Source organism: Oncorhynchus clarkii, chromosome 10, assembly GCF_045791955.1.
Source record: "Oncorhynchus clarkii lewisi isolate Uvic-CL-2024 chromosome 10, UVic_Ocla_1.0, whole genome shotgun sequence".
Taxonomy (NCBI): domain Eukaryota; kingdom Metazoa; phylum Chordata; class Actinopteri; order Salmoniformes; family Salmonidae; genus Oncorhynchus; species Oncorhynchus clarkii.
This window is the reverse complement of record NC_092156.1, coordinates 65,583,706-65,655,794: the sequence shown is the minus strand read 5'-3', so window position 1 is coordinate 65,655,794 and position 72,089 is coordinate 65,583,706. Positions and strand designations below refer to the sequence as shown.

Sequence of the window (72,089 nt, the reverse complement as noted above, 5' to 3'; positions counted from 1 at the left end):
TGTGTGTCAGGGGGCTAGGGTCAGTCTGTTATATCTGGAGTATTTATCCTGTCTTATCCGGTGTCCTGTGTTAATTTAAGTATGCTCGCTCTCTCCTTCTCTCGGAGGACCTGAGCCCTAGGACCATGCCTCAGGACTACCTGGCCTGATGATTACTTGCTGTCCCCAGTCCACCTGGTCATACTGCTGCTCCAATTTCAACTGTTCTGCCTGCGGCTATGGAACTTTGACCTGTTCATCGGACGTGCTACTTTGTCCCGGACCTGCTGTTTTGGACTTTCTCTCTCTACCGCACCTGCTGTCTCTAACTCTGAATGATCGGCTATGAAAAGTCAACTGACATTTACTCCTGAGGTGCTGACCTGTTGCACCCTTCACAACCACTGTGATTAATTATTATCTAACCCTGCTGGTCATCTATGAACGCTTGAACATCTTGGCCATGTTCTGTTATAATCTCCAACCGGCACAGCCAGAAGAGGACTGGCCACCCCTCAGAGCCTGACTCCTCTCTAGGTTTCTTCCTAGGTTCCGGCCTTTCTAGGGAGTTTTTCCTAGCCACCGTGCTTCTACATCTAGTTTGATGTTTTAGGCTGGGTTTCTATACAGATACTGATGTAAAAAGAGCTTTAGAATTACATTTGATTGATTGAATATCCACACTAGCATAACACAAAAAAATAAGCAATGGGCATCAAAATGGATATTAACCCCTCAAACTACACAGAAATGGTGAATCATAGGAGTGAGGGATTGTTCTACCCAGGGAGCCTGTGTATGAGGTGCTTTGAAGGTCATTTGGCCAGACGAGACAGGCAGGGAGACACAGCAGCAACAGCATTCCTCTCCCTCCATCCAACTGCTCTCTCGTCATCTCTCCAACTGCTCTCTCGTCATCTCTCCAACTGCTCTCTCGTCATCTCTCCAACTGCTCTCTCGTCATCTCTCCAACTGCTCTCTCGTCATCTCTCCAACTGCTCTCTCGTCATCTCTCCAACTGCTCTCTCGTCATCTCTCCAACTGCTCTCTCGTCATCTCTCCAACTGCTCTCTCGTCCTCTCTTCAACTGCTCTCTCGTCATCTCTCCAACTGCTCTCTCGTCATCTCTCCAACTGCTCTCTCGTCATCTCTCCAACTGCTCTCTCGTCCTCTCTTCAACTGCTCTCTCGTCATCTCTCCAACTGCTCTCTCGTCATCTCTCCAACTGCTCTCTCGTCATCTTTCCAACTGCTCTCTCGTCATCTCTTCAACTGCTCTCTCGTCATCTCTTCAACTGCTCTCTCGTCCTCTCCCCAACTGCTCTCTCGTCCTCTCTTCAACTGCTCTCTCGTCATCTCTCGTTCTCTATCCAAGTCTCTCCCTCAAACCATTGTCTTTGTTCCAGGAGTCACCAGATCCCCTTGTGCGTAACCTAGCCTCTTAGCCTGGCTGTTCAGTCCCGAGGCCATTCTAAATTAATCATGGGTGAACACAAGCACAACAGCTGAGCAGAGCACAAACAACCTATCTCCATGGAACTTATGGAATTAGGTGGGGGAATTGTAGGGGTAATGGCAGTAGGAAAACACCAGGGCCAATATTCACAGTAGAAGTGCTGATCTAGGAACAGTTTTGCCTTTCAGATAATGAATAAGACCTGATCATAGACCAACACTTATACTCTGGGAATCTCTGTGAATACAGACCCAGAGGTAGAAATGCCTTACTAGGCTAATTGCAGTGGTCCCCAGTTATTAGAAGTCAACCCTACACCACCAGAATTCCCAGTGAATAGAACAGGCCTAGTTAAGGCTAATGATTAGGGGGACTGTGCCAGTGTGCAACCATCAGGTTTAGATAGAACCAGTGGAGATCACAGAGGGTAGTCAGAGGATAGAACCAGTGGAGATCACAGAGGGTAGTCAGAGGATAGAACCAGTGGAGATCACAGAGTTCCTAGGGGCAGGAGCGGAGTACATGGGGATAAGATCAACAGCAGCCATGGATGAGGTCATGTGATGCAGGGGAAGATCAGAGCCAGAAACAAATTATGGGCATTTTGTACCACAGGGGAAATGGCTCTCTTCAAATGACCTGTAGTAGACACAGTGATGTGAAGCCAGGCTACTCATATACAGCACTACTGTTGCCTGATCTTCTCCGTCTGACTGTGTGTGTGTTTTTATTTGTGATTGTATTTATTATGGATCCCCATTAGTTCTTGCCAAGGCAGCAGCTACACTTCCTGGGGGTCCAGCAACATAAGACAGTTAAATAGTGATTCAAATAAAACATGACTTCACATTACATTACATCTTACCCAACACATTCAGTGTGTTCCCTCAGACCACCACGCCACCACCTCAACATCCATGCGCAGGTGTGTGTAGAGCGTGTGTCTTTTCAGGTGTATCGTGTCTGTGTCTGTGTGTGTGTCTCTTCAGTCTGCGCTATTCCATAAGGTGTATTTTTATCTGTTTTTAAAATGTGATTCTACTGCTTGCCTCAGTTACCTGATGTGGAATAGAGTTTCATATAGTTATGGCTCTATGTTGTACTGTGCACCTCCCATAGTCTGTTCTGGACTTGGGGACTGTGAAGAGACCTCTGGTGACATGTCTTGTGGGGTATGCATGGGTGTCCGAGCTGGGTGCTAGTTGTTTAAATCAGACAGCTAGGTGCATGCAGCTCGTCAACACGTCTTACAAAAACAAGTAGTGAAGAAGTCAATCTCTCCACTTTGATCCATGAGAGATTTACAATGTTCTCTCTCCGTTTACATTTAAGGGCCGGCCGTCCTGCCCTGTTCTGAGCCAATTGTAATTTTCCCGAGGTCCCTCCTTGTGGCACCTGACCACACGACTAAACAGTAGTCCAGGTGCCACAAAACCTGTAGGACCTGCTTTGTTGACAGCACTGTTAAAAAGGCAGAGCAACTCTTTATCATGGACTGAACTCTCCCCATCTTAGCTACTGTTGTATCAACATGTTTTGATCATGACAGGTTACAATCCAGGGTTCCTCAAAGCAGTTTAGTCACCTTACCTTGCTCAATTTCCACATTATTCATTATAAGATTTAGTTGAAGTTTAGGGTTTAGTGAATGATTTGTCCCAAATACAATGGTATGGCGTTTTTGAAATATTTAATGACTAACTTATTCCTTGCCACGCATTGTGTCTGTGTGTGTGTGTGTGTGTGTGTTTCCATTATAAATGTTTCTCTTCCTCTCCTAATGAAATCACGATTCATTCTATGGGTGGAATCCTTTGAATTAAAAGTCATTTGCCTGAATGAGGCACTGAGACAAAGGAATCAAAGCAGAGACAGAGGACACATGGTGTTAGCTGCTGTGGGTCGTAGAGGAACCGGCCTAAAGGGAGGACAGGACGTCTGACAGTGGCGGTTTCCCAGAAGGCACCATGGCAACCTATTTCCATAGGACTTAAGACAGCTGTCATGTTGCCTGACTTCAATGAAATAAAATGATTATTTGTCACATGCTTCAAGACAACAGGTGTAGACTAACAGTGAAATTACGGGCTCTTCTGGAGCCCGTAAGACTGCAGCTATTCAGTGCAGCACCATCTCGTTCATTAAATTGCCATACACTTAGGAACAACTTCCTAATTCTGACTTGCGACCCCTTTTGCCCTCAGAACAGCCTCATTTCGATGGGGCATGGACTCTACAGGGTGTCGATTATAATGCTTCCCACAGTTGTGTCAAGCTGTCTGGATGTCTTTTTGGTGGTGGACCATTCTTGATACACACGGGAAACTGTTGAGCATGAAAAACCCAGTAGTGTTGCAGTTCTTGACACACTCAAACCGGTGCGCCTGGCAACTACCACCATACCCCATTCAAAGGCACATATTTTGTCTTGCCCATTCACCCTCTGAACGGCACACATACACAATCCATGTCTCAATTGTCTCAAGGCTTAAAAATCCTTCTTTAACGTGTCTCCTCCCCTTCATCTACACTGATTGAAGTGGATTTAACAAATGACATCAATAAGGGATCATAGAGTTTACCTGCATTCCCCTGGTCAGTCTGTCATGGAAAGAGCAGGTGTTCTTAATGTTTTGTGCACTCAATTTAGGATGCATACATTCACACTAAGCAGCCGTTGGAACGTGGTTTACTATTGAAGCTCAGCTGTAACATAAATATGTAAATGTTTGGCTGAAGGGGTTTAAAGGGCATGTTTCCCCCTCTGTTCTGTCTCTACTGTGAACTCCAACGCAACACATTAGTCACAGCTGGTTTTGGAGACATTGTAGTTGGACTCAGAAATCCTGGCACTATCTCAAACTAGGTGAAGGATTACATGTGTCAGGGGCAATTCTTGCGTGACAGACCCTAGCGTTTCAAAATGACCAGACTTTCTTGCAGGATTTAATCCAAAATCATGCTTAGACCACCCTAAAAATGTGTTGTTGTTTTTTTTTTTTTACAGACATCCAGAATTGTGTTAATCTGTCCCTGCAGGGTAAGTGGTGAAAATGTCAGTCATCTTCAAATATGTCATGTCCATGTTCCTGCTATGGGTCATAAACACATCCCACAGTAATCACTAGTCGGCTGAAGCAAGGAGGAAACGCTCGCTGCCTTTGTAGCTCATTTCCATTTCCATCAGCTCTATTAATTGGATCGCTTTAACGAGGTCTCTGACCGTCGCTAGCTGCTGTCGAGCTATTCTACCACTGAGGGGTGTGACTTAGCTCACACATGAGTCTCTGACAGGCAATTAAAAGTCGTAGCTCGCTCCCTACAAGCCCACCTCCAAATCAAACATTCACCGCGGTGATGTCGGACATGGCGTCGCGAACAACGAACGCCACCGTCACATAATCCACTGTTGTGATGAGCGAGCCCTCACTTCTCCGCCCAGCGAGGACGCCTTGACATCAGCTGCTGAAACTGTTCAAACTAACAGATACAAAACCACCATCACCTAAAGAATCCCATGGGGGGGTGACAACTGCTTAGAGGAAATTAGCTTGTGATGAAGACACGAACCGATGATACGGCTTCATCGAGAGATATAGAGAGAGAGACAGGGGATGAGGAGAGAGAGAGAGACACGGGATGAGGAGAGAGAGAGAGAGACAGGGGATGAGGAGAGAGAGAGACGATGAGGAGAGAAAAAGAGGGAGACAGGGAGAGTAGTGAGTTAAGGCATAGAGGATATAAACTAGCCTGGAGGTCCTGCAGCCTTGTTTTCTACTGAGAGCCCCACACTGTCAGATTGATCAGGGTGATAGCTCAGCTTAACTGTCTTCACAGCCAATACACACACACACACAATTCGTTTTCACATTAGTTTCATGACACACTCCAACTCCCTGAGAATGCCCTCCTCTCCAATGCAGCATAATGGCTTCCATGAGCTCCCCAACCAACTATTAACAAGACGATGGCATCATAAGAGCGAGCCCTGCAGCTATGGACTGCTGTATTGAGAGAGGGAGGAGAGGAGGTGATGTGATAAATCATGCAGTAGCTGAGAGAAGCACAAGAGATGATGAAGATGATGCCAGTGTAAAAAGGCCAAGTCAAATATTTCAGCAAGGACCACAGGGGTAAACCACTGTTCCTTCTCATTGTAAACAAGACTGAAAAAGACCAGACCTCTTCTATTCACAAAAATAACAGAAACTAGCCCCTTAGGAGAAAACATATCTTTAAAAGTCCTGCTAGAACACTGTTTTGAGGTTTTGACAACCCCTCTGTGTCAACGAGACTCGAGATATCATCCTCTTTTCAAACAGAAAGAAATGTCAATTCATCAGCTTGAGGTAGACTATGATGTGACAGTCCTACAGCTAATTATGACCTGATATAGGCCAATGTGAGGGTTTGAGCTGCAGAGTCACTGGTAGTAGTGATCTGATGTTCAGAGGCACATCCTCCCCCGACACCACGCTCGGAGAAAGAGGAAGACAAACAGATGGGATTGAGCAGGGAGGGAGAGAGAGAAAGGCGGGTGGGGGGGTGGGGGGGCTTCCTTAAAGTTGTGAGTAAGAACAATTCTAAATTTGCTCACACAGGACCAGAGTTGACATTGCAGATTAGAGGATGGGGATTGGAGAACCACACATATTTGGGGGGAGGGGGGAAACAGACATGAGAGTGCTTGAAGTTTACAACGTACACCCTTGCACTTCCAATACTGCCTAGTTACAGAGATATGCACAGCATCAAATGTATTCTGTTAGTAATATCCTTTATCAAACACATCCAGCATCTTAATGTGTTCAACATGTTCCTTTAAGTTCAGGACAAATATCTTTTCAGTGAGTTCTCTTATTGCACAAATAGTGATTAATGACCAACTTGCAGAAATTACACTTTTACACGGTTGGAGAGAGAAAAATAAGAAAAATGTCTCTCTTTAATCAAAAATGCATTATTAAATCAATGAATTCTAAATAAAAAGGAGCGATGATCTGACATTGTTGACCCCATTCTAACTCATTAACATTTAGTTCCACAACCGTGCCTTTTTCATGCTATTAGTGACACACACACACACACACACATGAAATGAGCAGCGGGGGCCATAGCTGATCTAATATGATCTCGTCCAGCAGTTGTGGATTAAAACGATGGCTTCCAGACGTTTTGTTCACTGTGGGGTGTTGCGTCATTAGATTAGGAGTGTGTGTACGTGTGAGTACATTTGTGTGTGTGCCTACATCCCTCTGCAATTACGCTTAATGAATGCTTCCCCATTATGGTCCTCTCCATTAGAGAGCACACAGGGCTGGCATTCCATCAGAACAATTAACACCTACAGGCTCATTACATCATAGTATATTCATATCACCGTCTACTCAATCACACTGTTCTCCAGGGCTAAATGTACAGCGAAGTAACTACTTGCTTAAACACTCACTTCATCTATGTAGGCCACTAGGACTGGTACACACTCCGCTAGGCATCCAAGAGTCAACATATCATGTTGGTTGTCGTGGTAATAGAAAACAGAGTAAGACAACAAGGAGCAAAACATTTTTAGACTGTAGGCTTCGACAAATATGTCTGTGACTGGTTGTACATGGCATTATTCTCCATGCTGCGGTGTTATCGTCACCATAACAGCCAGGCTGGCTGGCTCGCTGTCTTAGCTGTGAAACAGACCTCACGTTGATGTTCCACTTCAGTTCCTTTTAGTTGATATGTTCCATGCACAGAGGGCTGCTTTCAGACTGTACTGTTCTGTGTAGGTTTGTTGATGTTACAGCCAGGTCGCATGAGGACTGGGGAGGTCCACAGGGAGGGAGGGAGTTCTTGAGCCTGTTCAGGAGCACCAGCTGCCTGCCTGCCAACACATTAATAAACTCACTACTGCACAGCACAGCTGCGGCTAGAAAACACTTTAGCCTGCCCCCCACCCCCACCCCCTCCAGGAGCAGAAGAAAAACTACCAGCCAGGAGTTGTAATCACACAGAGGAGGAGGTGGGGTCGGCCGGCCGGCCGGATGCACAGAGCCTTATCCAGTCCACTGTAATGTATGATCAGCTCTACACTGACTGTAGTGCTATAAATCAACAGGCACCATAAATAGCAAGAACCCTGGCCTCAGAACTGTACAAAATATAGTTTGGTACGTTTAGATTTCTCTCACACTGTAAAGCAGATAACCACACATCCTGGAAGTCTTTCTATTGGGTTAGCCTTTGAGGTAAAAACTATGCATTTCCTTCTCTTATCAGATTTGTAAACTTCACCATGTGATTTATAGCTTGCAATCTAGCCTGGTCCCATTTGTGCTGTCTTGCGAGGTGGCAAGACAGACAGGACAAACAGACCAGGGACCAGGCTATAGGCCTAAAACAAGGTAGCAGCTCAAACAGTTACATTTTAAAAACAACCCATCTCTTCTCTTTCATCTGACTAAACGGATGCCAGTTCCTTTGATAGCAGAGAGCACAGAGATATTTGACCATAATCTCTCCCTTTCTCTTTTATCGCTGGCGATTTCTCTGCTGCAGTTGTGGATGGAAGATGGAAATTCCACAGCTTAACTGCCGTTACTCTGTCAAGATTAAAATGGCTAGGCATTAAGGCAGGCTCTTCTCTCTCATTACTCAGTCTAGGTATCGTTATCAGTGGGAATGCAGCCCTGTTTTACAGAGCCGTTTATCACCCTGTAGCCACACATTAAACCTGACTGATTCAGCTACGGCCCTGGAGGCTGGAGTGGCTGTGGGGCCCCTGGAGGCTGGAGTGGCTGTGGGGCCCCTGGAGGCTGGAGTGGCTGTGGGGCCCCTGGAGGCTGGAGTGGCTGTGGGGCCCCTGGAGGCTGGAGTGGCTGTGGGGCCCCTGGAGGCTGGAGTGGCTGTGGGGCCCCTGGAGGCTGGAGTGGCTGTGGGGCCCCTGGAGGCTGGAGTGGCTGTGGGGCCCCTGGAGGCTGGAGTGGCTGTGGGGCCCCTGGAGGCTGGAGTGGCTGTGGGGCCCCTGGAGGCTGGAGTGGCTGTGGGGCCCTGGAGGCTGGAGTGGCTGTGGGGCCCTGGAGACTGGAGTGGCTGTGGGCCCTGGAGGCTGGAGTGGCTGTGGGCCCAGGTATTTTTCCTGAACATGTGACTTGACCAGGAAAAACAATGGGTGCTAGCTATAACTACACTCTAAATATCAACTCTGGTCAGATCTTGGTCAAGTCATGTTGGTCAGGAGACTTTCCTGGGTTTATAAAGCTACTCAGTCGCAGACATAACATTGGTGCTTCTGCTGTCTAGACCATTGGTGCTGTCTATCTATAGTAGTGATCTGACATGGTGTTGGTTCAGCAGCTGAATGGGCCGTCCCGCCCGTGAGGAAAGGGTGAGGGGAGGTCAGGAAATGACCCTCATTCCCTTTTTGCTTTTCCAGGAAACCTCCAAATCTGCTCTCTGATATGAGAGGCTGGCTGATCTTTCTGAGAACAAGACATTACATTTTACATCAACAAAGCACGGTCATTCTAAGTAAAATCTACTTCATAAATAGGTGCTATCTACTGTCAAAACAGTCTTCCAGGAAACTTATTTTCTAATGGACTCTTTCTGGGAACTAGAATACATGTACAGATAAAAACTTGGAAAGTATTTGAAAAAGACTCAAATATGCATTTAACCCAGGTATCTGAAATAAGTATTTGAAATAAGTATTTGAAAAAGACTCAAATACAACTTGGTAGACATAATAACCATTTAAAGTACTCATTTTGGGCTGTGTATTTGAAAATACTCAAATACCAGATACTGAAATACTTGTGTATTTGAACCCAGCTCTGGTTTTAATTAGACTACAGTGCAAAGTTGCATGACAATAGACCACCTACAAACATGGGAGAGATGTCGGCCCTTTAAAAGCAGAAGACCAGATCAACAGGTGATGAAGAAAGAATAGGCACAGTGTGTGTTTACATGCACACTAATAATTAGATATTAAACTGATTATGGCAGAAGGTTGAATATACCAATAGTCATGTAAACACCTTATTCTGCTCATCTTAAAAATCGGCTTCAGGTCATAATCGAAGTAAGCATTAGCCAATTAAAACACCTGGTTTTGTGAGCAAATCAGTCTGATTTTTAGGAGATGTAAATCAGAGTTAGAGCGGCAGATTTTATCAGCGGGTGTGCTAGTACGATCAGCACCAGTGTTCCTTCTATCGCACGAGTGAAGTGAGTTCGGAAAAACTTTAAAAGTATGCATCTTAGGAATAGTTTTCAAATACAAACATTATGTCCAAACTTAGAATTAAATAAGCTTCACAAAAATAACATGGTCACTGCCGATTTTCTGCATGTATCAAAAGTCCCATCAGGTAGCCTGAGTTCAGATGTGTCCATGTAAAAACAGGATTATTAGGGAGATCGTTCTTCTTGCAAAGCACGTAAAACACTATTATATTAATCTGACCATTCACAATAATCATAATATATTCTGCATGTAACCATACTAAATGATTGGTATTTATTAGGGATCCCAATTAGCTGTTGCCAAGACAGCAACTACTCTTCCTGCAGTCCAAACACATTAAGATTATACATAAAACAGTACACCATATAACATAATTACGCCACTACATATCTACAATACAGAATGTGGTTCAGGTATGCACGAGGCTTATTGGTTTTGCATACTACCCTTAACTACCTACATATGGGCTGATGTGCAGGAGAGCAGGAGGCTTGGTGTTATTCTGAAACAACATGGGTGGCTATAAATAGCATTATGGATGGAGCCTGGGTGAGGCAATATACATCACGGAGGAGCTGCTGTCTACATCCAGCTAGGTTGTTTTTGCATAGGAGATATGAACATAATGAGCACACACACACACACACAGGGAGAGACTACCCAGCTGCTAATTAGCAGACTTAATTACTACAGATCCCCACAGCCACTGCATGACCTCTTCACCTTCAAAAACAGTTGTTGACCATCCTAGCGCATTGTTGTATTTGTACTTTAGAGGAAGTGTACGCACATCCAGTGACTTGCACATCCAGGGTACAAAGAGTAAAGTCACGATGTCGAAGACCTTTGGGTCTAAACGTTGCACAATAATATTGTAAGCGTTCAACAATGTGCGGGTAGGCCTCAATCTTTCTTTAACAAATCCATTACTCACGTGGATTTTATGTTTATTGGACAATGCACATTGATCAAGATTTGCTGTAAATGTGCCAGATTGTACCAGCCAAATAGTTGTCATCTGTAGTCCCTTCTTTGTTTGTTTAGAAAAGGCCCAGGGACTTGATTATGTCAGCAGGACATCCATCCATGGAGCAGCAGACCAGTGGTGTAGCTGGTGAACGTAGTGGCATACAGGGGATACAGTGTCTCATTCAGGGCTTGTCCATAGCCATGGAGCAGCAGACCAGTGGTGTAGTTGGTGAATGTAGTGGCATACAGGGGATACAGTGTCTCATTCAGGGCTTGTCCACAGCCATGGAGCAGCAGACCAGTGGTGTAGCTGGTGAATGTAGTGGCATACAGGGGATACAGTGTCTCATTCAGGGCTTGTCCACAGCCATGGAGCAGCAGACCAGTGGTGTAGCTGGTGAACGTAGTGGCATACAGGGGATACAGTGTCTCATTCAGGGCTTGTCCACAGCCATGGAGCAGCAGACCAGTGGTGTAGCTGGTGAACGTAGTGGCATACAGGGGATACAGTGTCTCATTCAGGGCTTGTCCACAGCCATGGAGCAGCAGACCAGTGGTGTAGCTGGTGAACGTAGTGGCATACAGGGGATACAGTGTCTCATTCAGGGCTTGTCCACAGCCACACTTCAAAACCCCTTCAGTTTGTACAATGGCTGTGCACTGGCCTTTTTCTCTACCTCTCTGTCACTCTTCCTCTCTCACCGTCTTTATCGCTCGCTCTCTCATCCTACGCCGCCCCCCCCCTCCCCCCTCCCCCCTCCCCTCTCTCTCAGTGGCAGATATTTCAGAATAACCATTCCCATGTAGACACTCTGACAAGACTGCATTGATTCAATTGCTGAGGGTGATGGTGGGTCTGGTCACCCGTAATTGAACCTTAAACTTTACATCCGGAACGTGCGTCTGCCTTTGAGAACAAGCATTAGGGAAGTCCTGACAAAGATAGGTGGGGGGGAGAGAGAGAGAGAGAGAGAGAGAGAGAGAGAGAGAGAGAGAGAGAAAGAGAGAGAAAGAGAGAGAAAGAGAGAAAAAGAGAGAAAGAGAGAGAAAGAGAGAGAAGAGAAAAAGAGAGAAAAAGAGAGAAAGAGAGAAAAAGAGAGAAGCGAAAAAGAGAAAGCGAAAAAGAGAAAGAGAGAGAGATAGGTACAGCCTAGTAGAGCAGGGAGATGGTCACTGAGCCAGGCACAGTGCAGCATCTCTTCTGCCATATGAGCATGTGAGTCTGTGCATAGTGATCTGGCAGACTCACATAGGAGGACTGTCGTCCACAGCCTCAAACCAGCCAGCAGACAGACTTCAAATAGATGTATTTAGAGAACAGACAACCAGACAGTCAAGATACTGTCATCATCACTGATCATTGTAATGTACTTCAAAGTCTTCTTGAAGGGAAAAAAAGATCTAGCCTCGTACTTTCACACTGTTCTCATACCACACTGCCTAGTTGCATAATATGAGCTCGTCATTAAATCAGTAGACAAATATTCTAGAAACTGGCCAACAGCCAAGTTTGTGATGAAGCACGTTAATGATTTACCATTGAAGAAGGTCAGAGCTGTGGTGAATGCTTGGGAAACATTCCTCGTTTACTAGGCTATTTTCACTTCCTTTTAACAGATGCTTCCATTTCAAAATGTACACCAAACCTTACTAACATCATGTCAATGTGGGGCTAATTATTGGTTATGGTCACTTCATATCAGACAGACACTATTCTCTAGCACTGTGGTCAAATTGTGGTGAATTATTGGTTACAATATGGCCAAATGCTAATATTCGACACCAGTGTCAGAGGACTGTGGTCCTCCATTGGGAATCAGGAAGCACGTTGCTGCCTCGGCATGTTCTCATCCTGAGACGCCTCTACTCAATCACTACACCTTCCTGTGATTCTTACTACGTGATAAATGCCATCGGCGAGGCTTCCTCTGTCTGTTCCCAGAGCTGTGTCAACAGGAGATCTGGCCCTACACTCCACCCACAGCCATCTTGTTGTTGTTTTGGCCCAGAAATTGAGCCAAAAGATAAGACCTGCTAATTACTCTGTGACGGAGTAGAGGCAAGTTAGCAAGCAAGTCTCACTCGGAGTCTGAAAGGTCGAGGACTAGTGTCCTCTCTGCTATGAATAATCCCACAGTGACTCCATGTTAGGCCTCCTGATCAAACCAGAGCATATGGAGTGAGCACAGCCTGGTGAGAAAGCGGTCAGTTGGACATAGAATTATAACAGCTGATGACTCTACCTCTAAGGGGCCAGAGCATTCCCTGATCACACTGTGTGCGTGTGTGTATGTGTGTGTGTTGGAGCCATCTGTAGTGTAGAGGAGTAGCAGGGCCTCCTCACATAGCTCGGTCTGTATAGAAAAACAGACAGCTGGGTATTGTAGATCTCCTGGATCACATGGACTTCCTCACATGCCTGAGCCAGTGAACATCAATACTGAGGCCAGGCTCACTCACCCTGCTGTTTGCTGTTTCCCATCAACACACATCGTAGGGCCATAGTCCATCAAATCTGCTACTGCGTCTCCCAAAAAAATAATTCAAAAATGTCCAAGAATATATGTTTTAATTCATGTACTCATCAAAATAAATGTTAACTGTGATACAATTAGCATTTTACTTTATAGAAAGCTTTACATCCTTTCACACAAGGCTGCAGAGTGCTTGTAATCCCCCCCCCCCCAAAAAAAGTTACCGGTTCATTGAATACAACTTGAGAGTCTACAAATAGCTTACCAAACCATGCTAAGCACGGATGTACGGTATAGAGCTAATTTGCCAAATTGGTGGACCGCATTATCGTAAGTTCACAACTACGCAGAGCTGCATTACTCCCTGATACAGCAATGTTTCTGCTTGAAATAACATGGCCTCCAGAAGCTAATAATCATGTGACCTAGTGAAGGATGAAATGTTCGTTTGCTTCAGTCTCTCAAAGGAAGAACATTGGGCCTCTTTCTCTATATCCGCAGGCTTGCTGTGCAGGCAGGAGAGCCACTCCTTGTTAATGAACATCACTGTGTTGCATATATTACACAGCTGAACCCCTCAACACTCAACATAGATGAATGTGTACAACAGTAATGTTCTGCCCTTACTCACCCTGCTATAAAAGCACAGGAGGGAAAGAGGATGTATAACCATGATAAAATGCTAGTACATTTTGTGTGTGTGTAACAGCCAGTGTGGCACACCGGCCGGTCTTAACTCTTCATCCCCCTGCAAAGTCCTCTCCCAACAAAGGACAGGGGGAGACAGGAGGGAGGCGGGGGGAGGCAGGAGGAGAGAGGGGGAGACAGGAAGGAGGCGGGGGGAGACACGGAGCACAGCCTGTCAGGTTGGCGTGACGGAACACTCATAGTCACGATTCCCAGGCGGTGACATGCCTCGTCTGGCCGGCCCAGGATGATGGTTCATCTGCGGATGGAATTACAGCTGCATCTGATTGGTGGGTAGGGAGGATATACACACTGCCATAAAACAACCTCAAACATGGATAGATTGAGAATGTTCAGTGAATCTGATGGTGTGCGTGAGTGTGTGCATCTACACAGGTCCCACAAACTAGGCCTATACTGTTTCTGTATTAGTCCAGGCAGAGGTTTCCTGCTGTGGTTTCTACTCTGCTCTTTACCTCAATCAGCCTGACTAACCGGTGTCTGTATGTAGCTACTTTTATAGCCTGTTTTTCACTGTCTTTTTACTGTTGTTTTTATTTCTTTACTTACCTATTGTTCACCTAATACCTTTTTTTGCACTGTTGGTTACAGCTTATAAGTAAGCATTTCACTGTAAGGTCTACACCCGTTGTATTCGGCGCACGTGACAAATAAACTGACTTGATTTGATTTGACTAACGAGACATCTCAGCAGAGAAGGTGAAATCCCTCACACAGAGAGGAACATAAAGGAAAGGCAATGCAAGCTTTGTGAAACAGGCCTACACCTTCCCTGCAAAGGAAGTGAGCTGGCACAGCTAACCACATGCTGCCTGTAAACATGTTGCATCAATCATGCTGCATTCCGTAGCAGACAATGGCAAAGAACAGTGGTTAACATCTGGAGTGTAGCCAACTCAAGAAAAAAAAAATCTGGATGGATTCTCCTCGGGTTTTCGACTGCCACATCGGTTCTGTTATACTCACAGACATTAGTTTAACCGTTTTGGAAACTTTAGAGTGTTTTCTATCCAATACTACCAATTATATGCATATCCTAGCTTCTGGTCCTGAGTAACAGGCAGTTTACTTTGGGCACCTCAGTCATCCAAATTTCCGAATACTGCCTATTCCTGAGAAGTTCAAATCTGGAGTGTAGCCAATATGTCACTTCAGCATTTTGGCAGCTGTGTGAATGTAAACAGTTGGCCTGCGTTGTGTTGTGGAGGTGTTTATGAATTGCATCGAATGTGCGGAGTGCAGTTCCTCCTAGTTCTGAGGCAGGGGGGGTGCAGTCTAACCGGCAGCTGTACGGCCACCTACCTCAATCTATCCATGTTTGACGTTGTTTTATGGCAGTGGGTGTGACAGCATCACCCCTAGAACCTCCCTACCCACCAATCAGACGCAGCTGTAATTCCATCCGCAGATGAACCATCACCCTGGGCCGGCCAGACGAGGCATGTCACCGCCCGGGAATCGTGACTATGAGTGTCGCGTCACGCCAACCTGACAGGCTGTGCTCCGTGTCTCCCCCCGCCTCCTCCTCTCTCGGGAGAGGGCTTTACAGGGGGATGAAGAGTTAAGACCGCCTCGGCGTGCCACATTGGCTGTTTCACACAGACAAAGGAAAAACAAGTCAAGGGTACAGGATGAATCAAAGCCATCAATCAATAGGCCCCAGCCTGTCTTGGCCATTCACACAGCAACACTAGATTACCGAGGTCACCTCAACCACCACACACACACACACACACACACACACACACGCGCACACACACACACACTGTTTATACTACAGTTTAGAGATCAGAATGTGGGATCATTTGGAGCCACAACACTAGTAACAAAAGGATTTAGGACAATGATGCAATGTCACCTAGCTTCAACCTGGATTACCCCACTGCCAGCAAGCCTCCTTCCAGACAATGACGTGATGAATCACATGGGTGTAAGAGGCCTAGGCCGACACCACACCGTGCATGACAAGACACCCTGACACCAGAACACAATGGAACGGGACGGTGCCATAAGAGCAGAGGAGGAGATTCCAGCGCCCACATTCGTGAGTAAGAGAGAGAAACACGACAGTCACACTAAACCCAATATTACTGGGACACACAAACATGCTCAAAATGGAGAAACCTGTACAACCTGAACAACCTACAATCAGTGAGTAACCGCTCAATGCTCTCACGCTGTAGTAAGAAGGTCCTTCTAGCAATGCCAAATCTTTCCATGGTGGATGCCTGCCTGCTTCATTGGTTAAGCCACTTGAATAGTCAGGGGGTGGACAGTATAGTTCAAGCCAGGTGTTATCCAAGGCCAGACAATTCACTGGAGTGCCCATGTTCTTGAGAGGAAACATCAGTCAGCCAGTCAATAGGCTGACATCAAAAGGGCTGGGTGAAATAGTCATAGCCGTTTCAACAGAGGATAGAACCTTTAAACAAGACAAGTGTGTATGAAATGCACTGTGTGAAATGCACTGTGTGAAATGCACTGTGTGAAACTGCTGTATGAGGCACATTTGTAAAGCAGCGTGAGCAGGAGCTGGCAAAGATGTCTGCATGAGACCGAGTCTGCATGCAACTAAACTCGGCCATACGAGACGTACGTGTGAGACTGACACACTAGAATAGCAGAGGGTGTTGTGGGACCCGAGTAAGCATTGCTCTGGTCAGTACAAGGGCGGCAGGCATCCTAGTGTTTAAGAGCACACCGAAAGGTCACTGGTTCGAGTCCCCGAGCCGGCTAGGTGGAGAGAAAAAATATATGTCCATGTGCCCTTGAGCAAGGCACTTAACCCAAACTGCTCCTGTAAGTGGCTCTGGATCAGAGCGTCTGCTAGATGACTCAAATGTAAAATGTACAAGAGGATACAATCATTACAATGACGTCTAAAGAGGGTGTTTGAAACGACACTGAATGAAAGTGGCCCTACGAGAACGACAACAGAAGCAACCGAAGCGTATCATAGGAACAGAGTGAGCTGAGCGTTATGTCTGGCTAGAGTTAGCCTCTCCCACAGACAGGCCTGACAGCCAGCCTCCCTCCACTCAGGGGGATAATTACACGTGGCTGTGGTTGAGCGCGCCGGTGCCGTTCAGGTTGCCGAGGTGTCAGGGACGATAACGGCTCTAATGGCGCCCGGCCCTCGCTAAAAGCCACACTGCAATTAGTATGCAAAGGGATGGCGGCTAGGTTACGACTACAGCACTACGTCGCCGGCCCCCGTCTCGCTGTAAAGAGTCACCGTCGGGCACTTCTATTAGAGACGATCAACACTTAAATCAGGGACACCGCCTGGTATAGAGGTCCTGGATGGCAGTTTCCATACCGAGCGGTGACGCAGCCAGTCATTCTGAGGCACTGGGTGGCAGTTTCCATACTGAGAGGTGACGCAGCCAGTCATTCTGAGGCCCTGGATGGCAGTTTCCATACCGAGCGGTGACGCAGCCAGTCATTCTGAGGCCCTGGATGGCAGTTTCCATACCGAGCGGTGACGCAGCAAGTCATTCTGAGGCACTGGGTGACAGTCAATAGGAGTTTGATCTGAACTCTGAGCTGAACCCAACCTCTCAGTGGAATCAGGAGTCACCATAAGGCCTTTACGGGTGTCTGGGACAGGTGTCTCTGTACCCCCGTTATCATCTGATCTCTCTCACTCTGTAGTATGTGATCCGGTCAAGTAGCTACTAGGCTACTGTAAGCAAGCTACCGATGATAAAGGCAATATAATCCAACCAGAAATGTGAAGTGTGTGTGTCTGTTAGACTAAACCTGCAGTGGTATATTACCATATTATCACACACAAAGATCAAGGATAAACTCTTCGGCATAAACAGCCCATCTAAAAAGTCCCGTCTCAACAACTGAGCTTTTCATCCGTGCGAGTCTTTGGTCGCCTTTGGCTAGCGATTAGCAGGTGTGTGTTTACATAAAGCGAAACGCACCCTTCAATGCAACAACATTGATTTAATCTGCCTGTACAGATGAGTAAGCATAGCTGAAGGGAGACTGGGGAAGATGCAACTGAAAAACGCTCCTTTCGGATTTGTCAACTTGGCAGTTTGTATACAATGAATTAAATGCATGAAACTTGCCTGGCTGTGATAAATGGAGTAAATGCAGCTCTGATATTATATTCCTAAAATAGCAATAGTAGTAGAATGGTAATATACCACTGCAGGTTTAGCTTGGCCTTTGCCTCATGAATCACTGTGCCCTGAGGACAGGCAAAGAATGCTTAATGGCCACCACGCAATGGCAGTGTCCTTATTGACACCCTAATCCCTAGTGCACTACTTCTGACCATGGCCCATAGTGCTATGTTAAAATAATCTGTGCACGATGTAGGGAATAGGGTGCCATTTGGGATGAACCAAAAAAAGTATAATTTACTAACTAAGGGAAGAGGCTCATTTTCAAGAGCACTTCCTACTGTGTTTGGTTGAAAAAGTCAAAGCTTTTAAAAAAGGCAGCCCAACACAAATACATTACCTGCAGAACAACATTTCCATGGGACGATCAAGCTAATATTGGGAAGAGATTGTGGTGGCGTGTATGTGTGTGTGTGTGTGTGTGTGTGTGTGTGTCAATGCCCTTCCTCTTTGTGACCTCTGTGTCAGGTAATATCATCCCTGGTGGGTGTCCAGTCACTGATCCACTGATGCAGCCAAAGCTACAAAGGACCAGGGGCAACGGGTCTGATCAGTTAGCAGTTTAAACAGTCAACAGGGAAACAAGTTCTTCCACTTTCTCTTTGTCAGGTCATTCATATTCAAATGTCTGGAATTTTACAACTCCAGGCAGGTACTCTACTATAGGGACTGACAACACTGATGTTAACCTAGTACTTCCAACAAAGCATGGAAGTCATGATTACAAAGTCCGCTGCAATGGAGATGAGGTTGGAAGAAGCAACCCCTCAAGACCCCCTCCCACATCAGCATACAACAAACACCCACCCACACACAGCCACCCACAAGCACGTGCGCACGCACCCATACACAGCCACCCACACGCACACACACTCTGCAGCGTCTCGTCCTTGCTCTGTGCCCTCCAGAGTGTGGTGATCCGTCTGATAGCTGAGGAGGATACAGTCAGACTGCACCCACAGAACAAACTCTTCACAGAGAGGACTTCCCCCTTTTAAACCACTGGAATAACAGTCAGAAATGTAACAGTTTAACAAAGACATAGAGATAGACCAGAGTGGTAAGAAACCAACAAACTGAATGCTTGCTACAAACCAAAACATGTCGGCTTCATATCATATCAATTCTTCCCTTAATAAGAGAACTTCCCTTTTTAAACCACTGCAGAATAACTGTCAGAAGTGATCCACCACAATAGCAGTCAGAAATGTAACTAAGCTATGGGCTAAACTAAGACAAAGATGTAGGAAACCAACGACCCAATTGAGCTATTCCCATAAAAATAATTAAAAACCACCAGATACTGACGTCATAACAAATAAACCTCAATTATATTATACTGTTCCGGTGACTAGCCACCAGCCCAACACTAGGGCAGGTTTCAATGCTTTGTGTGGTACGAGGGTCTTCCATCCATTAACAGTCTGATTCTGTTTTCTGTTCTGTGTGTTTCCTCCGGCACGGTCAGAAGCATGCCTTAACGCTCGTTTGTGTTGATGTGAAAGGTGGTGGTGGTGGGTGTTCGTAGCTTTGTTTACAGAAATAACAAAATGGCAGAGAAGAAGTGGCCCAGGCCAACAGGACTGACTGGATTCTATTTTGAGTAGTGACAGTCAACAGTAGTAAACAGGGTAGTAGTCCTAACAACACTGACCCCAACTGATCCAGTCATCCAACATTACGTAGACGACACTGTTTTGTATTTCAAATAGGCTATACAATATAAAACTACAGTGTAGCTTGAAGGTAGAAGTCTGTAAGCCTGTACTGGCATAGAAAGTTAGACGTTGGCATTTGTCAATATTTATGAAAATGAAAGGGGAGAAACATTAAATGATCATTCGATTTTGCCTTCCTCTTAAAAGTGGCAGCAAAAATGCATTATATATATATATATATATATATATATATATATATATATATATATGGAATAGCCTTTGAAATGAAGGGCTGCCGTGGTAACCATGGGGACAATGTCACATTATTGAATTTAAATAGCTTCCTGTTTGACCTCTATAGATCTGACCTGAAGTAACCACAACCAAAATCAATAACACCACAAATCAAATGTTATTTGTCACACGTGCCGAATACAACAGGTGTAGACCTTATAGTGAAATGCTTGCTTACAAGCCCTTAACCATCAATGCAGAGAGAGAACAGTCTATGACTAGGGTGGCTGGAGTCTTTGACAATTTTTTGGGCCTTCCTCTGACACTTCAGTCATCCTGGATGGAGGTATAAGAGGTCCTGGATGGCAGGGAGCTTGATGTACTGGGCCGTACGCACTACCCTTTGTAGTGCCTTGCGGTCAGAGGCAGAGCAGTTGCCATACCAGGCAGTGATGCAACCACTCATGATGCTCTCGATGGTGCAGCTGTAGAACCTTTTGAGGATCTGAGGACGCATGCCAAATCTTTTCAGTCACTTGAGGGGGAATAGGTTTTGTTGTGCCCTCTTCACAACTGTCTTGGCGTGCTTGGACCATGATAGTTTGTTGGTGATGTGGACACCAAGGAACCAGAAGCTCTCAACCACAGCCACAGAAGTTATGCTGAATAGCATCTAAGCCAGACAAAGTCATGGACAGCTCCATTTTATGAAGGCCAAGTTCAGAGGCTCTTTGGTCTATTAGCTGACACACGTCTGTCCCATCAAAGTGTAAAGAGAGGCACCAGAGGAAGGCGTTAAGGATAGTGGAGGCGTTAAGGATAGTGAAGGCGTTAAGGATAGTGGAGGCGTTAAGGATAGTGGAGGCGTTAAGGATAGTGGAGGCGTTAAGGATAGTGGAGGCGTTAAGGATAGTGGAGGCGTTAAGGATAGTGGAGGCGTTAAGGATAGTGGAGGCGTTAAGGATAGTGGAGGCGTTAAGGATAGTGGAGGCGTTAAGGATAGTGGAGGCGTTAAGGATAGCGGAGGCGTTAAGGATAGCGGAGGCGTTAAGGATAGTGGAGGCGTTAAGGATAGTCAAGGCGTTAAGGATAGTGAAGGCGTTAAGGATAGTGAAGGCGTTAAGGATAGTGAAGGCGTTAAGGATAGTGAAGGCGTTAAGGATAGTGAAGGCGTTAAGGATAGTAAATCCTCTGAGCCATCCCCAAGTCTGTATGTTTGTCAGCACAGAGAGAGGATGACTGAATTATCTGCTCTCCAGTTGGCTAAATAAACACCCAGTCATCATGATGGTAGTTAAGCAGAAAATGGACACACAACAATTTGACTAAAACAAGTTTGAGCCTACAGTATTATAGGTCTCCTTCAAACCCTCTTTCTGAAACCACAACAATGTATTTTTAAACCACATCAAGAGACCACTTTTCAGGTCTGGGGGAGAGAAAAAAAAATGTGAAGAGTGTAGTTGTCCTTTAATTCAATTGCGTGCCTCGTAGGAGACAGTTGTGTTTGGCTAGCGGTGCTTTTGTACAGTGTAGGCTACATGTGATGGCAGAGTTTGCAAAACAAGTCATCATGATATAATTCTGCCGGCTGGCTGTACTTTGCAGTCCACATTTAAAATGGGAAGTTGATTTTGGGGAATATTCATTCAAAAAGAGCATGATTACAATTGCGCATCACAAAGATTCAACCAAGACTTCGGACCAACATTTTTAATAGCTGGTTTGCATACCAATTGCAGTTTGAATAAATTATGATAATAAATAAATAAGCAAATTGTGAACCTAGCGACCAATTAAAACATTGGTGTCTCACTGCCAAGTCAAAGGGTCACAAATACAAGTGTTATGATCTCAAACCCTAAACTGACTGAAACCAGTTTGGGCCAAAATACATCCAGGCTTTTAAAACCGTCCGCTTCAACATGATTACAGCAGCAGCAGCAGAAGGCCTACTAGACTTTCATTCACATTATTTTTAAAAAAATGATCAGGCCAATTTCTGTCAGGACGGAGGTTGTTACAGCGAGGGAATGTGAAACAGCACAGCTTCACAAAGAAATGAAGTGCTTGTGTGATTGAATCTTATCTGTCTGTGGATACAGAGTCAAAGAGGGAATATTAAAGGAGGCAAGAGAAGATGGCAAGAGGGAGGTGTTTAAAGAAAATAGAGAACTATCCTATTGGGATTAGCAGCAGAGTAAAAAGCAGTGCTACTTTGAGATACTAGTCCACAGAGCCTTGAATCTCCTTGGGGGAGGGGGGAGAAAGAGACACACACACACACACACACACACACGCACACGCACACGCACACACACACACACACACACACAGAGTCAGAGAGAGAGAGTCAGAGGTAGAATAAGTCTTATGTGTGACAGATAGAGGGAGCAGATAGGATATCATTCATGTGTCAAGATTAGAAGGCTCTGTTATCGGAGAAAGAAAGGAGGAGAGCACACGCCTGGAGAGAGTAGTTGCCTTGTTCCTTCCCTGTGCCCTTAGTAGAAGTTGTACAATGTTATTGTGTGTGTGTGCTATTTAAAGCGTCGGCGAGAGGAGATGCTCTAGTTTGGAGCACCTAATTTCTCTCCTGACAGGCAGCCTGCCTAGGAGAAGGACCCCGTCATCAATATCACCCCAACAGAACAGAACAGGAGAGACAAGCGACATCTGTATATTCAGTGCGCACACACACACACACACACGTGAAAAAGAATCAAATGTATTTGTCACATACACATGGTTAGCAGATGTTAATGTGAGTGTAGCGAAATGCTTGTGCTTCTAGTTCCGACAATGCAGTAATAACCAACAAGTAATCTAACTAACAATTCCAAAACTACTACCTTATACACACAAGTGTAAAGGGATAAAGAATATGTACATAAAGATATATGAATGAGTGATGGTACAGAGCGGCATAGGCCGATGCAGTAGATGGTATAGAGTACAGTATATACATATGAGATGAGTAATGTAGGGTATGTAAACAAAGTGGCATAGTTTAAAGTGGCTAGTGATACATGTATTACATAAAGATGCAGTAGATTATATAGAGTACAGTATATACATATACATATGAGATGAATAAAGTAGGGTATGTAAACATTATATTAAGTAGCATTGTTTAAAGTGGCTAGTGATATATTTTACATCAATTCCCATTATTAAAGTGGCTGGAGTTGAGTCAGTGTGTTGGCAGCAGCCACTCAATGTTAGTGATGTCTGTTTAACAGTCTGATGGCCTTGAGATAGAAGCTGTTTTTCAGTCTCTCGGTCCCAGCTTTGATGCACCTGTACTGACCTCGCCTTCTGGATGATAGCGGGGTGAACAGGCAGTGGTTCGGGTGGTTGATGTCCATGATGATCTTTATGGCCTTCCTATGACATCGGGTGGTGTAGGTGTCCTGGAGGGCAGGTAGTTTGCCCCCGGTGATGCGTTGTGCAGACCTCACTACCCTCTGGAGAGCCTTACGGTTGTGGGCGGAGCAGTTGCTGTACCAGGCGGTGATACAGCCCGACAGGATGCTCTCGATTGTGCATCTGTAGAAGTTTGTGAGTGCTTTTGGTGACAAGCCAAATTTCTTCAGCCTCCTGAGGTTGCTGCGCCTTCTTCACGATGCTGTCTGTGTGGGTGGACCAATTCAGTTTGTCTGTGATGTGTACGCCGAGGAACTTAAAACTTACTACCCTCTCCACTACTGTCCCATCGATGTGGATAGGGGGGTGTTCCCTCTGCTGTTTCCTGAAGTCCACAATCATCTCCTTAGTTTTGTTGACGTTGAGTGTGAGGTTATTTTCCTGACACCACACTCCGAGGGCCCTCACCTCCTCCCTGTAGGCCGTCTCGTCGTTGTTGGTAATCAAGCCTACCACTGTTGTGTCGTCCGCAAACTTGATGATTGAGTTGGAGGCGTGCGTGGCCACGCAGTCGTGGGTGAACAGGGAGTACAGGAGAGGGCTCAGAACGCACCCTTGTGGGGCCCCAGTGTTAAGGATCAGCGGGGTGGAGATGTTGTTACCTACCCTCACCACCTGGGGGCGGCCCGTCAGGAAGTCCAGTACCCAGTTGCACAGGGCAGGGTCGAGACCCAGGGTCTCGAGCTTGATGACGAGTTTGGAGGGTACTATGGTGTTAAATGCTGAGCTGTAGTCGATGAACAGCATTCTCACATAGGTATTCCTCTTGTCCAGATGGGTTAGGGCAGCGTGCAGTGTGGTTGAGATTGCATCTCCTGTGGACCTATTTGGGCGGTAAGCAAATTGGAGTGGGTCTAGGGTGTCAGGTAGGGTGGAGGTGATATGGTCCTTGACTAGTCTCTCAAAGCACTTCATGATGACGGAAGTGAGTTAGCTCAGTTACCTTAGCTTTCTTGGGAACAGGAACAATGGTGGCACCTCTTGAAGCATGTGGGAACAGCAGACTGGGATAAGGATTGATTGAATATGTCCGTAAACACACCAGCCAGCTGGTCTGCGCATGCTCTGAGGGTGCGGCTGGGGATGCCGTCTGGGCCTGCAGCCTTGCGAGGGTTAACACGTTTAAATGTTTTACTCACCACGGCTGCAGTGAAGGAGAGTCTGCATGTTTTGGTTGCGGGCCGCGTCAGTGGCACTGTATTGTCCTCAAAGCGGGCCAAAAAAGTTATTTAGTCTGCCTGGGAGCAAGGCATCCTGGTCCGTGACTGGGCTGGTTTTCTTTTTGTAATCCGTGATTGACTGTAGACCCTGCCACATACCTCTTGTGTCTGAGCCGTTGAATTGCGATTCTACTTTGTCTCTATACTGACGCTTAGCTTGTTTGATTGCCTTGCGGAGGGAATAGCTACACTGTTTGTATTCGGTCATGTTTCCGGTCACCTTGCCCTGATTAAAAGCTGTGGTTCGCGCTTTCAGTTTCACGCGAATGCTGCCATCAATCCACGGTTTCTGGTTTGGGAATGTTTTAATCGTGAAAGCCTGATGACATCTCAAATAAAAAAATCTATTGATTCTGCCACAGTCAACTAAGCAGAGACACTGAAAATCAGGATTCAGATAAAGGAACAGGGTTTATGTAATATGCAGCTCAGCTGCCTATGACATTCTACTGAGGAAACTGAATACATGCAGCTCAGCTGCCTATGACATTCTACTGAGGAAACTGAATACATGCAGCTCAGCTGCCTATGACATTCTACTGAGGAAACTGAATACATGCAGCTCAGCTGCCTATGACATTCTACTGAGGAAACTGAATACATGCAGCTCAGGTGTCTATGACATTCTACTGAGGAAACTGAATACATGCAGCTCAGCTGCCTATGACATTCTACTGAGGAAACTGAATACATGCAGCTCAGCTGCCTATGACATTCTACTGAGGAAACTGAATACATGCAGCTCAGCTGCCTATGACATTCTACTGAGGAAACTGAATACATGCAGCTCAGCTGCCTATGACATTCTACTGAGGAAACTGAATACATGCAGCTCAGCTGCCTATGACATTCTACTGAGGAAACTGAATACATGCAGCTCAGCTGCCTATGACATTCTAATGAGGAAACTGAATACATGCAGCTCAGCTGCCTATGACATTCTACTGAGGAAACGGAATACATGCAGCTCAGGTGTCTATGACATTCTACTGAGGAAACTGAATACATGCAGCTCAGCTGCCTATGACATTCTACTGAGGAAACTGAATACATGCAGCTCAGCTGCCTATGACATTCTACTGAGGAAACGGAATACATGCAGCTCAGCTGCCTATGACATTCTACTGAGGAAACTGAATACATGCAGCTCAGGTGTCTATGACATTCTACTGAGGAAACTGAATACATGCAGCTCAGCTGCCTATGACATTCTACTGAGGAAACTGAATACATGCAGCTCAGCTGCCTATGACATTCTACTGAGGAAACGGAACACATGCAGCTCAGCTGCCTATGACATTCTACTGAGGAAACTGAATACATGCAGCTCAGCTGCCTATGACATTCTACTGAGGAAACGGAATACATGCAGCTCAGCTGCCTATGACATTCTACTGAGGAAACTGAATACATGCAGCTCAGCTGCCTATGACATTCTACTGAGGAAACTGAATACATGCAGCTCAGCTGCCTATGACATTCTACTGAGAAAACTGAATACATGCAGCTCAGCTGCCTATGACATTCTACTGAGGAAACTGAATACATGCAGCTCAGCTGCCTATGACATTCTACTGAGGAAACTGAATACATGCAGCTCAGCTGCCTATGACATTCTACTGAGGAAACTGAATACATGCAGCTCAGCTGCCTATGACATTCTACTGAGGAAACGGAATACATGCAGCTCAGCTGCCTATGACATTCTACTGAGCAAACTGAACACGGGAGCACAGGCTGAAATATTTATGAGATCTGAGACAAGAGGAGCTGTTAATCTATAAAGACAATGCAATAATTGGATTCAGACAGAGAGGCCTACAAACTAACTCAAATAAAAGTTCAGAAATATTTGAATTATGAATGAAAGCACACAAGGTACAACAAGGGCCATGTTCCTCTGCATGAGAATTGAAATAGAAAATGCACACATATGCACAAAGTAGTTACTCTAACTCTCTAACAACCTTGACCAGGAAGCACAGGGATATCCACTACAGCATTAGATCAGAGGTTTTGCCAAAGTACAGATCAAGGATCAGTTTCCCCTGCCCCCAATCCTAACCTTACCTATTTGTGGGAAAAATACAAAACTGACCCAGCGTCTAGGGGAAACTTCACCTACTCCACAGCATCAGGGAGAGGGGAACCTGATTGCCTGTTCGCATGCATGGTTTCCATGGCAACCACTACAAAAGGCTATCATGGGCCTGCCCAGCCATAGCGACCTGGCTTGGAGTAAAACCCAGGTGACATTCCACAGAGCCAAATCCCCCATCTCCAGTGTCAGAGCAGAGCCCAGCAGTCTTAGTCATTCTGAGTCAATGGTTTACAGAGGAGAGCATCATACGATTCAGCTTCAGGGAGTGGTGAGGCGCCGTTAAATCAAGCTGCCTGGCTGAGTGTGACGGCCTGAGGTAGACCTATAGCTAGGCCTAGCTATTGTCCATAATGCAGGGGTCGTGTTAACGCAGAGTGTTTCACGCAGAATTTTTTTAAATAAAAACGCATAAGAAATATCTGCGTTTACAAAACGCAGGAAGATCTACAATGCTCTTTATTCTAATTTCTGCTCGGCGTCAGGATAATTTGGTGCTTCACTTGCACTTCTCTACTCTGATGAGAATTCACAAACAGGAATTTTATCAGGAGACAGTGCTCTGACTGATGTGTAGCTACTTTTCCAGGTGTAGCTTTTCTCTGGTAAAATGCAAGATGAACTTAAAGCAAAACAAATGTAGCTGGCTACATTCTTTCTATGATAAACATTAGAACTATGATGGCCATACATCGTATTTGCACACAAAAAAAAATATGATTTTTCATTGTTAGATCATTTACTTGTGTGGCTGCTAGCCAAATAGTGTTGCACTTCTGTTGTCATCTGATAAAAATGAGGCCATTTCTGCTGAATGTATTGCACTGATGTATTTTTTGTGAGGGAAAACTAGTTGCACGTCAATGATCACTCTATTGAAGCAACAAAAAAAACGACTTCAAATTAAATATTCTTTATCCATAATAATGTCATCATGTCCAATAGCCTAGCAGCACTGTATCTGCCAGCTGTTGTCTAGAGCGCACATGCAGAGACCAGAGTTGGCAGATACACTATATAACGCAACAGTTTGTGACACAACTATCGGTAGAGAAAAAATGCAATGGAAACACAATGAACTTTAGATTTTTATTTGGTACGAAAAAAATGACGTGTTTTGTGCACTACGTCATCACGCACTGAATTTTACCCGCAACAAGTCAGTTCGGTAAAACACCACTGGTGAGAAAATGAGCATATTTTCTTTATGCAGATTTTTGAATATTTGCATGAAAATCTGTCGCCAATTGGAAGTATTCAACTGGTTGATTGTTTGGTCAATAGGCTGTTGGTCGAAAGAGATTTCTTTAGTCGAACAGTAGCAAAAAACAAGAATAATTTAATGGTGTACAAGACACCTGTCTGATTCACGCCTGTCTGAGTGGACTGATCCATTGTGAAGGCCGTGGGGATGGCAGTCCATCACTAAGACATGTACTACTGAAATTGTATATGGTTATAACATGAGAACAATGGTGCAATACTAATAGCATATGTTATAAAATAATTTGTTTCTCCCGCATTGAATAGTGGTGGCTGTCCGCAATTCTAAAACACTGTTGAATTGCCGCCTTTTCCTAGACCATATTGCTATGTGCATAACAGCAAAGTTAAACATTATATTGGGGTTGAGAATAATGTGGCGGAGGCAGCAGTGGAAGTAGGAAAAGAGAAAACAGCCCTTGCCTTAACTGTCTTATAAAAGTGAGGAGAGAGGAAACAAACTTAAGTCTATAATCAACAGCCTAACTGTTCAAATGTGCCTGGCTTTATGAATCCTCCATATCTACAGAAACAAGACAGATCCTGCTTAATTGTTTGTTTGATAGCCTACTGATTCTGTGAGGACCAAGCCTCAACATGTTGGATAAACAATTTCACAAATTCAGCAGTTTTTTTTTGTTGCTATGTTGTAATAAAAGATTTACACTTTTTATTTAGAACCGCCTGTCTGGTAATACTTATTATTTATTTACTGTTGTTTACGCTCTTCCAAACTGTTAGAAATATTACATTTATTATAATAATAACCTCATTTTTCTTGATTTTGTTATTACTATTATTGTTATTATGATCATCATCATAATAATAATAATAATAATAAGTCATGTCATCATCTTTAGTAGGCTTAGTATAGCAGCCTTGTATAACCACCACTGAACTGGAGGCCAAAGAGCACATCCTGTTTAGTCTTAATACCATAACTTACTTAGGCCTATATTTCAATACTTATACAAGCTACTTTATCAATCATTCATATTATCACACATCATTCCTGATTTTAAATGCAATCAAGTATTTTCGTTTTAAAATAAAATAAATGTGATCCTTGAATAATTAGCAAACAACAAATAAACCGTTCCATTTCGGAAATTGCATTCACGAATGAATGCAACTGTTTAGTCTTTGCTGTAATAAAGGATTTACAAAAATAAACATCTCAGCAGACTCTCTGGTAACCTGATAATTTATTTAGTGTTGTTTACATTGTTCCAAACAATCCGAAAAAATGATATTGTAATCTAACAGCACCTGTTTGCCACACATAACATGGACACAGAACTTGCTCCTTACCTTCTTTGTCTTGATCTCCAGTATTTTCCACAACTCGTCAAATTTATACCACACATCCGACTTCACCCTTTACCTTCTGAGCAACCAGTAAACATTCCCCTGTTTTGAGTTTACTTGTCACGTCCTCTGTATCCATTAAGTTGTCACGTGTTCGGAGTTTGTTATAATATTCTATAGGTCAGGCCCTATTGGTCACGTGCATGCAACGCATACATGCGTCACGTAAAGAGAGCAGGTTGAGGGTAGGGTTGCACGATATATTGGTGAACATATCGGAATCGGATGTCTAGTTTAACGCCGATGTGCAAAACTGATGTCAAAGCTGACGTGCATACCTATATAACGTAGGTACATGCCTTAATGACTCCACGTAAAATGTTGCCATATACGTGCAACACAGCATTCCTGAACTAGCCCACAATGTCTGCTGTGTGGATCGAGTAGTCAACAAGTTGAGCAGTCATTTGAAAGAGTAAAAACATTCATCGAGACAACTCAAAGGCGAAATCCATTAAAGCCAAGATAATGGGATTCATTGCCCTTGACAATCAACCGTTCTCTGCACTGGTAAACACTACCAAGTGCGCTATTTTCCCGATGCTGCCCTACCGGAGTTACACAGTAATAGTGTCACTGCTATTAGCTTCACAACATACATACTATGGAACGCCGTTTGGGTCTTTGCATGTCAAAAAAAGATACAGTAGCACTGTCAAAGCTGTACAAAAAAAGTCTGCAAACAAGCAAACACCGGCCACGAACGATGTGTTTACAATACCGCGTTGGTAATAAAGCATAATTTGTTCAACCACAAATTCTGGGGTAGCTAGCTTTAGCTTGGTACCTAGCTAGCACCAATACAACCAGCCTGAAATCAATGACCAGTAAAAACTGCAGTTAATTTGATCATTCTTAGCAATGATTTAGGAATCCTTGTGAGTAAGTATTAGCTAGGTTGCCACTTGTTCACCTACTGAAATTTAACTTCAGTTCATGAAAATAAAATACTTAACCCTGTTGCCCAAAGCTAACGTTATAAGCAGCCAGCTAGCTTCATCTGGTTAGAAAGGCTCGACCGGAACGGGTTGTGTTGTGAAGCTAGCCACAATATGGATTAGGCACAACAGTGGAATTTGCGGTTTGCCTTCAAAATCAAAGTATGTCGTTGACAGTGATGCAAATAGTAGAATTATGCCATATTTTATTTTGAAGGCTAACCGCAAAGTCCACTATTGCGGCTAATCCTTATTGTGGCTATCTTCCAAGGGTTATTTTAGATGATGACACCTAGTTATATAGTCAGCTAACTAACCATATAGCTACTGAAACAGATGTCGTTTTGCTATGTTTTTGTGGAAGAACATTGCTTGCATCCATGAGCTAGCTAGCTTTTTTTTACCAGCACTGTAGGTGTGCGAGCCAACTTTACCAGCATCATAGCTGTATCGATGAATCGTTGTGACATATGAAATACAAGTGAGTGTAATCAACACGTAAAAAATGTATGAACACGTTAGATTATTATGTGGTGTGCAGTCATATTCAGGTCCTGATTGGTCAACAAGCTTATTTGACACGTCAAATAGTGTTAAATAGTATATTTTTAGACACACAAAGACCCAAACGGTGTTCCATATAAATCTGGTTGAGAATAAAATGACTGAACAAATGAACAATGAAACAGCACAGCAAGTAAGTGAAAGAAATAGGTTTTGATTATGTTTTACTGGTAATGGGGACATATGGAAATGCCAACAAAATAACTTTTTGATCAGTGTGGTGTGTGTGTAATCTTTATTTAACTAGGCAAGTCAGTTAACAACAAATTCTTATTTACAATGGCAGCCTACCCTGGCTAAACCCGGATGACGCTGGGCCAATTGTGCGCTGCCCTATGGGACTTCCAATCATGTCCGGATGTGATACAGCCTGGATTCGAACCAGAGACTCTAGTGACGCATCATGCACTGAGATGCAGTGCCTTAGACCGCTGCGCCCATGTGTGTGTTAACTATTTAACTGAACTAGAATGCTTAAAAGGCCGCTAAAATTTTAAATATCGGTATCGGCCAAAAATGCCATCACTAGTTGAGGGAATAGGGAATGTTTTTCCTAAACATTAGGGATTTTGGTAATAGAACTTTTCAGTCAGAAATGGCTGTAATTATGTTGCAGCTTCAGCAACATGGACAGCGGGATAAACACTGTTGAAGTTCAGTAGTGGTCACTGCAACATGGAGGAGAGAGACAATGGATGCTAGTCACAGTCCCTCGCTGTCCTTTTTTAACACAGCACAGCAAGTCTGAGCACAAACAAATCAATTAGGTTGGCTCCCTCTAGTCATTTGTGTGTCTTAATTATTTCCTCAAACAGTGCGCTTAAAGCAGCAGATAAGTTCCGTGCATATAGTTTGTTTGATTAAAACACATAGGATGTGTCTACATATGGAAAAATATATGTTTAAAAATGTTGACCAATCGATTAGTCGAAAGAACAGACGACTCTTGGTAGACCAAGATTTATTTATTTTTTTAGTCGGGGACAGCCCTAATTCAGAATGCTACGCTACCCATGATCCTTTGCGCGGGCCTAAGTCTGGCCGGATATCCTATTCATTTGAGAGGGATTTGTTTGAGGAAAGATTCATTTTGCCTTTGACCTAACAATGGGGGTGTGAGTCATCCGCAGAGCAACTGCAAATGAGCCACTTCTGGAGAGAGGAGGATCCAGCCATTATGATAAATCCATCTGAGAGAGAGAGAGAGAGCGAGCGCGAGAGAGTAGAAGGAGAGATCAGAAAGAAGAGCACAGAGCATGAAATGCAAAGTGCCATGTCTCAAAAACCTCAAATGACATTGGCCATGCTAAACAAACAAGAGGGAATGGAGGGGAGACAGGTCGGGTACAAACGCATCAGTAGGCCCAGGGACTTGCGTTGTATCCCAAATGACACCCTATTCCCTATATATTGCACTAATTTTGACCTAGGTCCCATATGGCTCTGGTCAAAAGTAGTGCAGAATATAGGGAATAGGGTGCCATTTGGGATGCACACACAGCCTGTGAGATTCTCTCACTCTGGCACATTGGAGACCTGGCAGGTTGTCTCTACTGCTCATTTCTGTGTACTGCAATTATGTCTTCTCCTCTCTGGATAAAGAAACTATAATGAATATGCACTTTATAACAGACATGTCGCTGGAGGGATAATATTTCAAGGTTTATCTCACACCGTGCAGGCCAGCAGCACAAAGCTGAAAACCGAGCTCGGAAACACGACGGTGCATAAGACTAGTACCACTGTTCAACTGAAAGACATGAACGACAGAAAAAATGTTTGACACCCCGCCCCCACAAAAAAAAAAAATCATGCTTGGGTTTCTATATTTGGCATGACATTAGAAACAGCATTCTAAATGCTAAGGCATTGTTCCATCAGCCAGACACTTATACACTTTCCTCACCTGAGGGTGAGGGCTGACTGGCTGACTCCATGAGGGAGTTTAGTGTTCAAGTGGGGAGGGAGGGAGGTTACAGTGCCGCCGTGCCCCACCGGCCGCATCCCTCCCAGTAGGTGTGATGGAGCCCACTGTGATGACTGGGGATGAGCCTCAGCCTGTGTGTGTGTGTGACTCCATTGTGTTGCCACAGTGACAAAGCAGTTTTGCCAGTTCTACCTCCCGTTCTCATTAACTGCCAGCCTTTCCTGCTTTTTTTCCACTAAATCCTCCATGCTCTGCTTCAGCGACTCACTAGCCTATCCTCTGTTAGTTTCATTCATTCCTAGAACTGAGCCTCAATGTCTGCTGCCAACCAGAGAGAGAGAGAGAAAGAGAGAGTGAGAGACCTTGCAGAGATAGCTTAGAATAATATTGTGCAATTTGAGTAGACTATCATGAAATATGACACACCTCTTTTAAACAAACTGAAATCATGACAGAGATATCATGTAGGCCCTCTTCACATTTAATTATAGTCCAACAGGTATGCACTTGTGTCTATTATACTCCCACCGTAGAACTGTTACTAAAGTGTCACTAAGATGACATTTTAGTACCTATAGAGTGCCACAGTAGGAGTCATAATACCTATCAAGTCTAGCGGTCAAACAGAGAAATGGTTCCAATCGTTATTCCACCATTCATTTTTCCCATAGGAGATTTTAGAAACACTTAAAATGAGGGCTGTGTTTCATGAAGGCTTACCCTGGCCTGACGTTTTGATAACCGTGTAAATCTCTCTAGGACAAAGTGACTTATTAATATATTCACCTGTATTTACCACCCAAAACTGAAATGCTAATTAGCTGCTAATGTGGCTATCATAAAGAACTACAAATGCCATGATGATCTGGACAGCCTGCCAAATCGAGGCAAAGGTAAGAAACTCTGGATTAACTATCTAATGTTAGCTAAACGTAGTACTGACTAAATTGGCTATATTTCTTTAAAATGGACAATTCTGTGAACTGTCTTGTGCGCGTTTTAAATTGACACAATACCTGTTAGCAAAGGTGTCAGCTTGAGATAACGTGCAGGAGCTTGCAGGGATTTGTAGTTTTGCATGATGTATACGAATCTGAGTGTAAATAGAGCCGAATATATTGATACAAGTGGTCCGAGAGAGATTTACATGGTTATCAAAACGTCACGCCAGGGTAAGCCTACACAAAACACAGACCTTATTTTAAATATTTCTAAAATCCTCTATGGGAAAAATGGATGGTGCAAAAAACTATTGGAACCATCTCCCTGGATCGCTAGGTTTTATGGGTATTGCGACACCTCCACTGTATGGCTATAAACATTATTTTTCTAAACTATGAACAGGACTATGCCTATTGCATCCTGTATGAATAATATGAAAAGTGATCATGCCTCGCTGGTTGGTTACAAAGCTTTTCCAAGTAATGATTTGTAAAACCAATATAGCATTTCCATCCCCATACAAATTCTACAAAGAAAACTCTTATGCACCATTAGCCCACACATTTCTAACGAATAGGCTATAGCCTAGTTCCGCATAGCCTACTACTCTAGTTACCTTATCATGGAAAGTAAATATTATGTATTCAGCTATTGGACCATATAGTAGGCTAGCTAATAAAGTAGCCGAGTCACAATATAGCCTTCATTATAAACTAATATTGTGGCCAGGATGTAGCCTAAGGTGTACCAGAAAAATAGAAAGGGCAGGTTGGTAGACAGAGCAACGTGTAACATGATCCTCTATGGACGGTTTCCAGGGACTATTTAGATTAGAGTGTGGCTTCCGATAATCAGCTTACCAGGTTGAAGACGGTCTCCACAATGTCCCGGTTGGAAACTTCCCCAACTTCCACCAGGCCGGCGAGGACAGCGAATTTCATTTTGATTCCTCGGATTGGGATCCCAGGGTTGAGCGACACCGCCGCAGCTCCATCACCTTGCCCGGCTGGACGCCCAGCACCAGGCGTCTCCTCGCTAGCCATTGCTACAGGAGGACAGGTGGCGGTAACAGGTAAGGCACCTGTTCACCCCAAAGGCGGTAATGGGATACAGTAAAGTCGGTGAAAGGAAAAAAAACAAATGGTATCCTCTTTCCAGCTATGTCGACAGTCTGGAGGTAAACAACGAAAATATTTCCCTCCCCATTCAAAACAGTTCCCAAAATAAGCCTTCGAGTCAACAAAGTATGTTTTGTAGTCCGCGGAAGGCACAGGCGCACGAGAGTTGGATTTCTAGCCGATGACACCACGACATTGGAGTTGTCACTGCGTTTCCATGTAGAACTCCTCTCCCCCGGTCGGAAACTCGATAAGGAGGCGAATGAAATAATGCATCAAAAACCGTTCACTAAAATGGACCGGCTTAAAAAGATTTGGTTCTAAAGGCAAGTCGCAGAGACCTTGCCCTTCCTCCCCTCTGTCAAAATATGAGAGGCACCTGCGACTTTCATTTCTTCACTAGTCCAGACAGGCTACAGCAGTAGAACTTGCTATTGTCACAGCAGGCTTGACAGGTAGAGTGCTGTCATGAGCAAGAACTCCTAAACGTGGCTCAAGTACCGCAACAGCGCCAGTGGTGCTCGACAAGGGACAGCAGTCATCCACTCGGTCTTTCCCTAAAAACTGCTAGACTTGTTCAAATTTCAGTGTTAACCCACTTACAGCGCTTTCTCTTCCTGATTTACCCCCTGCTACAGCTCTTCCCCGCCATGACAGTATTATACCAGTATTCTGCCAGCGGCACAAATGATGACGTCATGTTCGTATGGTAACGAGGAAACCTTTAAAATAAAAGCCCGCATTTCAAAACATTACAATTCAAAATATATTACATTTGAATCAATGGCCACTTTTACTGTGCCAACAAGAAAAGGCAATAGGTAATTTATGAAATAAAAAATGTAAGACCTACGTACACATACAGAATATTGTGCTGAAGAGGTAACTGTTATACCTGTCTCTCAGTTTCTAATAACCAAATATGTGTCATTTTTGAAGGGGACTGTGTCACACGGTCTGCTGCTGGCTAAGTATTTACTGAGTATTTCACACCACACTTCATCTGAGGCAGGTAGAAAAGTAATCTTTACAAGCCAATATGTATCCCATGTAGAGTCTATAACAGTGTGCTGCATTGTTGGCTATGGAGGGGGTGGAGTGAAAAGCCAGCAGCAGGCTGTGAGACAGTCCACCGCCAAAGCTAATTATATTTGGTTAGTAGAGATGCGACTGAGTATTTCCCACCACAGTTTATATGAGACAGGTAGTAAAGTTTTTTCTCTACACCCCAAAAAGTCCCCGTTGTCAAGCACAAGAGACCAATTTAAGTTTTGCAGACTATTGAATAATTCCAATAACATATATTTGTATTTTATTAAAAGTGTATTTCTTTAAATGGAGCCTACACAATAGCTATCAACATTCCAGTATTTGTTTAAACTTTCCAAAGAAATGCATAATTAATACAAGACAATCAATGCATTGGTTGCAATGCTGTGAAAAACAGTTGTACCGCACTAGATTGCAAAAAAAAATCGATATTCCCAAAGTTTAGCATGTATTTACATAGGGACTCTTATTCACGGGGGGAAAATCCGCGATCGTGCTGCCAACATAAAATCCTGCTGCTAAGAGAACAGTAATGAGTGGAGCATGCGCGGTGGGCATCGAGTGACTGACAGAGTGTCTCAGGCGTTGATATGGTCTCAGGTGTAGCCCAGGTGGATGGCGCTGTGGACTTGTTCATGCCGGGGACAGAGGGGAGGCTTATAATGCAGGAAACGAGTAGGGCTTCACAAATGTTCGGTTCCAACGGAATAGAGTCTAGTGTACAATTTCGCCTCATATTGCAGCTGGTTGGCCTATAATGCAGAGACGTCTAAAGGCAAGAGGAAGATACTTGCTCGAGTCAGGAGTCATCTACTGCTGTGCATTCAAAGACATACCAGAGATGTTGCATTAAAAAATTGCATATAAAAACTCTAAGGATTAGGCTGTAATAATGGTTGTCAATATAATGTTTATTTTTTCCTATAGGCAGACTTTAGGCATTATCTACCAACATTATGCAACCATGGTTACAGTTGTACAGAAGGGGAAACATTTGTAACATGTTTATATTATTGCTGAAAATAAGAGTAGACAAAATAATGCCCTGCTGTAAACAAAAAAAAATGTAAGTCATATTCACATGAGATATGTAAATTGTGATTCTTCTCTCTACAGTCCATGCAGTGGAACATTGACAGCTGTAATACAACCGGAGGTGATAGAAACCGGACATTAAAACGATGTGACAGCGATGCTTCTCTTGCCTCTTCCAGTCACTGACCCATGTTGCAAGAAAGGCATTGCACTGTACTTGTGCACGTGACATTAAAACTTTAAACTTGTTTAAGACGTTTATGAGACCAAATAGATACATTGTCAGATAGGTTTCTATTTCATTTAGCCTACGTATATTGAATAGCCTATGTATGATTGAAATGTAGTCAAAGATCAAATACAACGTATTTGAACAAAGATCGTTATTGCATCATAAAGATGTGTGTCTCCTCTCATCTCCTAGGAGGCTCTGATACAGGATGACTTCAGTTGCTCAGTGGAATGTGGGATGGCTCCCAGTCCTAGGCTGCATCCTAAATGGCACAATATTCCCTATATAGTGCACTACTTTTTACCGGGGCCCATAAGGCTCTCGTCAAAAGGAGTGCACTGTGTGAGGAATAATGTGCCCTTTTAGGACACAGTTCTAGTGCTGTTGCCAAGGAGTCAGGCAGCGCCACAATTCTTTTGACCTCACAAGCAGTCCCTCTCCCTGGGGACACTGGGACACAAGGCAGTCAGTTGAGTTCCAGCATCAGATAATGGTTGCGGTCCAAATGGCACCCTGTTCCTTTTAATGTGCACTACATTTGACCAGAGCCCTATGGGGAATAGGGGGCTCTGATCAAAAGAAGTGCACTGTAAAGGAAATAGGGTTCCATTTGGGACGTAGACAAAGTCAAAGTTGGTCTCAGTAGCAGTGACCTGAAATACAAGTGCTTACTACAGTGCAATGCTTTAATTTACATGCAGGCTACGTTGAGTGGGTTCAAGTCAAGACACTTTTGCACTGACTTACCTGAGGTAACCTACAAAATGAAAGTAAGAGGGAGTGTTGATATAGTAACTTGTATTTCATAGTTGGCTGTTGAACTGCAACCTTGACGATGTAAATTAAATACACATTTAATTTACAACATTTTCTTTTCTTGTTTTGTCTTTTGGGTTCCACAACGCATTAATGAATTCAGCTACTCACACAGCTTTGTGCCAAAGTGCTGTCATCTTTTGATTGGATGAACATTCATTATATCCTTCCAAATCAATACCTGAGGGAAATATATATATTTTTGAAATATCCTGAACAAATAAGGGCTGCTAAAACCATACGGTTCGAACACACATCCTCTTGACTGTTTTCTTTAAGAAATGTATTCTGCGTGAAGCTTGGATTTACTTTGAACCCCCCCCATGTGGCAGATTCGATCAGAAAACTAAGCTGAGTGAAGGCTGTTGCATTATGATGACAAGAGGGAATTACACATGTCTCTCCAGAGACTACCCACTGGGCACAGATGTCAAGGTCTATTTCACTTTGGTTCAATGTCATTTTGTTGAAATTACATGGACAGGGTCGGTTTAATGCAGGGGTTACCGGGGCTGAAGCCCCTGGGCCCAGGCCAGTGGGTGGCCCAAGAAGCATATATACAGTATATATTATAATTTTTTTACTGCAACCGCCAACCACAGGAGGGTTCAGGAGCCCACTCTCAATGAGTGTAGACAACCTGCTGCTGCCGCTCCATTAATCATCAGATGGGGGGAGGAGAGGAAGTATGGGGTCCACGTGGGTAACTGGGGGGCCCTACCTTGATTTGGTAACCGATTAATTAAAAAAATGCATAATAAATAAATGTGACTGGTCAATTGCGTGAGTCAGGGGCTGGGTCCAAAAGCCAAAAAAACACAATTAAGTTGTTTTAAATCCAACCACAGGAGCCTGCTCTCAATGTTCAAAATACCCCAGATAGCATAATTTAGCCACAGAGGATCAATAGTTTCAAAAACATAACAGTGGATTAAATTGTGTCAAAAGTGCATACAGGTAACTGACAAAAAAAAGGAAACACCAGCATAAAGTGTCTTAGGGTATTGGGTCACCACAAGCTGCCAGAACAGCTTCAACGCGCCTTGGCATAGATTCTACAAGTGGACAAAAACCATGCCCGGAAAATGCACCCCACACACCATAACATACACTTTGTATCCCTCACTTACTCAAGTGTTTCCTTTATTTTGGTAGTTACCGGCTGCCTACAATCGGGGGGGGGGGGGGGGGGGCGCAATTTGGCCAGCATGCACGCCAAATGTACAGCTTGTTGCATTGTGGCCATAGACATATAATCCATAAAAGGGATTTGGAGCCTCTTACCCTGGCAATTTGAGTGTTAAACTCATGGGTACACTATCATTGGCTGCCAGTCCTGATTTCAATGGGAACTGCCATCTATGGATTATATTCTATGCGGCTGTCGGTTTGCCTTTTGCAAATTTCGAAATACAATCGTGGAGAAAATGTACAGTTTGGAAAGCAAGCAACGTTGATTCAACCAGTGTGTGTCCAGTGGGTGAATTTATCCTTGTGATGATGATGATGATGATGATGCCTTTCTGAATAGGAGGCTGATTTTTAGCAGCATGCTACAGAAGGTAGGCAATATGGCAGCCAATCAAGATCATGTTTTTTGGAGGCATGTTGTGAGATAAGAGGATGCTGCACCTCTCTTGATTTGGGTGGTGATATCAACAAGGCAAGAAGGTCAAAACGTTTTCAGTGACCAGAGTAAGACCTTTTTGGGCGCCTGCTGATTTTAAAGCCAGATGAGTGGTTCAAAACGTTTTCAGTGACCAGAGTAAGACCTTTTTGGGCGCCTGCTGATTTTAAAGCCAGATGAGTGGTTCAAAACGTTTTCAGTGACCAGAGTAAGACCTTTTTGGGCGCCTGCTGATTTTAAAGCCAGATGAGGGGTTCAAAACGTTTTCAGTGACCAGAGTAAGACCTTTTTGGGCGCCTGCTGATTTTAAAGCCAGATGAATGGTTCAAAACGTTTTCAGTGACCAGAGTAAGACCTTTTTGGGCGCCTGCTGATTTTAAAGCCAGGTGAGGGGTTCAAAACGTTTTCAGTGACAAGATAAGAACTTATTCCATGTTGGATGGTTGTTGAGCTTTAAAGACCACCACTTCCATTCTCCTGATCAGGGATTATCCCTGACAAGGAGATGACAGGAATGTTATTAATTCTATTTGCATTCATCTTCACTAGGTGTTACAACATGTCTCTAACATGCACATTCAGACTCATTTATACAATGTATATGATTTATGTATACTGTACATATGAGGGATTTGGCCAAATTAGGCCTCACCAACATTAGGACATATGTTGAACATTAAAGGGTACTTTTCAGATACTGTATAGAATCTTAGAAAAAGAGTGCTATCTAGAACTTAAACGGGTTCTTCGGCTGTCCCCATAAGAGAACCCTTTGAAGAACCTTTTTTGGTTCCATGTAGAACTCTTTTGGGTTCCATGAAGAACCCTGTCCACAGAGGGTTCTACATGTGGACAGCCAAAGAACCCTTTTGGAACCCTTTTTTCTAAGAGTGTGGAGACAACGTAGGTCTAGAATGAATGTATGTCAATGTTTACATTGTCACCAGGTTCAGCCCAGCTAGGCGTCATCCCTAACCCTGTAATTGACACAGTTGTATCAGTGTCCTAATAACGGGAGGAAGCCAGACACACCTGCATGGAATGTTAACAGTTTGAGATTCAGGTTCAACCTGTTTTCTTCATTAAATGTTCACTTGTTGGTTCACTAATACAGCATGTCAGGGCTGACAGTCACGCAGTGTACATGGCTGACTGAATAGTGTAATACAGTATTGAGTAATATACATGCATATAACATATAGTTTAACATAATAACATGCATATAACATATAGTTTAACAGAATAACATGCATAAAATATATAGTTTAACATAATAATATGCATATAAGATGTAGTTTAACATAATAAGATGCATATAAGATGTAGTTTAACATAATAACATGCATATAAGATGTAGTTTAACATAATAACATGCATATAAGATGTAGTTTAACATAATAACATGCATATAAGATGTAGTTTAACACATGTTGTGAATAGTTAAGTCAGTGTTTTCCAAACTCCAATGGATGCATGTCTTGTTTTTAAGCCCTAGCACTACACATCTGATTCAAATAATCAACACATTATGATTACTTGAATCAGCTGTGTAGTGCTAGGCCAAAACTATAACATGTATACCCTGGGGTCCCCTGGACCGAGTTTGGAAAACACTGAGTTAAGTCAATATTATGTTTATTTTCTTGTAATTCATGAGAATAGTCTTTCCTTCATCATGAATATATGAGTGAATATTTTGGGTGAAGTTATTTAAGTTATTATGGGTCTGCTCATATGACTGCTAATTTCTCCACAGACAGCGACTGTAAATTTAATTTTGTTAATTTGTGAAAGTGTTGGTGCATCATATTTCATTGCCACAGTAAAAGCCAGTGGCTGATCTAATTTATATTTTATACTCAGTTACATGTTTATGCATATATTCATTCATTCTGGAACAGAGATTTATATTATTATAAATCATATATGAATTATATAATATTCTTATGTATTTATTTACAAAATTTCAGACAAACAACACAATGTCAGACTGAATGTCAATCATTCATGTGAGCGTCTGAACTGAGCGAACTGTCAACGTGGGTGTGTTAAATTGTTTATTTGGATCCGCATTAGCTTTTGCAGAAGCAGCAGCTATTGTAGTGGATACAGTAGAATCAGGATAGAAATATCAATATTGTAGCATAACAATACTATATCATACAATGTAGCAAACACTTCCTGAGTTTATTAAATGTTGTTATAACGTATCAAATAAAGGACTGCGATATCACGCTTAGGCCAGTAGAGAACGACAACGTGCTAGTTTTGAGGTCTCAACATATCGCGAGTCGCGAGATGTGAGAAATCTCAGCTCTATCTTTAACACTCGCGATAATTCCTATTTCCTTCTCTTTCACTCCCTGTAGCCAACATGGCAGTCGGCAAGAATAAGAGGTTGACCAAAGGTGGCAAAAAAGGTGCCAAAAAGAAGATGTAAGTAGCGCAATTCATCCATTAAATCATGCAATGTACACTATTAAGTTCAAGTTATTGACTTTCAGTTTGAAAATGTGAAGGATGAGGTTGATTTTAGCTGGATGCACTCAGGCCGGTCACTGTTGCTAATCTGCTAGGCTCACTGTGCATTCAGGGTTCATGAGTTTGTGCATAAGCGACACTGAACTGTTGTTACCAAAGAGAATGTCGAAGTCGTAACACAGGCTGCATATCGTGAAGCATTTTATTTAAATGTGCCGAAATGCACTCATTGTCTGTAGTCTAGCGACATTGGCTGTCTTGACAAGCTAAGCTAACTAGATCATTCATGTAACTATGGTGGCTAGCAAGATGGCAGATATGACCATCCATGAACATAACGTGGACAACCTTAGCTAGACGAAGTATTTTCTACGAAATGGTGTGGTCAGGTCAAACAGGATCAAAGTATTGTAGCCAAGCCAGCCAGGGCTACATGTGCGTGGTGCCAACCCTTTAGTCGTTAGCGAGAAAAGGCACATTTATCAGATAAGATCATTTATCCAGTTAGCTGGGCCTTACATTAGTAACCAGCTAGCTAACGTTATGGTATTCCGGTCATGTTTTATTGATTAGCCAGGTGCCTGTTGAATTTCCACGTTTTGATTGTACTGAAAGTTGACGTTCATACCATTGCCATAATTTGGCAATAACAAGTTAACGTTAGTCCTTTGGTTGGTTTCGCGTAAACTAGACTGCAACCTTAGTTTCTTTAGCTAGCTACATAGGCCTGTGTCATCAAAACAGATTAACAGAACTGATATTGACCACACTACTTTCTCTATCCCCCAGTGTCGACCCTTTCTCCAAGAAGGACTGGTATGATGTCAAGGCACCCGCTATGTTCAACATCCGCAACATTGGCAAGACCTTGGTCTCGAGGACTCAGGGAACCAGTAAGTTTGCTTTTCCAACCGATGCAGATTAATGGAGCATCATTAATCAACATTAACCACATGGTTCAGTGGTGATGGCTACCAGTATAAAGACTAACATGCAGCAAAATAACTGCAGACAGAGCCACATGGTTCTGTGGAATTATAACACAGTTTGGAAACTAGGGGTTGATTAAAGTGGGGTGACTAAAACGGGAACTCCTGACCTTGTACTGTAACCAGCTAGCTAGGTAGCCTAATTCAGCTAGCTTTGGAAAAACTTTGGGAGTCTGTATATTGGTTGGACTCCTAGTTGTGCATCGTTCTCTTAGGTGGCGATGGCTAATAACCATACCGCAGTATAACCGGCTTTGCCAAAAATGTTTCCGGTCAACAAAAGCATATGTATAATCTCTTGGAACTTACCAGACAAAGTGAAATGTCCCTCGCTGTCAAATAAACATCGGTATCCAACTTTTGTCCGAACTGCACCATATTCCTGCCAAGTTAGACGGCGGTCTGCCATTAGTTCACGCAAGACTTCCTACCACAATGTAACATTTTATTTAATAGCGAGGTACACATTTCACTACGTCTGGTAAGTAGAGTTCCTAGTGATTATACAAGTGCTTTTGTTGACAGGAAGCGTTTGTTTGGCGAAGCTGACCCTGGTGGTAAGGTTATTTTCTGTCAAAACACCAGAACGATGCACAACTCCGCTAATAGAGTCCCAGCTAATAGAGTCCTGAAGTTGTCCTAAAACTACCATTTAATATGGGTTTGTTGGTCAGTAATGTCCCTTTTAGTTTTCCCTTTTAAAATTGTTTCAGCTTGTCGGTCTTGTCTTGGTTTTGTTTGTACCGTACTTAACACAATGGGAATGCACGATGACAAATTGTTTCGGCCCAATGATTGCCACTGATTACTGGTAAAGAGATCTGCTGATGTTCCCTGCCTTGGCCTCCATTCCCCTCACCGCGTATCACATCAACTAATCTGTTCTACTAGGAATTGCCTCTGATGGTCTGAAGGGGCGTGTGTTCGAGGTGAGCCTTGCTGACCTGCAGAACGATGAGGTGGCCTTCCGCAAGTTCAAGCTGATCTCAGAAGACGTGCAGGGCAAGAACTGTCTGACCAACTTCCACGGCATGGACCTGACCCGTGACAAGATGTGCTCCATGGTCAAGAAGTGGCAGGTGAGGAATCCTACAGGAGGATGTAACACACAGCTGGATTTGAGATATTGTAATTTTGATATGCATTTATAATCACAGTACAAAACAGATGTAAATAGGTAGTACTGTCATTAAAGGTGCAATATGCAGAAATCACTCCGCCATTTAGTTTGCCTAATTTCAGTTTGTTTGACAAAACAACCAGTCATTGTTTAGAGAATCATTATACCATCTAAACCAATGTAATATTTTGTGTTTTCAGCTGTTTCAAGCTGGTCTGCAAAACTTAAGAACAGGAAGCATTTTTTTTTTTTAACTACCGCTTCTTATACTTGCTTTCGATGAGAATGACAGAGCTATTTCTATGTCAATTTGGTCAGATCGCCCAAAAAGTGTCATTGCAACTTTAAGCTGGAAGGTGCCGCCTTTCCTTCAGTTTTTCTCAGCACACGTGGAATGCAAACCACAATTTCAACGTTGTACCATTATGCGTAATCTCAACACTATGAATTAGAGATTAATCGGAAGGGCCGATTTCAAGTTTTCATAACCATCGGAAATCTGTTTTTTGGGGACAGCGATTTGGCCGATATTTAATTTTGGGGGGGCACCTTTTATTTAATCTCTATCTAACTAGGCAAGTCAGTTAAGAGCACATTCTTATTTTCAATTACGGCCTAGGAACGATGGGTTAACTGCCTTGTTCAGGGGCAGAACGACAGGTTTTTACCTTATCGGGTCGGGGGATTCAATCTTGCAACCTTACAGTTAACTAGTCAGACGCTCTAACCACCTGATTACATTGCGCTCCACGAGGAGACTGCCTGTTACGTGAATGCAGTAAGTTGTCACTTCTCTTGCGTACATTGAACGCAGACTCGGGGTATATGCAACAGTTGCATAATTTGCACGGTTGTGCAATGTAACGGGAATATTTAGATTTAGGGATGCCACCCGTAAGATAAAATACGGAACCGTTCCGTATTTCACTAAAATACTAAACTTCTTGTTTTCGAGATAGTTTCTGGATTCAACCATATTAATGACCTAAGGCTCGTATTTCTGTGTGTTATCATGTTATAACTAAGTCTGATTTTGATAGAGCAGTCGGACTGAGCGATGGTAGGTAGCAGCAGGCTTGTAAGCATTCATTCAAACAGGACTTTCGTGCGTTTGCCAGCAGCTGTTTATGACTTCGAGCCTGCCAACTCCCGAGATTAGGCTGGTGTAACCGATGTGAAATGGCTAGCTAGTTAGCGAGGTATGCGCTAATAGCGTTTCCAACGTCACTCGCTCTGAGACGTGGAGTAGTTGTTCCCCTTGCCCTGCAAGGGCCGTGGCTTTTGTGGAGCGATGGGTAACGCTGTTTCGAGTGTGGCTGTTGTCGATGTGTTCCTGGTAATACTAAAGTGCCTATAAGAACATCCAATAGTCTAAGGTTAATGAAATACATATGGTATAGAGAGAAACAGTCCGATAAATACTGTTAACTACAACCTAAAACCTCTTACCTTGGAATATTGAAGTCTCATGTTAAAAGGAACCACCAACTTTCATATGTTCTCATGTTCTGAGCAAGGAACTTAAACGATAGCTTTTTTACATGGCACATATTGCACTTTTACTTTCTTCTCCAACACTTTGTTTTTGCATTATTTAAACCAAATTGAACATGTTTCATTATTTGAGGCTAAATTGATTTTTATTGATGTAATATATTAAGTGTTCATTCGGTATTGTTGCAATTGTCATTATTACAAATAAATAAATACAAATCGTCCGATTTTAATCGGTATCTGCTTTTTTTTAGTCCTCCAATAATCTGTATCGACGTTGAAAAATCATAATCGGTCGACCTCTACTATGAATTAACTTCTTCCCTGTAATGTTATTGATAACGTGTTGGGCCCAATGTACCCAAAACTATTCATTAACCTTCATCCTGTCTCCCCTCTAGACCATGATTGAGGCCCATGTGGACGTGAAGACCACCGATGGCTACCTCCTGCGTCTGTTCTGCGTTGGCTTCACCAAGAAGCGCACCAACCAGATCAGGAAGACGTCGTACGCCCAGCACCAGCAGGTCCGTCAGATCAGGAAGAAGATGATGGAGATCATGACCCGTGAGGTCCAGACCAACGACCTGAAGGAAGTCGTCAACAAGCTGTAAGGACGTTCACCGTCCTGTTGCTGGTTCAATAGAATGTTCTGCACTCTGGGAAGATGTGGTCCATGTGAAATGCAACATGGAGTGCATGTATGGGCATGCTTATTAATTGACTGTTAAATGAAGCATTGTTTATTTCAACAAAATTGTTGGCTGTGTCGAACACTTTTCCTGCATTTTTAATTGTGTACAGTTAAGTTTTGATGTCTGAGTAAGTTGAATGGCATTCAATGAAGGCAGCCAGTAATTTAACTAGATCTCTCAGCTGGTCATTTTCAGTAGCCAAGCCAGGTTTCCTCTTACTGATTTACTTTTCCCTTTGTCCCCTAGGATCCCTGACTCCGTTGGCAAGGACATTGAGAAGGCCTGCCAGTCCATCTACCCCCTCCACGACGTCTACGTCAGGAAAGTTAAGATGCTGAAGAAGCCCAAATTTGAATGTAAGTCACCTTGAACCTCAAACCTATCCTGCCCCTTGAGGCGTTGCAGTCCGACAATGTGTCGAGCCTGTGTCATAAGGGGCGGAGAGTGAAAGGGCTATGTCTACGCCAAGGACCCAGAACAGTGGGTACTTGGAGTGATCATGGCTCCGACAGATGGCACAATACTAGACAATTGATGGTGTGAAAGAAGGCCTATTCAGGATCTTTGTCAACTTACCATTCATTAAAGAACCTCAAAAACAACCTTAACCTAAAATAACCAGGGTTATTGAAGGTCATCTTAATCATGACCACCATAAGGTCCCCTTCCCAGCATCTGGCAGCATTTCTGATATTCCAGCAAGATAACTCAACACTTGTTTCTGTACGATATGATTGTGTCTTAACATATGTCTATGGCTGCATTTACAAGCAACCCAATTAATTATTAGCGAAAAGATCAGATTTGGATTGTGTAAACAGCCTAGCATCCTAAGTGACTTATCCAATGTGGCTTTCTCTAATAGCCTGTTGAGTTGTACTCTGGTGTTGTGCTTGTCTCCTTCCAGTGGGCAAACTGATGGAGCTCCACGGTGAGGGTGGTGGCAGCAGTACAGCCAAGCCCTCTGGGGATGACACTGGGGCTAAGGTGGATAGGGCCGACGGCTACGAGCCCCCCATCCAAGAGACCGTCTAAACACCTGACCGATTTAATAAAAAATGTAAATGATACTCAACTGTTGGCGTCTTCTGTTAATGGGATGGTTGTTTTAGTATAGAGCTATTCTTTTTCAGTCATAAATCATAGCATTTGTTTTCTCTGGTAAAATAAAAGCTCTATACAAAAATAAACTCGACATAATGCCAAATTCTAAAACTGAGGCAGTTTATGGTTTAGAAATTAACATCTCTGGTGGACATTCCTGCAGTCTGCATGCCAATTGCACACTCCCTTAACTTGAGACATCTGGCATTGTTGGAACTACATTTTAAAGTGGCCTTTGTCCACAGCACAAGGTACACCTGTGTAATGATCATGCTGTTTGAATGGGTTCTTGGCAAAGGAGAAATGCCCACTAACAGGGATGGAAATATTTTGTGCACAACATTTTTGGGATCGTATTTCAGCACATGGGACCAACACTTTACAGTTAAATGCTACCATCGCGCTCATGCTCAAATTAAGATTCAAGGGGCTCAATTACATCGTATTGCAATATAGGTCAAATATAAACCCTTCTCAGTATTGTGGTTTTACTGTAAAAACAAGCCAACTTTTTGAGATTAATTAGACCTCAAATGTGCTATTGGGTCATTCCTATGTGGTGCCTTTTCTGCCTTCAGGAAAGATCTTGGTGTAAAATGTGGATCCCACAAGGCTACTTACTATCCTTTACCATAAATCCATAAAATTCCCTTTCAAGATATGTTTAACACCTTTCAGTGGATTTTGAATAATTACCTAAATGTTCATGTTTGAGGGAAGTTAATCCTGTTCACCAATACGCTACCGCAGTCTTGCTCACTCGGATCTATGGCTAATTTACGATCCACATTTCCACCCTGTGAGGATTATACACCTAAAAAAATCACTGTAAGCTTAACCAATGTTTTTCTGAATGTCAAACCATGACACTTTCCTCAAAGTTATGAATCACCCTGTAAAGGATAATTGACTTCATAGAAGTACAAAATATTTCATGAACCAGCTGAGCATTTGAGCACAATTAGCCACCAGAAAAGGCTTTTAGTAAGAACCACAATTCATAGTTTGAGGAAATATTGTACTACAACAGCTATATTTAATGTGCAATGGTGTGGTCAACATGTTAAATACTGCATATCTGGATTAGAACAAAGCTGATAAGGGTTTTGTGGCAGGAACTTCATATGAATGCATGTTACAGCCAGCCATTCTCAGATGCATCGTCATACCAAGTTATTTCATTATTTGGATAGAGCACCTACAGATGGACTACAGACTATCAGTAACATTTCAACTAGCCCTAACCCTTACCTTAATACTATCTGCTGATAAGCAACTGCTTGCGACCACATACAGATGGACTATCCAAATAGTGATCCTTTCACATTTATAAATACTATTAAAAAAACAATGTTGCATTCAAAAAGACACCCAATAGCTTTCTGTGGGAGAATGACTGGACAATCTAGTTTTAAGCTTCAAAGTAGAGAACTACAGCAAGTCCAGTGGGGCAAAAAGGCACTTTGGAATATTCATCTTTCAGGTTCTCATATTTCCATAGTTCAAAAGACATTACTCGTGATGAAACCACGGACACAAAGTAGTTCCCATAGGGCCCCAGTGTCTTTGGTAGATTACTCATGCCAGCACTTGCATATAATTTTTAGGCACCAATGCTCGCTTCCCCCTCAACTCTCCCAGGAACCACTCATCGTCAATGGACTCCACGTTGGTGATGATATCCCCCGCCTATAGCAAGAGAAAGGAAAGTTATACTGTAGCTCAAAAAAATAAAGGGAACACTAAAATAACATCCTAGATCTGAATGAATGAAATATTCTTATTAAATACTTTCTTTATATAGTTGAATGTGCTGACAACAAAATCATCAATGGAAATCAAATGTATCAACCCATGAAGGTCTGGATTTGGAGTCACACTCAAAATTAAAGTGGAAAACCACACTACAGGCTGATCCAACTTTGATGTAATGTCCTTAAAACAAGTCAAAATGAGGCTCAGTAGTGTGTGTGGCCTCCACGTGCCTGTATGACCTCCCTACAACACCTGGGCATGCTCCTGATGAGGTGGCGGATGGTCTCCTGAGGGATCTCCTCCCAGACCTGGACTAAAGCATCCGTCAACTCCTGGACAGTCTGTGGTGCAACGTGGCGTTGGTGGGTGGAGCGAGACATGATGTCCCAGATGTGCTCAATTGGATTCAGGTCTGGGGAATGGGCGGGCCAGTCCATAGCATCAATGCCTTCCTCTTGCAGGAACTGCTGACACACTCCAGCCACATGAGGTCTAGCATTGTCTTGCATTAGGAGGAACCCAGGGCCAACCGCACCAGCATATGGTCTCACAAGGGGTCTGAGGATCTCATCTCGGGAACCTAATGGCAGTCAGGCTACCTCTGGCGAGCACATGGAGGGCTGTGTGGCCCCCCAAAGAAAGGCCACCCCACACCATGACTGACCCACCGCCAAACCGGTCATGCTGGAGGATGTTGCAGGCAGCAGAACGTTCTGCACGGCATCTCCAGACTGTGTCACGTCTGTCACGTGCTCAGTGTGAACCTGCTTTCATTTGTGAAGAGCACAGGGCGCCAGTGGCGAATTTGCCAATCTTGGTGTTCTCTGGCAAATGCCAAACGTCCTGCAGGGTGTTGGGCTGTAAGCACAACCCCCACCTGTGGACGTCGGGCCCTCATACCACCCTCATGGAGTCTGTTTCTGACCGTTTGAGCAGACACATGCACATTTGTGGCCTGCTGGAGGTCATTTTGCAGGGCTCTGGCAGTGCTCCTCCTTGCACAAAGGTGGAGGTAGCGGTCCTGTTGCTGGGTTGTTGGCCTCCTCCACGTCTCCTGATGTACTGGCCTGTCTCCTGGTAGAGCCTCCATGCTCTGGACACTACTCTGACAAACACAGCAAACCTTCTTGCCACAGCTCGCATTAATGTCCCATCCTGGATGAGCTGCACTACCCGAGCCACTTGTGTGGGTTGTAGACTCCGTCTCATGCTACCACTAGAGTGAAAGCACCGCCAGCATTCAAAAGTGACCGAAACATCAGCCAGGAAGCATAGGAACTGAGAAGTGGTCTGTGGTCACCACCTGCAGAACAACTCCTTTATTGGGGGTGTCTTGCTAATTGCCTATAATTTCCACCTGTTGTCTATTCCATTTGCACAACAGCATGTGAAATTTATTGTCAATCAGTGTTGGTTCCTAAGTGGACAGTTTGATTTCACAGAAGTGTGATTGACTTGGAGTTACATTGTGTTGTTTAAGTGTTCCCTTTATTTTTTTTGATTGTAACAAACAGAATGTTAACTCTTGTGGTAATTAACTATTGAATGTAGACAGAAATACCTTCAGTGAGAGCTCCTCTTCACATTCAGCTGTGAAGTCGAACAGCGCTTTCCCTCTGCTTCCTTCTCCATTAGTCACACTCTGCTGTCTGTCCAACACTGGAGAGTTGCCTGGACAGAGACAAAGGGAATCATCAGTACCTTAAATGTCCTATGTTGCCCTATGAGTAGGCCAGGAATATTTGTGGGAGGAGCTATAGGAGGATGGGCTCATTTTAAAGATGAATGGAATTAATGGAACGGTATCAAACATACAGAAACCATATGTTTGACTCCGTTCCATTAATTCAAATCCAGTCTTTACAATGAGTCCATCCTCATATAGCTCCTCCCACCTGCCTCTGATATATAGGCCTATTCAAACTGGGTTTTACGTTGAATGTATCAGTAGTTGTTTTTTGTCATGTGTCAATCACCCCAGCAAAGTTATTTGAATTAAACCAAAAATTAAAAAACTCCTAGATTTATATTTCAAGCAGATAAATTCACCTACCATAAGATGGCGCCATAAGAATGCCCTATTATTACCTGAGCTGGTCTCTATGAAGGCTGTGGGGAAGAATCCTTCTCTACCGTTAAGCCTTCCATAGCACCACTCGGCGTCTACATGCTGTGTGACCAGGATACGGTCTCCCTGTTGGAAGGACAGTTCCTCTTCTGCCTGGCCTACAAAGTCATACAGAGCCACGGCCCACTCCACTCCTGACGAACCAGACTATAGACAGGGATATACATGTTAGTGGACACCCTCATACTCACGGTCTCATACACAAGTACAATCATTAATCATTGGATATACACACAGACGTCATTAGGCTACCCCAGACTACAGCTAAGGCCAAACACCAGACACTGACACACGTACACCTGTATCGTGACGTTAGTTTTTGTTATGTTGTAAAGACTGGTAACGGTACCACATGAACCATACCTGTATGGGTTTGGCAGCCTCTTGGGTCTTGGTTGAAGAAACCATGCCTGAGAAATGCAGTAGCGATATTCAGATAGAAAGCATATTGTGTTGACAGTTGCTGAACATAAAACTGAATGGGGAATGAGTGTGTGGGCGTACACTAGTACACTGCTAGAGCCAGTGAGAAGTACATGCAGCACACAGAGTGAGCTGTAGCGTATTATTAATAAGGTCTTCGTACAGGGGCTTTACACAGAGCTCCTGACTTAAACATGTTGCACAGATTCCATACATTCCGCAGAGGGAAGTATCAGCCTACACATTACGAGAGAGATGGAGTAGTTCTAGAGAAACCTTTTGTACTGGTGGATAAACTGCAATAGGGGTACAGGATGTGACAATACAGCTAAAATCCACCATGCCAGGAATAAATATTTCACTGTGTTTGTGGCCTGGCCACCTTTGACTTTACACTATGACCTCTGATACAGCATGCCGGAACGACATGAACTTCCGTGGGAAAATTCCTATGTCTCCAATTCTCTGATTATGTTTACAATGTCAAGATAGGGACACACATCTCAAGCCGAGGTTCCTTAATGATTTAAAGGCCCCGTCTGTGATATGTCATTTAATATACAGTATATTCCATTTCAAGCTAAGAAGTGGGCCTTGAATTAAAAGTCCTACCAGGTAGTGCCATCTTGGTGGGGAATGATTGCTGTCGTTGTGGTTGTGGCAGAGGAGGAAGATCTTCTATGATATCCACAAAGTTGATGGGGAAGATTCCAGTGTGGGCCCCTATCTGTCCCCTCGCCCACTCCTCTTCCATGTACTCCTTTAGCTGAATCACGTCTCCCTCAGAAAAGGTTAGCTCGTCACTCTGCTCACCCTCGAAGTCGAACCGCGCCACACACCTTGGTCCACTGACTGTTGCAGGGGGGGGCCTTGCCTTCTTTGTGTTGGTCAGTGTTGGTGCATTTGACTGAATAGAGAAAAAAATCATAATCAAAACACATTGAAAGCATTAAATAGCTGGACTCATTTGTAAACATCCTATACAGTGGGGGGGGGGGGAGATTAAGTATTTGGTCAATAACAAAAGTTTTTTTCCACCATAATTTGCAAATAAATTCATAAAAAATCCTACAATGTGATTTTCTGGATTTTTTTTTCTCATTTTGTCTGTCATAGTGTAAGTGTACCTATGATGAAAATTACAGGCCTCTCTCATCTTTTTAAGAGGGAGAACTTGCACAATTGGTGGCTGACTAAATACTTTTTTGCCCCACTGTAGATCACTTTATAGGCTGGTTTCTCACACAAAATACTTTGAATAGAGACTTTATTGAACAGTTATTCGTCCAGGAGTAGGCTTAATCTGAATCTTGGAAACCAGCCCTATCTCTATAGCTGAAACATTGACTGAAGTCTTACCATAACTTTGACATAGCTGACAGGGAAGAAGCCAGAGGAGCCTCTACAGGAGCCGCGGTACCACTCACTGTCCACCTGCTCCACATTGGTCACCACATCCCCCTCCCTCAGACCCAGCTCCCCTGGACCCTCTGGATAGGATACAACACATGTCAATCAAATCCCACTGCTGACACCAACTGACATCACAAACTCTAGCATGAACTCTACTTTGTGGATATCAATTGCTGAGGGAAAAACAACTAAGCAATAAATATATGCCAGACATATTGCAAATTATTTGAGGTGATTCAAATCTGTAAACACTTTTTTCTTCTAGATTCTAAAAGTTACTTGGCGTGGACATGTTTGGGGGAACTCAAAACAGCTGTAAAAGCATGCCAGCCATATTGGAATTTATTTGACATGATTCAAATCTAATAAATTACTTGAAATATTGTAAGGTGTACAGTCCAATAGCCAATGTGTTTGTTAGTATAGGACATAGGAGACCTGTTAGGTTGTGTGTTGTGGTGGCCAGTGTGCCAGAGTAGGTACTGTTCTGTACCTGGGGTGAAGTCATGGAGGACCTGCACCTGCAGACCACTGCTGCCTCTACGAGACCCAACTGTGCTGACACCCTGTAAGAAGAGAAAACACATCCAGGTATATGTGAAATTTACAGAAACACTTACAAAAGAGGGATTTAGAGACCAAACTAAACAACAACAAAAATACTCCACGTCCACAATGAAAGTTCCTATGTGGCTACAAATAAATAAAAACCAATTGTTGCTAGATATACTAAACGTGGGCTAATCAAACAAAATAATAAGGGGTAGCCAAACAAAATAAGGGGTAGCCAAGCAAAATAAGGGGTAGCCAAACAAAATAAGGGGTAGCCAAACAAAATAAGGGGTAGCCAAGCAAAATAAGGGGTAGCCAAACAAAATAAGGGGTAGCCAAACAAAATAAGGGGTAGCCAAACAAAATAAGGGGTAGCCAAGCAAAATAAGGGGTAGCCAAGCAAAATAAGGGGTAGCCAAACAAAATAAGGGGTAGCCAAACAAAATAAGGGGTAGCCAAGTTGCCTGGAAAGTAAGAGGGCAGACATGTTTTGATTGACAGCTCATTGTAAATGATTGAAGACATTACTTGTGACAGAGCTGGTTTAGTTGGGGCACTGGAGAGAGGAGTGATGACTTTCATGTGAGACTTCTGGACTCGGCCCCGGATGTCTCCCACTTGACATTCAAATGTCTTGTGGTCAAGCTGCTCAATCAGCAGCAGCAACTCATTTTTCTGTGGGAGAAAATCAAGAAGCATTTGATATTAATTTCTACTAAATTATATTTTCCTTAAAGAAAAAATGTATTACAAAACAGTAAGGTGAAATAAGTAAATCCATAAAACTAGTGATCAAATCAGGTTTAAATACAGTAGTCAGTAACATTTTATCATATCATGTTCTTGTTGTTGCTAGAAGCAAAACCTCCAACACATGCAGACAGTGGTTTACCTGGAATGAGAGTTCCCCTGTGTCTCTCCCACTGTAGTCAAACTCTGCTATCCCGTGGGGAAGTCCAAGCTAGACAAACACACATGACAAAGAACACATTCAGAAAACATACACAGGCTTACTATGTGACACTTGCCACAACTACAGTACACAACAGTTCCACTGAAATCCACCATGGATCTGCCTTGGGGGGGGGGAGAGCAGGCTGCCTCGGGGGCAGCAGGGGCAGAGCAGGCTGCCACAGGGGCAGCAATAGAGCAGGCTGCTTCGGGGACAGCAGGGGCAGAGCAGGATGCCTCGGGGGCAGCAAGGGCAGAGCAGGCTGCCACGGGGGCAGCAACAGAGCAGGCTGCCTCGGGGGCAGCAGGGGCAGAGCAGGCTGTCTCGGGGGCAGCAGGGGCAGAGCAGGCTGCCTCGGGGGCAGGGGCAGAGCAGGCTGCCTTGGGGGCTGCAGCAGAGCAGGGTGGGAACTCTAAGCTCTCACCGTATATTGGTTGTAGAGACGGTGGCCAGGGTTGGGCCTGGGGGGAAGCACAGGTCCCTTCTTCTTGGGCTTCTGAGCCTGGGGCTGCTTGGGTGACGGAGCTGCTGATGAAGCTGGTGCTCTACGGGTAGAGAGGGATTGACGTGGACCATTTATCCGGGGCGGGGGTGGCCTTCCTGGGCCTACTTTTGCTGGAGGTGGGCGAGGAGGGAGGACCTTAGCCCCACCAGGCCTGGAAGAGATCAACAGCAGTATGAAGTTAATTAAAGCCATGTGTCTAGGACTGTATCTAATATGTTATCAATAGATCTGTACCCCTCTTTATCCCCTAAAATGACCCACGATGTGATGTTACTGACCGAGGAGGGAGGCCCGGTATGGGCTCAGAATCAAAGGACTCCTACAGTTCAAATCAACAGAAAAAAGGTTGTTACTATTATGTTCAAGGAAGCAACGTGGCAGACTAGAAACAGATGTGAATTGATGACAACCAGGGTACTTCTCTAATCTCTCCCAGATCACATTTAACACCACATGGGATTGAATGACCTCCCCTGAACAAAACAGACTTACTACGCCTACTACCATCACAGCGCTCAGCAACTAGGGCAACCATAGCAACCGAGTTAATGACTGCTCAATGTGCCCTTCCTTAGCCACTGCTAACAGCTAGCTGTACAGTACTAGTCAGTCATTGTTCACACTACACTGGCCCCTTTGTGTGGTCTGCGGTTGAGAACCAACCGCAGGTGGAGGTGAATGTTGGCGGTGGCCAGGTAAAAGCCTGGTTTGTCAGGATAGTTTAGCACTGCCTCTGACAGGGCTGGTTTTCAGGCCTACATGAATGAACTGACACTAGATAATCGTGAGTGACGCTGAAGAAAAATACAAAGTAGCACCTTGACTTCCATTTTTATGTCCTTTTAGCTAAGCCTTCTCGCTGCACAAAAGCCCAGTTATGTCATAGCCAAGCCGGGCCGGGAGCTATTGACTGGCTCTGGCTTCCCCAGAGAGAGTGCAGTATCACGGTGGTGTGGAGGAAGAACTATGTCAGTAATCGCTTGTATTTCCTGTTTTCTAGTAGTAGAAGAGAAGCTAGGTAGCCTACTGTAGATCAATAGTGCTTCTGTTGGAGAAGTATATGGGGAAGGAAGGTGGTAGCACTTACCTGGAAGGGGAAGCGGGTTGAGATGCTTTGTTTACGGGTCACGGGGGGTGGCAGTGACCCTACAGGCTTCTGTGCAGGGAGAGGAGGAGGGTTGTCCAAAGTCCCATCGAACACTGAGAGAGAAAACAGTCAACGTTTTAGACTGGACACACTGTACTGTACAAACCATACAGTCAACTCTTAATTCATGCAAAGGTTTGGAATCATTGTATTTTTTGCACTAATTCAATGGCTTGGTGTTGCCATGAATGAACGCTCTGAGATGGAACATGCACATACTCAAACTACGTGTCGAAGTAAATAAAGTGTTGAAATTCGGATTAACTGACTCACTTATCAGGAGTCGACTGCACACACTCACTAAGACACCAAAGCACAGACACGCACATTCAAACATCCACACCTACAGTTTGTTTGAGAAAATGGCTCGCCAGCAAAAAGAAATCAACAGCATCTAATCCATCATTTGGTTATGTCAAAATGTTTTATTTTGGTAGACCCAGATGGAGATCAGAGGACCTTTATATAAGGTCATACATATGTGGATATGGAGCCACATAACTCACTACTCAGAGAGTAGAGCAGGAGGACTAGACTCACGGTTTCCTTTACTGGGCACTCTAATGGTGGTGGGTCTTCTGGTTACAGTCTGTCTGCTGAAGGAGCCGCCGCCGCCCACATCACTACACACAGGGTTCACTGGGATATAGTCTGGAGAGAGACAGAGATAGAGACGGCCAGTGTTGACTCCTCAATTTTTGTCAACATATAGGTCCTGCATTAGGACTATATGACAAATTCTAAGCAATGTTTAAAACCTTTAATGCCAATCTGGACCCTCTCTTTCTAAAATTATCCGCCGCAATTGTTTCAACCCCTATTACTAGCCTGTTCAACCCCTCTTTCGTATCGTCTGAGATCCCTAAAGATTGGAAAGCTGCCGAGGTCATCCCCCTCTTTGAAGGAGGAGACACTCCAGACCCAAACGGTTATAGACCAATATCCATCCTGCCCTGCCTTTCTAACGTCTTCGAAAGCCAAGTGAAAAAACAGATAACCAACCATTTCGAATCCCACCATACCTTCTCCGCTATGCAATCTGGTTTCCGAGCTGGTCATGGGTGCACCTCAGCCACACTCAAGGTCCTAAACGATATCATAACTGCCATCAATAAAAGACAGTACTGAAGCCGTCTTCATAGACCTGGCCAAGGCTTTCGACTCTGTCAATCACCACATCCTCATCAGCAGACTCGACAGCCTTGGTTTCTCAAATGATTGCCTCGCCTGGTTCACCAACTACTTCTCAGATAGAGTTCAGTGTGTCAAATCAGAGGGCCTGTTGTCCGGACCTCAGGCAGTCTCTATGGGGGTGCCACAGGGTTCAATTCTCGGGCAGACTCTTTTCTCTGTATATATCAATGATGTCGCTCTTGCTGCTGGTGATTCTCTGATCCACCTCTATGCAGACGACACCATTCTGTATACTTCTGGCCCTTCTTTGGACACTGTGCTAACTAAACTCCAGACGATCTTCAATGCCATACAACACTCCTTCTGTGGCCTCCAACTGCTCTTAAATGCTAGTAAAACTAAATGCATGCTTTTCAACCAATCACTGCCCACACTCGCCCGCCCGACTAGCTTCACTACTCTGGACGGTTCTTTTGCCACTATGGCTTATTTATTGCCTTACCTCCCTAACCTTACTACTTTGCACACACTGTACACAGATTTTTCTATTGTGTTATTGACTGTACGTTTGTTTATCCTATGTGTAACTCTGGTGTTGTTTTTGTCGCACTGCTTCACTTTATCTTGGCCAGGTCGCAGTTGTAAATGAGAACTTGTTCTCAACTGACCTACCTGGTTAAATAAAGGTGAAATAAAATTTAAAAACAAACAAAAATAAAATACATTTAAATAAATGTAAAAAACTGCAGGCTAGTGACGTTTTTTGAAATGTAGTGTCGATAAAGAGGTTATAAATTAGCTTCTATGTATTTTAACTATACTTAGAACACTTATACTACTAAGTTAACCAATTAAGTCAGTGGTGAAATGCATGCTGCTGTACTTACTCGTGGGGTTGTCCATGTATTCATTCACTGCCTCTGTGGTGGTGATGGAGGCTGAGTTGTGGTTGTTGAGGTTGAGGCCCAGTGGCTCCTTGCGAGGCTTCTCTGGAGAGATAGGAGGTACCAACCTGGGTTCATCCTCCTCTTGGGGGAAGAGGTTCTTGGCCCTGGCCGCTTTGGAGAGCCGCGACCGAGCCTCTGGTTCTGATTCTTTTGGTTCTGGGACTATACTGGGTTTTCTGTGGAGCATGGGTCTGGGTGCTGGGGTTGGGATGGAAGGAGTAAAGGGAGTGGAGAAAATGGAGATTGCCCCCTGGTAGTTACTGCCATTACTGGGCTTCTTGATTGAGGGCTTGGGGGCAAGGGCTGGGGCTGGTTTGGCTGAAACCACAGGGGGTTTGAGGTGCGTGTTCCTGGGTAGAGGCTCTGGTTGTTTGAACTCTGGTTCCCCATCGCCCTCCTGGCTCTCAAAGGCCTGGATCCGGGCCCGGATGTTACGTTGGCTGTGAAGGGCGGCCATGTTACCGTCCTCGTCACCTTCCTCGCTTTGGTCGCTCACGTCAGTTGGTGTCTGATTGTCACTAGTGTTCTGGTCACATTGGTCCTCGGGACAAAACACATCTAATAGTTCCTGTAGGTACTTCCCCGAGGGAGGAGCCTCGACTGCTGTGTCATCTACAGAGCTGGAACCACTGTCACTGAGCCTGACTAGAGTCTGAACTTTGACCTCCTCTGTGATTGTCTGTTTGCAGGATTTGGAACGAGGAAGCGGGATGGGACGTTCAGTGGCTACTGGGACTGTAGGTTCTAAGAACGTAGTGATAGTGCTGGGTTCGGAAGGTTTAATTGGCCCATCCCATTGTACGGAGACAGATGGAGAGAGAGACCGGGTGTTTGGGATTGCACAGCTAGCATCTGTTGGGCTGGGTTGGGCTGCGGCTGACTTGGGGTCAGTTTGGTTCTTAGTGTTAGTGGCTGTGGCATCTACTTGGATAAGACCAGAATCAGATACAGCTGTTGCAGTGGTAGAGTCACTTTGCAAAGGCTTGGGTAAGTATGGCCTTGGTGGCTTTATTTTCACTGAGAAGCAAGAGATTATAAACAATACATTTAGATTATACTCACACCACTTAGATGTATAAAAAAAAGCAAATAAACTTTGACTAAAAAGTGACGTTGCATTGTTTTAGTCGTGGTAATACAAGGATATGATATTTGCCAACTATAGAGTTTTTGTGACGTTGTCAGCTAACCCATCTGTAACCATCACTCTCATTCTCACAAGCCTCACCTGTAGACTGTCTCTTCTCGATTGGCTGTGAGGCTGCAGTGCATTCTGGGCCAGCGGCGGTGTCGTCCTCCACAGGGTCGGTCTGCGTGGCAATGGTCGTGGATCTCCGGGGGGTGGCGGTCGGCGTGACAACGGTCTCCTGGGTCTTCTCCTTGATCACCTGGTCATAGGATGGCGGTGGCTAAGACACGAGAGAGAAGGTTCACACACACACACACGTTGACCAAGCAAATGTGTAGCGGTGTGATTATTATAACTTGTATTCTACATGTAAGCTTGCTACCGTCCTACATTGACGTCCTATAGTACTATAACATGCAGAACCTGCGGTACTTGTTTCACTGCCAAATTATATTTGCTTTGAAAGTAGTTCATCTGAAACATTACACTGAAAACTGTGAAAGACACAGGAACATGGCAAGGTTAAAATGGTAAAAGTTCAAATCCATGCAGAACACACCCAAACTGTGAACACACCCTGCTGTCTCCCCTAGTATTAGAGGCTGATGTTAGTTAAATAAACAGTACCTGGGTATCTGATTGGATGCTCCCTCCCCAGATGGGCTGCGAGGGAGCCGTAAATCCCCCAGAAGCCCCTGGGAACCAGCCGTTGGCAGCGAGCGGCTCGGCTGACAGGATGGTGATCTCTGGACGTCTGAAAGACAAACAAGTCCATTACGCACAATCCAGTAGACTGCCTCAACCAAACCTGACATGCAACGGACTGTTGACACTTGTCTTATGTTGACAGAAAGCCTTATGTAGCCATCAATTGTCATAAATCATTATATAGCTTTTTGAACACCATATGTGTTTTTGTTAATATGCCATGTTATAGACCATATTACTTTCTTTAATGGTTATTCACCAGTTGAGTCGAGGACTGTAAGTCAACATCAATATCATTTTGTTTCAAATGAAAGATGTGTATTGCACTGGAGAGCACAAGTTCTTTGCCACAGCGCACTTTACCTTGAAGCATTTGGGGTTTGATTTTTGGAATAATGAGAGTAGAACTGTATTCAATCAGAGAGCTACAGACAGACCATGGCGTATTATGAAACTCCTCTGTTTACCTTCTGTCTCTGGTCTGTTCACTTTGGGTGCTGGTTCTCGCTGTGGGAAAAAATTACATGAAATTCATCTCTTTCAATCTGATATGTAATGAATTGAAAGAGACATAAAAAAAACACTTGGGGGATTCAATCATGTACAATAGCTATATACCAGATGAGGCTGGTGGGAGGAGCTATAGGATGATGGGCTCATTGGAATGGAATATATGGAGCAGAGTCAAACACATCAATGTATGGAAACCACATTTGATTCCGTTCCATTCTAGCCATTATAATGAGCCCATCCTCCTATAGTTCCTCCCACCAGCCTCCTCTGCTATAGACAGACTTTAATCATGCTAGGTACAATATAAAAGTATGAGAATATACCAAATAATGGAAAAACTCAACAATGAGAAACTCACTTCGCTTGATGGCAGCTCGTATTGAGGACAGAGGTCCTTGGCTGGAAGAGAGAAGAGTTACCAATGAGGAGAGGAAAGTTTGACTGGACAATAAGATTTCTTACATTTATACAACCTGAGAAAGCAAAGTATAATGCTGGCAACAGTCAAACTCCACCGGATTACTACACTGGACAGACAGTGCTAATTATCCACAAGCCAACCAGCCACCTTTATAGGCTTGAACCAGGACAGAGGAATTCTCAACAAAAATAAATGACAAACTCAGCAAATAATCCTGACATTTGAAAACATTTAATTGTCACCCATAGGTATCCTAGACTTCATATACGATAAAGTAAAAGAGATAATATATACCCCTTTACCTCTAAAAGACCTGAATAAGTGCAGAGTAACACCAAAGGAGGATAACAACAGCGTTGATAGTTGCATCAAACCTCTTTAGCTGCAGTGGTCCTCTCTGCACTGCAGTTGCCACTGGGACGGCCACATCCTCTATCTCACTCTATCGTCAACTCCAATCCACACAGCACAGCTACCGCTGCATACTGCAACCAAAAGAAGAGCCTACCTCCGGTACATGCGCCTGTTATACGCCAGTAATCAGAGTGAGAATGAGACAAGTACCAGAGACGCAGGCACAAGAAAGAGGACAATCATTAAAAAGCACGCCCTTTGAAGAGTTCAACCCCGCTTGCAACTTTCCACAATCCCTCTCCAGAAAACCCTTAAAACGCAGCAGGACGCAGATCCAATCCACTGAATATCCTTAGGCATCGCCCATCTGTTACTGTAACAATGACTCAGAAATACCCCCAGTCTAACCCCTCCTCCTCTGGCCACCACATACATCTACCAAGCCCAGTGGTGTCCAAAAGTGCACTTCTGCAATATAACCACCCCTGCTGATCTGTATTCCCAGGTCTGATCTGACTTCCTGACTAGTGTAGTGTTGGAGCTGACACCGCACCCCTCCCAGGCTGTGCCAGAATATGTTCCCAGAAGGTCCAACTACGCAGTCTCAACGGAACGGGGTCTTGTGAACAGGATCCAGACCAGACCCCCATAGGCCCAGCACCTTCAACACATCCTGCTCATTAACTGAACTGGAGATGTGATATAAACCATCTGGAGAGGAAGACAGCAACACGCCCCCCGCACTACGTGGATAATTAGGACGATTAGCTAAGACCATAAACAAATAGAACAATAGAGAGGTTAAACGTCCAATAGTTGATCAACAATCAACAACAAAAAAAGGTTTGTATTGGAACATGTTGACGTTTGCTGTACTTTAACAGGAGGCTGGTGGGAGGAGCTATAGGAGGACGGACTCATTGTAATGGCTGGAATGGAATAAATTGACGTATCAAACATCTGGAAACTGTTTCACTCTGTTCTATTTATTCCATTCCAGCAGATACAATGAGCCCTTCCTCCTATAGCTCATCCCACCAGCCTCCTTCTGTGTCAATACCCTGGATTGGAAGACGTTGAAAAGGTGCTGAGTTTTAATGAGTTATCTAGGTAGGGTATACCATGTTGTGAAAGAAAGGTTACAGGGTTGGAGTCATTTTACTGAACTGAAATGGAATTGACCCTAACCCTGGACGGTAACCAACTTGGCTCTGGGGGCGTCAACAACTGAATCAGTGTGGCTTGGTCCCCCATTCAAAAAGCTCTGACCTTCGGACACAGTGGACACAGTGTCCGACCGTCTGTCAAAGAGGATGGATCAGCGCATTGTTTGCTACCCTGCTCCATTCACAACTCTCCCTCAGCAGAGCTGCATGTTAAAGAGACAGTGTTCTGTCCACTGCAGTCCTGACAGAGCCATGGAGCAACAGAGGTGGCTAGGTAGAGCTGGAACAGCCCAGTGTTTATACTGGACCGTGCAACATTATCACAGTATTAACACGTTTCCTTTTCTGTATTGAGCAAGACAGACACATTGAAAAGGCCCAATATGTAATTCAAATGATATGGATAACTTACCTGGAATGAAGAGCCTCAGACTTATTTCTCTCTGTTCGATCTGAAAAGAAAAGTAACCAGTGTTTTCTTTTTAACGGTCACATTTGAAAGATCAATTTCTAACTAAGAAAATACACTCATTTTGTACACAAACAAAGCAAGCTGCAGGTACAACGACACAGGGCAAGTGAACAAGATAACTATGGGCTTTGCATACCTTCTTGCCGTCCAAAAACTTGAACAACTACATTCAGCTGGATCAACATTCTAGTCTGTTCTTGATCAACCAGTTACAAAGAATGACATTGACATGCAAATAGCAAAAGCATTTAAAAAAATAAAAAATAAAATCTAAACACAAATAATTGTTTTGTTAATGCTCTCATCTTTATTTCATCAAGCCAGACATTATCTCTATGATCTATATAGCTATAATCTCAAAAGAAAATCAGATGTTATTGTGGGTGTAGTGAAATGCTTGTGTTCCAAGCTCCAACAGCACAGTAATATCTAACAATAACAAAAAAACTAAATACTGCAAAATTGCTAAGGAGCTAGAAGCAGAGATGCCATGTCTGTCGGCTCCATCAGTGACCACAGGTTCAAAATCATACAATACACTTGAATTACCTGTATTATTTATGTCCTTCACTTTCAACCAGTGACCAGGTTCAGACTCAAACAATAGATGTTGATCTGACTGAGTGCCACGACTGGAGCTCTCTGAGGAGGTGGACTGGCTAGTGGTCCACAGAGCACAGCAGCTAAGCAAACATTTACATTAATTTGACTATACTACAGTATATGAGTGTATGAGGCCTTGGCGCCATAAGAACTAAAATAAATCAGAAAAGTAGGTCATATGAGGATATTAGGATCCCTTTGTGTTAAAAATCATGCATTAAGCCATCTTAATATTTTGATGCTCATTTTTGTTAGCATCCTGCTAAAGACCTGACGCCATCGCCTCATTCTCTTACAACCAGTATAATACTGTTACAATGTCACACTTGCTATCTGCCATATGCTACTGCCTCAAACTTATGTTACGGACTCTACTGAAAGCTACTTTGAGGAAAAATGTGCTATGTGGTTGTCCCACCTAGCTATCTTAAGATGAATGCACTAACTGTAAATCGCTCTGGAAAGGAGTGTCTGCTAAATGACTACAATGTAAATGTAACATTTTTACCTCACTATGAAACAAAAAAGGTAAAAGGAAGTAACAGTTTGTTAGTGAATCAAATCCTCAGAGACATTTTCACACATTTCTTTGCACTTTGGTCTGTGAGAGATTGTAACTGAGGCAGGTAAAACAGTGACAAAGACAGAATGGAGAGAGGTTTTCCAAGAGGAAATCGTTTGACATTTACATACCGGTAGATACAATGCCATACACACACTGGTCAAAGGCAAGTGCAATGGAACAACGAATAGGATTCAATATCTAGTGGATTTTCAATATTCAACATGCGCTTAATTTACAAGTTACTGAGCTGTCAGTTGGAATACAGAGCAATCCCCGCTGAAAGTATTGTCGATAACCTACTGTGAATTGTACTGACAACATAATCTCACAGCGAAACATAGCAACAAGAGATGCTCCTACCTGTTAACGTTTTAAACACATTTCACAAATGTCCCCCAAAATGGTGTGTATTATTTCCTTCAAGTCCCTCCCTACTTTTCCATGCTGTGTGTTGCTGTGTAAAGAAACAAACTCCATGACCACGAACAACAACAGAGAAAGGGAGGGGTCTCTCTCTCTCCCTACTGGCTGGTGTGTTGACTTGGCCAATGTGATCAAATGGAATGTGGCCATTCAGGAAGTACCACTCTACTGTCACTCTCCTGCTCTACTGATGGAACATTACAAAACAAATGACCCTCTGCTCTGATTTAAAAAAGGCACAGTTAACACAAAATACAAATATGCCAGGCTTTCTTCTGGCGTTGCTTGTTACCAACTGAACTAGGTCATTGAGTCCATATTTACGTTATTATAAGGGTTGTTCTGGGTTTGTTCCAGCCCAACACCTGTGTTTATCTAACAGAATCAAATCAACATGTCTTCCTGTGTCAGAGAGAGCACAATACTGTGTGTCTTTCTGTCCGTCTTCCCTATTGGCAGGGTGTTAATGGTGGGCACACCCATTCTGACGCTACATCTCTGTTGGCCAGATCCTTGTATTTCCCTATTGTAGCACCACTCCCTGCTCTGGAAACATGCATAGCTCTATTATTTGGTCATCGGTATACGTTAGTGTTAGGAAGTAGGCTACATATTAAAAACCTTGGCATACCGTGGGACTATGTTTTGCTGGATTAGAACGTGGAGTCAATTGTTACTCTATTCCAATCCATCATAGATAATACATCCGGACACAGTGCCACATCATTTTAGTAATTTAGCAGACGTTCTTATCCAAAGCGACTTTGGATACTTTTTCGTACTGGTCCGCCCGTGGGAGTCAAACCCACAACCCCGGTGTTGCAAGCGCCATTCTCTACCAACTGAGCCATAACATATCCTCTTTTCTAGAAGTCACTCAGCAGGTCGTGCGACCATTATGAAACACACTTTCACTTTTATTTTAGATAAGATATAGCTGTAGAAACCAGGCAGAAAAGCACTCCATCCATAGAAGTACTTTCATTGGATACTTATTATTGCTGGCTTAGTGAAGAGGCTCAACACTCTTTCTCTGAGTGGTGGGAGAGAGACATTTGCCAGGTCATGGACTCCTCCTTCAGAGGGCTTTTAATAGTAAATATCCCATGACAGGTTATGGACAATTACACAATAAACGAATAAATAAAAATATAGGATTAATAGCCTATTGAATATGAAATATAATTTTTAACACCAAATAGAAGCAACAAAACAAGAGAGGATGCAAAACAACTAACTCACTAAAGAGAAAAGAAACAGAGATATGGTTTTAAAGCTGATTTGCTTGCTAAAAGACAAGCTACAATAATAACCATTGAAGGGAACCCATACAGAAACACAACAAAACAACTCACTATGACACATGCTAACATCACTCAGAACTCGGGCAGCCCTCTGTAAAGAACAAGTGGTAAGAGGGAGTGTAGAAAGAAAGCCTCCCTCTTAATATGCAAGCTAGGCCCAGGACTTCAAACCAACCAGAGAGGTCAGAAGTAAGGTTACATCCCATGGAGGGTGGGGCTAGGCTATGAAGGCACAGCAGTGTGGAGACAAGGAGCTAGTTCCCATCCCTAGTCAGTCCATAAAGAAGCATCTTCCTCTATATCCCGACCCCGGTAACATGGCATGTTCAGGAACGTGATCTCTCATATTCTGGGTTTATTTATACAGCGCAGGAATCTCTGCGTCTTCCCAAAGCCCCATAAGACTACCAGGGGTTTTCACATCCTTGGATCCTACTTCCCACACAGGCAGAACAGACACTGATGTCATCATAGGGTAGAATCAAAGTCTTCCCTATACTTTCTCAAAGGGGAGTGTTTCAAATGATTTAGGGTAGGCTGGGGGTTAATGGCTGGGTAAGTGGGTTGATGGGTGAACGCAACAGCTGCACATTAACCGTGTCCAATCCAGAGCCATTGTGGGTCAGTTCAGAGAGATGTTCTGTAGGAAGTCAAACCCGTGGACCAGACAGGTCAGTTGGACTAGCCAGTAGAAATAAGGAACCAAGTCAATATTGTGTGCCAATTACTGAACATCTTTTTATTATGTTAATCAATGATAAACTATCGGGCAGATTTACATTTGTTTAAATTGTATTAATTTAGCAGATGCTCTCATGCAGAGTGAAATACAGTAGTGGGTGTATACACTTTCATACTTGTTTTGCACACAACCCCCCCCCCCCCCCCCCCCACCATGTGAAGCACTATGAATACAGATCAGTTGGACTAGCCAGTAGAAATATATTGTGTCATTTATTGAACATCAATTTATCATTATTATCGTTAATCACTGATAAACTATCTGCCAGAAAGAGTGAAGCATTCTGGGTGACATTGAAACACCAGCTTTTGTGCACTGCACATCTATTTTCTCTGTTGAGGCTCTACAGTACATTAATATGTACATCTCATTTGCTACAAGGGAAACAGGCTCCACATTAATATTTGAGAGCCTTTTCATCACACAAAATAAAATAGTTATTTCACAGCTGTCATTGGGCTGCCTCCATGTGGAGTCAAATTGATAAGTAATGAATTTGTCGACGTCGAGTGGGGAAGCTAATATTTTACAACGGGACGAGTCAATTAAAATCTAATATGCCTTTTTGGAAATAGACAGTTTAATTGCCAAATACTAATGATGGTTGGATTTGTATTAAGTGATAAGCCTCAGCTAAGGGAGACACAATTCTTCAAAGGAAGACAAAATATGAATTTCTCCTTCTCCATACTCCTACAGCCACCCGAGGGTGAGAGAGACAGAGATGAGGGGGTCTAAGTTGTATATATATATATATATACACACACACACACACTGCTTGATATAATAAACAGTCAAAGTGGAACAGATATTATGTCTACGACGACTATAAAAGCATAACATTGTGAATGTGGAGCGCTCTATCCTTGCATGAAAAACAGACAAGAGGAGACAGACATGATCATGTCACCTATGAATAACACAGTGTCAGGAGCTAAATCTTAACATGACTCATGTCAGGTGATGTCAAAGAGGAGTCATCCATGGATGTTTGGGGGAGATGACAGTCTAACGGAGATCTTGCTCAATGCAAGGAGATTAAACTTTGGCCAATTGAAAATGCTGATGAAGATCAGTATGCACAAAGTAATCATCAATGATAACATATGGCATCATACGGTGCATGGCATATGAGTCATATGAGATCATGTATATTACTCTTAAAAAGTGACAAGCATATACTGAAGCCTTAATAGGCTAATCTCAGCTTGTGACAGAAATAACTTCATATGATATAGCCTAGCTAGCCTACACACATGTGCAGTAGAGTTGGCAGTTGGCACCATTATCAAGTTACAAGACAACAGTTCATGTTCGCCTGTTCCATCACTCTCTACAGTCAACCCACCTGCCCATAGGATCAAATCAAATGTATTTATATAGCCCTTCTTACATCAGCTGATATCTCAAAGTGCTGTACAGAAACCCAGCCTAAAACCCCAAACAGCAAGCAATGCAGGTGTAGAAGCACGGTGGCTAGGAAAAAACTCCCTAGAAAGGCCAAAACCTAGGAAGAAACCTAGAGAGGAACCAGGCTATGAGGGGTGGCCAGTCCTCTTCTGGTTTTGCCGGGTGGAGATTATAACAGAACACATGCCTGAGATCAGCCTGATCTCCCAATACAGACAGCTGCAGTTAACCCAGGCCTGAACTAACACACTGGGCATGGAGGCTTGTGTTGGGTGGGGTGGGGTGTTTCTTTACTGGGATGTCAGGTGTTTGCTCAACCGGTTGCTGCTTAATTCTCCCCTAACTACACTAGGAAGGTCTAACCATTCTATGGATCCAAACACATTGTTAGATTGGAAATTGCTCGGCATAGAACCATGTTTAGAACCAGAATTCAAAGGTGAGGGAAAGTTCAATATACCAACAGCCATTTAAATGTAAAATAGTAAACCAAACGCAATGACTAAAATCAAATCAAATTTTATTTGCCACATGCGGTACGGCAAAAGTGTAGACTTTACCGTGAAATGCTTACTTACAAGCCCTTAACCAACAGTGCAGTTCAAGATAAGAAAATATTTACCAAGTAGACTAAAATAAAAAGTAATAAAAAGTAACACAATAAGAATAACAATAACAAGGCTATATACAGGGGGCACCGGTACCAAGTCAGTGTGCAGGGGCACAAGTTAGTTGAGGTAATCTGTGGGGGGGGGGGGGGGTCAATGCAAATTGTCTGGTGGTGATTTTTATGAATTGTTCAGCAGCTTATTGGCTTGGGGGAAGAGGCAGTTGAGGAGCCTTTTGGTCCTAGACTTGGCACTCTGGTACCTCTTGCCATGCGGTAGACAATTTTATGGGCTTTCCTCTGACACCGCCTATTATATAGGTCCTGGATAGCAGGAAGCTTGGCCCCAGTGATGTACTAAGCCGTTCGCACTACCCTCTGTAGCGCCTTACGGTCAGATGCTGAGCAGTGGCCATACCAGGCAGTGATGCAACCGGTCAGGATGCTCCCGATAGTGCAGCTGTAGAACCTTTTGAGGATCTGGGGACCCATGCCAAATCTTTTCAGTCTTTTGAGGGAGAAAAGGTTTTGTCGTGCCCTCTTCATGACGGTCTTGGTATGTTTGGACCATGATAGTTTGTTGGTGATGTGGACACCAAGGAACTTGAAACTCTCGACCCACTCCGCTACAGCCCCGTCGATGTTAATGGCGGGCCGTACTTTTCCTGTAGTCCACGATCAGCTCCTTTCTCTTGCTCACATTGAGGGAGAGGTTGTTGTCCTGGCACCACACTGCCAGTTCTCTGATGGTGTTGGAGTCGTGTTTGGCCACGTAGCCGTGGGTGAACAGGGAATACAGGAGGGGACTAAGTACACACCCCTGAGGGGCCCCAGTGTTAAGGATCAGCCTTGGCAGATGTGTTTTTGCCAACTCGTACCAACTGGGGGCGGCCCATCAGGATGTCCAGGATAAAGCCTACATACATGTATTCATTTACAACCCTTTCTCTTGATCTACATGAAGATTGTGTGGCATAAGAGATATGAATATGAATACATTTTAGAAGTGATTTCATCAGGAAATTAAACGACAAAAGCAAAAATATACAGAGCCAAAATTAACAGGATCAACCTGTCTGCCAAGTGCCAGTGGTTTTCCAGATGCATTTCCAGCAACACAGTTAGCACCAAATGACACAGCTTGGCTGGCATGAGATGAGGAATATTTTAAGTGTCAGGAGATGTACAATTTGTTGTGTCATCCTTCCTTCCTGTCTGGCTGGCAGAGTTTCCCAGACCATTTCCTTGTGGTTGTAGCACTGTTTACTGACTGCTGTATCTGAATCACACAGGTAGTTGCTACCAGCTGCTGTATACAAGTATACTTTCACTGAATGACGTAGTGAGGGCATTGTGTCAACCATAGCAGCTAGATACTGTAATGGTGCAGAACAGAACTAGGGTTTATTTCTATATAGCACTAGAAACTGATTTGTTGCTAGAAGGCATGGGAGAAGTGAGAGAGCAAGTGTTTTCAAACTCAGGTGTGTGTAATATATATGTTTTTTTTTTACATAGATACTTCTTGGATTTTTTTTATGTGAACAATTATTATTTTAGGAAAATCGATAGCTGCAACAGAATACAATCGTTGATACCATTGTATGTCTCTGCATCAAGTATGAAGGAAGTTAAAGGTAGTTTTACGAGCCAATGCTAACTAGTGTTAGTGCAATGACTGGAAGTCTACAAGAACAGTTAGCATGCTAGCTGTTCTTGTTGATTGGACTCTACCAACTGAAGTAGTAATTTTCAGATAGAAAAACAGTTTCAGTGTCAATTTAAACAATCAAAACCAGATAGAAAGCAGGCAGAAAATATATTTTACTATTTATATTTTTTTATAATATTATATTTGAGAACTAACAATCAAATAAAAGCTAGACAGTGAGGGAGAATATAATATTTTAAAACTGGGCATTCAGGTTACATGCCCATTGATTTTGTTATAATGTTTGAGCAGAGAAACACACCATTAGCCATGGAAAAATGCATAGAATTGCTGGAAATTAGTAGCTTCAAAACTGCAACAACAAAAAAATCTCAGCTCAAAGGAATGGAACAATTTGTAGAATTGCGTAACATTTGTTTCACAACAATAAGTTATATGAATTCAATATTCAGCTAAATTGTATCATTTCCTACACACTTAACCATATGTTTCATGATGGAACACTGTTCCAAGTTGTCATGTTCATGGGTTAAAAAGGTAAAAGTCCACGTTTTGAAATTATATTACCCCAAAGTGTCAAACACATGTAGCCTACTTCAGGAGACGCTGTATCAAAATTACAAGACGTTGACGATAGATTGTTGACAAGTGGACATACCTGTTGCTTGATTTCGGTTCCGTATATCCCTCAACTCCTCCTCCTCCTCTTCTCTTCTGGCTTCAGCCATAGGAGACGAGAACACTGCGGCGCCTGGTAATTTCCGGCAAATTAGAACCGTGTCATTAAAAAAAGTATTGACTGAGGTGGTTAATTAAATTTGTGTCGTGAACAGTCTCGGCTGGTGCGTAAAATTGGGTCTTTACGAGTTGAGAAAACGCGAAGTAGGCCTACACCGGTCACAGAGTATAACTTTCTACAACTGTGTTTGTGTTAATGTAATTTTGTAGAATATGAGGGGTAGTTAGGCTATAGCTCCCTACCTTGTCCGCACCGACAGTAGCCCGACCCGAATGTCAACAACAGGAACTGAATTGTCTGGCAAAGTGGTATCACGGAGATGGTGTCCCGGAATTGAGAACAACTGAGTGGAGTGGAGTTGACAGACCGCAACAAAAGTTTCTCTCCTCACCAGAATGTCTGAGTAAAACCACTGCGACCCGAACACAAAGAATTGTAGCCAAACGGAATGAGTGGTCACAGTGTCTTCTTGTGCGTATTGGGGAAGCTGTTATCCATTAAAAAAAAAAATTAAACACCCAAAGCACCGCTATTTGCCCATAGAGACGGCCGCCCATAGTGATGATGCTAGTCATTCATTACATGTTACGGCTTGCAGAGACAGGCAGATGTTTTTTTTTTTGTTGAAGCACATACAAATGAAAAGGCAGCCTACTACTTTACATATTAGCCTACTAACTGGGTTGAGTTGTGTAAAAACAAATGTTGTAGTTATTAAAGCTAGACGTAATGATTAGATATACAAATGTATATTTTTCTCTTCGAGGTAATCTGATTTCCATACTGTACGAACTCTTCCTCCCACCCTGTTGCACCACCAGTGTGTGACTCGCACCTGACTCGGGTGAAGACAAGACAGTCTCCCACCTCGTCTCCTTGGGGCATGGTAAATCCACAGGTATTATCTTGTTAGACAAAGAACAGTTAGCCAGTAAAG

General features: G+C 43.6%; 3 protein-coding genes and 2 non-coding genes across 11 annotated transcripts in view; 3 read left to right on the top strand and 2 right to left on the bottom strand.

Moving 5' to 3' along the window:
- The window catches only part of LOC139419013 (lipopolysaccharide-responsive and beige-like anchor protein), a 313,075-nt gene extending 278,219 nt beyond the window's left edge, over positions 1-34,856 (bottom strand). For all 6 annotated transcript variants that reach the window (XM_071168828.1, XM_071168831.1, XM_071168830.1 and 3 more), the window contains exon 1: positions 34,468-34,856. In XM_071168828.1, coding sequence (XP_071024929.1) covers positions 34,468-34,650 — 183 coding nt within the window. In that variant the 5' untranslated portion in view covers positions 34,651-34,856. The remainder of the gene's footprint in view (positions 1-34,467) is intronic.
- A 6,937-nt stretch (positions 34,857-41,793) lies between these two features.
- On the top strand, positions 41,794-47,334 carry LOC139419012 (small ribosomal subunit protein eS1). The gene is made up of 6 exons (XM_071168827.1): positions 41,794-41,921; positions 42,756-42,859; positions 43,847-44,034; positions 45,971-46,179; positions 46,511-46,620; positions 47,172-47,334. Exons 1-6 carry the CDS (start codon positions 41,860-41,862, stop codon positions 47,297-47,299), a joined length of 801 nt encoding a protein of 266 aa, XP_071024928.1. The 5' UTR covers positions 41,794-41,859; the 3' UTR covers positions 47,300-47,334.
- LOC139419839 (small nucleolar RNA SNORD73) lies at positions 43,718-43,787 on the top strand. The gene has a single exon (XR_011635451.1). It is a non-coding gene; the product is annotated as a small nucleolar RNA SNORD73 (small nucleolar RNA).
- On the top strand, positions 46,648-46,777 carry LOC139419851 (small nucleolar RNA SNORA17). Its single transcript, XR_011635462.1, has one exon. It is a non-coding gene; the product is annotated as a small nucleolar RNA SNORA17 (small nucleolar RNA).
- Positions 47,335-48,382: 1,048 nt separating the features above from the next.
- Positions 48,383-71,734, bottom strand: LOC139419011 (SH3 domain-containing protein 19-like). Of its 2 annotated transcripts, XM_071168824.1 has the most exons (21): positions 71,395-71,463; positions 71,072-71,164; positions 63,028-63,067; positions 61,033-61,073; positions 60,629-60,668; positions 60,081-60,207; positions 59,553-59,733; positions 58,265-59,341; positions 56,784-56,894; positions 56,184-56,296; positions 55,375-55,415; positions 55,016-55,247; positions 54,532-54,600; positions 54,168-54,314; positions 53,581-53,653; positions 53,034-53,164; positions 52,287-52,581; positions 51,615-51,661; positions 51,212-51,398; positions 50,685-50,794; positions 48,383-49,057 (listed from the first exon to the last, which is right to left on the bottom strand). In XM_071168824.1, exons 2-21 carry the CDS (start codon positions 71,139-71,141, stop codon positions 48,947-48,949), a joined length of 3,243 nt encoding a protein of 1,080 aa, XP_071024925.1. In that variant the 5' UTR covers positions 71,142-71,164; positions 71,395-71,463; the 3' UTR covers positions 48,383-48,946. The 2 variants fall into 2 exon arrangements, with proteins under 2 accessions (XP_071024925.1, XP_071024926.1); XM_071168825.1 differs by lacking the exon at positions 54,168-54,314 and having other exon boundaries at positions 71,395-71,734.
- Between the last annotated feature and the right edge of the window lie 355 nt (positions 71,735-72,089).

Coding starts and splice junctions, on each gene's coding strand:
- LOC139419012 (XM_071168827.1), top strand. CDS start 41,860: ATGGCAGTCGGCAAGAATAAGAGGTTGACCAAAGGTGGCAAAAAAGGT. Junction 41,922..42,755: donor AAAGGTGCCAAAAAGAAGAT/GTAAGTAGCGCA, acceptor TCTATCCCCCAG/TGTCGACCCTTTCTCCAAGA. Junction 46,621..47,171: donor GAAGAAGCCCAAATTTGAAT/GTAAGTCACCTT, acceptor GTCTCCTTCCAG/TGGGCAAACTGATGGAGCTC.
- LOC139419011 (XM_071168824.1), bottom strand. CDS start 71,141: ATGGCTGAAGCCAGAAGAGAAGAGGAGGAGGAGGAGTTGAGGGATATA. Junction 53,654..54,167: donor CTAAACCAGCTCTGTCACAA/GTAATGTCTTCA, acceptor CTCTTCTTACAG/GGTGTCAGCACAGTTGGGTC. Junction 51,662..52,286: donor CACCAAGATGGCACTACCTG/GTAGGACTTTTA, acceptor TGCATTTCTCAG/GCATGGTTTCTTCAACCAAG.